General features: G+C 48.3%; 2 protein-coding genes across 2 annotated transcripts; both read left to right on the forward strand.

Moving 5' to 3' along the window:
• The first annotated feature begins 424 nt into the window (after window positions 1-424).
• Window positions 425-9,923, forward strand: PTGDR (prostaglandin D2 receptor). Its single transcript, XM_065404195.1, has 2 exons — window positions 425-1,255; window positions 9,726-9,923. The coding sequence occupies exons 1-2, from the start codon at window positions 425-427 to the stop codon at window positions 9,921-9,923; spliced, it is 1,029 nt and encodes a 342-aa protein (XP_065260267.1).
• A 21,685-nt stretch (window positions 9,924-31,608) lies between these two features.
• PTGER2 (prostaglandin E receptor 2) lies at window positions 31,609-41,351 on the forward strand. Its single transcript, XM_065403884.1, has 2 exons — window positions 31,609-32,421; window positions 40,563-41,351. Exons 1-2 carry the CDS (start codon window positions 31,609-31,611, stop codon window positions 40,806-40,808), a joined length of 1,059 nt encoding a protein of 352 aa, XP_065259956.1. The 3' UTR covers window positions 40,809-41,351.
• Window positions 41,352-71,508: the final 30,157 nt, after the last annotated feature.

Raw genomic sequence — 71,508 nt, forward strand, 5'->3', positions numbered from 1 at the left:
TCCACTGAGCCGAGGAGACAAAGGAACCGGGGCAGAGCGGCGGCCAGAGACGGAGCCCCGTTGTTCGCCCGCAGCCGGGCGCAGCAGCGGGTCTGAGCCCCAGCGCCTGGGACGCCGCTGCTCTGCCGGGGGCCCGCTAAGGCGCCTGGCCGCCGCCCGGGGGCCCCTCCTAGGCTGCACCTGGCCGCCCCATCGCTGCGTTTCCCGGACACCGTCCCGCACCGGCAGCGTGCCTGGCCCCCAGCCGGCGGGAAGGCCCCGCTCCCCAGCCACCCGGCACCTCCGTCCCCCCCCGCGGGGCTGGGCTTTCCCCTCCCTGTCCCGCGCGGGCTGAGCTCCCGGACCCTCCCCCCGGGGGCCAGCGCCCCGGCCGGCTGGGCTCTGCCCCGTCCCGCCGCGGAGCCGGGCTCTTCTCTCGCTCCCGATGGACGCCGACGAGGACTACCGCTGCCGGAACAGCCGCGCCATCGAGGGCGGCGAGTCGGCGCTGCCCAGCTCGCTGCTCTTCGGCGCCGGGCTGCTGGGGAACCTGCTCGCCCTCTTCCTGCTGGGCCAGCAGCGGCTGCGGCGCGGGCGGCCCCCGCGGGTCTCCGCCTTCTACCTGCTGGTGAGCGGGCTGGCGGTGACCGACCTGCTGGGCAAGTGCCTGCTCAGCCCCATGGTGCTGGTGGCCTACGCGCGCAACCGGAGCCTGAGCGAGCTGTGGCCGGGCGGCGGGGAGCCGGGCCGCCTGTGCCAGCTCTTCGCCTTCCTCATGGCCTTCTTCGGGCTGGCGCCCACGCTGCTGCTGCTGGCCATGGCCCTGGAGTGCTGGCTCTCGCTGGGCCACCCCTACTTCTACCAGCGCCACCTGCGGCGCCGCCGCCGGGCCGCCGCCCTGCTGGCCCCGGCCGCCGCCGCCGCCCTGGGCGCCCTCTTCTGCGCCCTGCCGCTGCTGGGCTTCGGCGCCACCGTGCAGTACTGCCCGGGCACCTGGTGCTTCATCCGCATGGCCGGCGGCAGCGCCCCCGCGCGGGGCTACTCCGTGCTCTACGCCAGCCTGCTGGGCGCGCTGGGGCTGGCCATCGGCCTCTGCAACCTGGCCAGCATGCGCAGCCTCTACCGCATGGCCCGCCGGTCCCACCGCCGCAGCGTCCCCACCGCCGGTGTAGCGACCGGCCGGGCCCCCGCCGCCCCGCGCATGGAGGAGCTGGATCATCTCGTCCTGCTGGCCCTCATGACCGTCCTCTTCACCGTCTGCTCCGTGCCCCTCATCGTGAGTACCGGCCCAGGGAGCTGGGGAGAGAGAGCTGGGCGGCATGGGGTGGGGGGCAATTATTGGTTAAGGCCCCGATCCTGTAGGGGGCCCGTGCGCCCCACCGTAACTGTGGCCATCCTGATCCCAAGGGCTGTCTTCCCACGGACTTCAATCAGCGGGCTTTGGGTCCCGGCGGAGTAACATCCCCCTGGCCCCAGTATAGCTTTACACCCTCCTTGCTAGGAGCTGGCTTCTTCCTGGTCCAGCCTCACCCCTGGTCCTAGTCTAGAAGCACTGGGCAGCGAGGCTGGTGCTTCCAGGGGCACCGGGCAAACGGGAGGGCTGGGGCACTGTGTACCATTCAGGGGGTCCAATGCACTCCTGCCTCTCCACCCGCGGGGGTGTATTCTGCACCCAGGGTTTGCCACTGGGGAACACATGGGTTTAAAATCACATCTACCCTGGCAAATCAGTTGTGAAGGGGCCTATTTCGAGGGGGCCTTTGGAGCAGGGGCTTTCAGGTGCAGCCAGGCAAACAGGGTTTTGGGACACACCAATCCTGCCAACACTGGGCTGTGAAGTCAAAGGAACTACGCCAGTGGGTAAGCGGTTGCCCACCACACCCACACAAAGAGGATCAAAGCTAGGGAGTGAAATCCTCTCCCCGCTGATGTTAATGGCTGGGATTTCCCATCCTGATTCCTCTGCCCCCTTTATATTCCTCAGGAGGGCAAAAGGGGGCTGGAAATTTAGCACCACTGCCCGGGTGTTAGCGGTGGTCAGGATGAGTGGGGCGAACCCCCTGTACGTATGCTTGTTGCAGTGAACAAATGCAATGGAGCGAGTGCAGATAAAGGCCCAGTAGCTCTAACTAAAAGGATGCGGGTAACTTGTTGTCACTACCAGCCTTCTGGAACTGATCACTTTTGGGGCATTGTTCTTGGGCGAGGCGGATGCACAGAGGCACATGGGCTGATAAACCAGCGGAAGGCGCTGGGTGCCGTTGAAAGCTGACCAGGGCAGCAGCGACGGAGGAGGGTTAATTGTTTAGCTCCCTGCAACCTGAAATGGGTGGGTGGACCGAGTCTCTGTCCTTTGGCACCCCCGCTGACAGTCTCAGCAGAGATACCAAGGACTGAGTGGACAGGGACATTGACCTACCCGCTCAGCTCTGCAGTCCATGCTGAGTCTTTTCTGGGGGAGCAATCTAGCACCTTTCCACCAGCACTAAAAACTTTTTAAGAGCAGACAAAGAAGGGGGAAAAAGAGTGACATGGGCACCACGAGGTGCCCGGATAGATTCTCCTCTTAAACTGTGGGTATGCTCTCACAGTGACCTTAAAAATGACACCTCCTTGCTCCATTTGCTCTCTAAGCTCCGTGTCTCGCCTGTTTGAATCGACTAAGAAACCCCCCCGGTTACTCATAAAACAAGGGGCAAGTAAGGAGGTGAACCCCTTGCAGATTACACTGTGTCATGGTTATTACGACGCAGACTGTAAGACAGTGGCTTGCTTTCACTACAGAGACAGTTATTAGAAACAACCGCATGTTACAGCAACTCTTGCAAGCTGCACTTTGTCTCAGGCGCTGTCAACAAAGCTGACAGCAAAAGCTTTCATTCCAGAGTCACAGTGTTGCGTTTAGCGTATGAAGTATAAACAAGGCAACCTGACTTATGATTAGGGAGATTTTGTGCTAAGCCCCAGAAAGATCCTATTTTGATGAGTACACTAAGAAGTTTAGTACAAAGTTACTGTCCATCAACCAACAAGGAACACCAATGTTTGTGTATTTCAGAGTCACTTTTCTACCCGTACCCAGAGTTTAAAGGAGACTCGAGTCTGTCTGTTCAGGCACGTGCCCAATGTATTAACATTGTGAAAAATCTGAAACCTTCAATCAAGCATCATTCACCTTCCACAAATCACTCAAATCTTACCACGTTCTCCTCACATGCACCTGATTTCTTACGCGAGGGAGGTTTTCATGTCCTTTTTTCTCTAAAACATTATCCATTTTATTGATCCGTGTCTCCAGCACTGGATAACACTCTGAACTTCATATTAACATGTAGCATTTCACAGAAGAAAGTTGGCTGTGCTAACTTAAGAACTACTCCTGCAAACAGTTATGAAATGGGCCACTATCCTTACCGCTTCAAAAGTTATTTTTCCTCCCTTGGTATCCTGCTGTTAATTGATTTGTCTCATTAGACTGACCTCACACTTGGTAAGGCAACTCACATCTTTTCATGTATTTATACTTGCTCCTGTATTTTCCACTCCATACATCTGATGAAGTGGGTTCTAGCCCACGAAAGCTTATGCCCAAATACACTTGTTAGTCTCTAAGGTGCCACAAGGACTCCTCATTAGTTATGCATTAGGTTACTCGTGTGAGTGCTCCCATATACTGCAATGGGGTTTAGGGTCACTCATGATTTGGCTGTCCCTAAACCTCTGACTGCCAGAAGCTGGGATTAGACGACAGGGGATGGATCACTCGAGAAGTTGCCCTGTTCTGTTCATTCCTTCTGAAGCATCTGGCACAGGCCACTGTTGGAAGACTGGCAGGAGCGGCGCTAGGGTTTTTGGCGCCCTAGACGGGGGTCCTTCCGTGCTCCCAGTCGTCGTCGGCAATTCTGCGGCGGGGGGGTCCTTCTGTGCTCCCGGTCTTCGGGGCACTTCGGCGGCGGGTCCTGGAGCGAGTGAAGGACCCGCCACAGAATTGCCGCCGAAGACCCGGAGCGCGGAAGGACCCCCCGCCGCTGAATTGCCACCAAGGGCGGCAAAATGCTGCCCCCCCAAATCCTGGCGCCCTAGGAAGCGCCGGCCCTGAAGACTGGATACTGTGCTAGATGGACCATTGGTCTGACCCAGTACGGCTTTTCTTCTGGCATTATTCATATGAGTAGGGTTACTACTCAGGACCATATGGATTTAAATGATCAAGCCCTTATTTTCTATCCACAGCTTCACTTGTGTAAATGTGAAAGTACTCTGAAAACTGGTTTAATTCAGTAACCTATCTCATCCAGATCCATCACGTATCTTAACACTGTTGTATATATGAAAGTATGGTTTGGAGGGAAAAAAGCCATTAAATCAAAATGCAATTACTTTAGTGGTGCCCATTAGTGCAGTTAAGGACATCTTAATATTCAAAATTTCTTTGTCAGTGATTTACAGCTACAAAATCAAAACTAATCAAATGTGAGATCTTAACCACAAGAAGAGACTTAGGGGCTGAATTTGGAGGAAAAGATGCCAAAGAAACAAATCACATACACAATTTTAGAAGTTTTTATGTGGGTGGAAATACAATCTGGTAGATTTTATACCTTTAGTGTGCTTCACCCACCTCCCACGCCAGTCACCCCTCTTTAGCTCAGAGAGGTTTCTTTTTTTTTTAAAGCATAATTTTGCAGGTAATCATTAGCCCTTTTGTTTCACGCTACAGGTTTTGAAGGAAACCATTATTTTAAAAACAAAAGGAGCATTGTGCTTGAGAGAATGGGTTGGTACCTATCATGCATAACAATTTTTTTGACCAGCCAAAAAGTTGTTATATTTTTGGGGAGAGGGGATGTGATGCCACTTTGCATGAGCTGTGATCCAGTTTAGTCAGTCAATCAGATTTCGCTACATACGTCAGACTAAAGTTTAGGATGTGCAGAGACGCATCTTTTAGCACCCAAACTACATTCTGGAACCTGGCTATATCACATATGCCATGTACTCCTGTGCAAGTTCAGACAGAGTATCGGAACTGATTTCATCTTATAATCCACAAACAGCTGGGGCAACGTAAATAGGCATCCAAAAACATATACCCCATTGACAAAGCTGTTAATCAGCCAAGGATACCAGCTTTTATATTTCACATTCAGAAGTGAATACGCTGCACCTCCACTACACAGTGGATACAGAAAATAGGACACATATTTCATAGCCTGGGTATCGTATTCCTCAGTTCTCTTTTCAGATTCATTGTATGCCCCAAATGTTTTTACCTATAAAATTGAAATGGACTCAACACAAAACAAAGAATGTTAAAGGTTTGCTAAGACCACAAAAGGGAGAAAACGCCCAGTTGAGGATCTTCCAAAGCCTATGCAGAATGCCCTATCTCCTTATCAACGGGTCTGGGTGTTGTTAGACCCTAATTGTAAACATCATTGCTTTTGTGGTCTTGTGTTAGCCTGTTAATGGGAAACCCTTTCAGTGGGGTTTTTAATAGATACATTTATAGTGGTTCTCCAAGACAATAAACAGTGGTTAAGTGCTGTATTTGTATATGGACTTTCCTATCCTATCCTTTTTTAGAAAAGGAGACAAATATACAATGTGATGTTGCACGGATACCCACTGGTAATGTTCCAGCTGAATAATACAGGTGGGATAAGGATCTTGTAAGAGAGTTCAGGAGTTTTGTTTTTAAAATACCCGTGCATTGCAAAGGGGAAAAAACATTCTTCTCCAAAGTATTGTTATGACCCCAGGATCCAAGTTGTCAGAGAAGTTTTAGCAGTCTCTGGGCAAAGAAGAGAAAGCCCCTGAGCTGCACAAAAGTACCATAACCTCTCCTTCAATATGAACAGTGACTAAAGAAATAGAGCATGAACCTGAATCTAGTGAAAGTAAAAAGTGGGCATTGTCTGTTTCACGTAAATAGTGATTATTAAATTTACAAGGGAAAGTCAACACCGCACACCAAAACTAAGCCAAAGAAGCACTTTGGGGAGCGCAGACGCTCTCATGTGTTTACATGTGTTTTAATTTTTTTCACCCACTTTCCATTATTATTATTTATTTGTTTTGTGGTCGTTCCTAGGAGCTCTAGTCATGGGCCAGGGCCCACAAATGTGCTAGGTGCTGCACAAACACAGAAAAAGATAAATCTCTGCCCAAAGAATTTACAGTCTAAGTACTTAGAATCATAGAACCACAGGGTTAGAAGGGCTTTTTTAGAATCTAATCCCCTTCTGTGTATCCCTTCTACACTACACTTCTGCATCTCAGCAGGAAATCACATGCCTCTGCAAAGTAAAACAAAATGACACCAGACTTTAAAGATATTTAGGCACCCATCTGTACCATTAGGCACCTAATTCTCAGTGAGAGCTAGGCACCTTTGAAAAAAATCTCACTAGGTGCCTCTCTGCATCCAAATGCCTTTAAAAATCTGTCCCTAGATTATGATGCTAGCCTCCAGTCCAGTTCTACCAGATTCTGATCACATTTATGCCACAAAAAACTCTGCGTAATTCCAACAAAGTCAATAGAGTTATCCAGGATTTACTCTGAGGTGCCTGAGGGTTTGTCTACACATGGAGCAATTTAGGAATAGCTGTTCCAGCATAATTCCATGCGTAGACAAGCCCTAAGGCCATAATAGAACTCAAAGGTGATACATTACTGTGTCCACAAGGGGGCACTCTTACTGCACAGTAATTATCGTAATACTAAAACATTGTGCGAAAACTGGTAATTTATGGAGATGATGACTTCATAGTAAAAATGGGGTGTATTTTTTTTAAAGCAACATTTAAGTTTCAAATCATTCAACGTTGCAACTCTTTAGTTACTATAAACACAACAGAGACAAGGTGGGTGAGGTGATATCTTTTGTTGGGCCAACTTCTGTCGGTGAGAGAGACAAACTTTCCAGCTACACAGACCCGAAAAAGAGCTGTGTGTCAGCTCAAAAGTGTTTCTCTCTCACCAGCAGAAGTTGGTCCAGTCAAAGATGTCCCCTCATTCCCCTTGTCTCTCTAATATCCTGGGACCAACATGGCTACAACACCACTGCATATAAAACCCAGCACATTTACGGTTATGGAATAGGTACATTAAAGGAAAGTCTCAAAATAATAGGCTTCATTTTTCTTTCACACCGATTTTCCACCAGTGTTGTTCCATTGATTTCAGTGGAGTTACTCCTGATTTACACCCATGTCAGTGAGAGGAGAATCGGGTCCAATATGTTCATTTATGTAGGAATGAAAAACAGTCATTCCAATCCCTAGATTGGAGGCACTACAATATTTGGACTCTTTGCAGTCTCCATTCTGCCACTGTCTTGCACAGAGGTATTTTGCAATGATCAAAATTCAAAAAGCTATTTTAGCTGCCTGCCCAGAAAGCTGTTGCATGCCACAGAAGCAGACCAAAGATGACATAACATTTTATACATCCGGGAGAAGAAATGAATCCAGCCTTAACTCTGACCCAAGAAGCATCGTTATGAATTCTTTCAACACGTACATCACTGGGTTGTTTTTATAAACACAGTCTACGATAAATGTACCTTAAGGATGGATATGCGGAAAGAGTTCGTTGAACTCTTGCAGAAAGTGTTTCTACGAGCACTCTCACGTAGCCTAGAAAGGATTAATGCTAAGTCGGGCCCACATGCAAAGTTTAAGGCCCCCTTTCCGAGGTTTTGCTCTCTTCCCTCAAAAACGTTCTCAGATGGTTCACCCACAGACCAGTAGTTGTCTGCAGAGACCTGACTAGACACACGCTGCTAGCTCTTCCTCCTCATTTCCATTGCCTAAGTGTTTGCAGGATTGGGACCTCACCTTGCCATTTAATGCAACCAGCGACGGGATTTCCTGATCCATTAGCAATTCCGTTAGTCAGAGGATTCTCCAGATGACCTAATTCCTGAGCTCAGGTTTTGCCGCTGCATAGACTTCTCTTTGTGCTGCATCAGAAAGAAGGCTGTTTCCTTCCCCAGCTGCCATGCGTCCCTATGATCTGCCATGTTTGCTAACACTAAATAGTTCCTTATACGTTCTCTTTCCCAGTGGTTCTGTTTCACAGAGATGGGGCCTGATCCTCCTCGCCCACCAGGGGAAAAATAAATCACAGTTAACTCGATTGACGTTAAGAGAGTTACGTAAGTGTCAAGTGAAAGGAGAATCAGGGCGTATCATGCCTTTCATTCAAGCATTTAAGTCTTCACAAATATGGGTGCTGTTATCCCCTATGTTAGGGACAGATAAAGTCTAGTTCACATCCTCAGCCTCTGTGTCACAGGACCGGGATGTGGCAGTCACACTCAGCTGTTGGCAGCAAGCCCAGAGGGGCTGGGGCTATGATCTGCCAAGACTAGAGGCGCCAGGGCTCAGCCCTCACACGCCCTGGCACAAGTTAAGCACTGGTTGTACCTAGGAGTCAGCGCAGGAGTCCGGCCGAGCCCCAGGGGTGGTCAGTGCCAAAGGCAGGGATCAGAACCAGGTTACCTGGAATGAGCCAAGGCAGGGACAGCCAGGGGCAAATCAAATGCTTTGAGGAGCTGGGGAGTTGCTGCTGGGCATCAGAGCTGGTCAGCTGTCTCTTCCCACCATCATGCTGTAGCCAATCAGCTGCTTTGCACTGCACTGCCGGGGATCCCTGATCCAGGGAAATCCCAGGGTGGTATAAAGCGAGTGTAGCTGACTGCACGTCACCCACTCCCCTCACCCATGTGGGGCACGTGTCAGAGCACACAGCACGATCCTTGGGCAGAGTAGGAGCTCTCCTCAGGGGACTGCTCCAGCGGCTGTTACCTGGAGCTTTCCTTAACGTTGCCTTTAGTTATGCTGGGGACTGCTGTGTTTCCTGGCGGCGCCAGGATCAGAGGAATGCAAAGGTTGCTTAGAGCCACCTTGCCCTCCCCAGCTCACCCCAGCTGCGGATCTAGCCCGGGGAAACTGAGGCACAGATAGTTTGGAGAAACCAGTTTATTTCCATCTTAGGAAGCAGCCTTTACACGTCCTTTAATTTGGCACAAAAGTGCGTTCACGTAGGAAGGGCAAACCCGTCCTCTCAGATCTGTATGTCTGCTGATGACATCCAAGCCCCGTGACACCAGGGCCTGGACTAGAGATTGAATGGGGGCATTGATTAGTAGCCAGCGCACAGCCAGAAATATGGGCCCCCTTCTTATCTCCTGCCAGTGCAACGCCACTGATTTCCGTGGCACCAGTCATGTGCATCGGAGATCAAAATCAGGCCGTTTTCCTCATGAAACATTTAGTTTATCAAAACCCGTCTGTGTTAGCCTTCAAAGCTAGCCCCGTGTATCTTAACTATAATCCGCTGGGCACACTCCTGTGCTCACTTGCACACCAGCTACTGAGTTTGTAAGTTGTTAAACAATTAAAACGTATAAGACCAGATCCCCAATTGGCACCACTGGGCATAGCCCCATCACCAGATGAGGATCTGGCCCATGAAGTGTAATTACGTGCCCAGAAACTATTATTTTGTTGCCTGATCCCAGATTGGTTACTGACTGATTCATCTGCCTGCCCAGTTGGTTTTAGTTAAGCTTGATGTCGATCTAAGCGAAGCGCAATCTCAGAATGAAACGTGTGCCGATTCAGTGCTGGAAAGCAGTCGAGGACGATAATCGAATGTAGGGAGTTTACTCAAGAAGTGCTCTACTTTATTGCCAGCGCTCAGCTTTTATAATTAGATCTTTTTATTTCAAACAGGTCCGTGCTTATGTCGGAGCGTTTGCCGCTGACTTTGACGAAAAGGCAGACCTGACGGCCCTGAGGTTTCTATCTGTGAACTCCATCGTGGACCCCTGGGTGTTCATCATTTTCAGGACATCAGTTTTTCGCATGTTCCTTCATAGGTTTTGCAGAAGACTGAATTCTAAAAAAGCTGTGACGCCTCGGCTGCTATGAACTAGGCACTGAAGCTGCAGCAGTGAAGAGCTTTCTGCTTTCTTTGATCACTCGAATCGAAGGAATATTGTTCCAGGAATTGTTTACATAATCAAACCGATCGCACTAATTATGCCAATGTTGTGCTTGTGACACATGGCTCTTCTAGAAACACTGTAAGAAAATATAAGAATGTATTGCAGGGAAGGTTAAGTGCCTTAGCCGTTCTGCTGCGGACATGCTGCACAGAGAAGAAACATTCCTCCGTTACTGCATTTTTGCCTTTCCTGGCACAGACTGGAACTGAAAGTTTGTGGTCATGTGAGTAACGGTGAATCTTACGAAGTGACAGCACTCGGCTACCCAGAGAACTTTGTAAAAAGAATGTGTTTGTGGTATAAAGTGCTGCTCTCTGATCTTCGGGCCCGCCCGATTCACCACTCCTGTCAGAGTACGGCCCCGATCCTGCAAGGTGGGGCCCGTTGCCTTTGGGGTTTCCCATTGATTTCAACAGGCTGCAGGCAGACAGACGTGTCTACCCACAGGGATCCGCTTGGAGGATCAAGGCCAAAATCAGGAATCACCAAAGTCTGATAGGGAAAAATAAAACTCTTCATTTTAAGAAGAAATAAAAGCAGTGTGCAGTTTCTTGTAGCTGCCTCCCCACCCCCAATAAATTGATCTTGTCATCCAGTAGCCAGATAGTATCCAACGCACAGTACATACAGCGTCAGACCCAGCAGTAATGATTCTATGGGCTTGTCTGCACTGTCGAGTCAGCTCCAGGTATAACTCGAGTGCACACAAAAACCTCTAGCCTGAGTGCTTGAACACAGGCGGGGGGGGGGGGGGGGGTGTGGCTGACCCTCCAGTGCTGCTCCCATTCAAGTTAGTAATGCCGTGGGGATTAAGCTATTAGGGGCTGCTAATACAAAGGCTCTGTGCTGCTGGAGTGTTGTTTTGCAGTGTGACGCTCTCGCTGGGGCTAGTAGATAACACTCTGCAGTGAAGATGAGCCCTTTCCCTTTCTCCTGCCTTAGATTTGCACAGAGAACTCGTTCTGGTGGTAGAGACAAGGGGAGTCCTATGTGCAGAACTCCTGCAGTACCCAGCCCCAAGGGAGCCTGCAAAGATCTACCCCATGAGTGTATCATAGAATATCAGGGTTGGAAGGGACCTCAGGAGGTCATCTAGTCCAACCCCCTGCTCAAAGCAGGACCAATCCCCAGACAGATTTTTGCCCTAGATCCCTAAATGGTCCCCTCAAGGATTGAACTCACAACCCTGGGTTTAGCAGGCCAGTGCTCAAACCACTGAGCTATCCCATCCCAACTTAACTTAACGTAACTTTACTCTTCTGAGTAGTCCGTGAATAAAGTTACGCAGGGGGGTAAATCTTTGCCAGGTTGGGTCTTAAGACAGTAGACAGGCTTGCAGTGGAGTAATGCATTTACATTTATATACTACAACAGTTCAAGTCCTTTAACTATTCATTGGGGACAAAGGCTGAAAAATATATCTTAGAAAGCAACATCATGTTGCATTGTACGGTTTGTTCAATAAATTATTCTTTAGCCAGCATTGAGATTTATACCTAGTTCGTGATTTCCATTGGTAAACAAACATCACTGATCTTTTGCTTTAACGATGGAAGTTTATGTGACCCGGCTGGGAATTATTGTTCTTACCTGATGCATTTTAGAGGGGCCCTCTCCAAGGTATTGTACAACCTTGACAAGTTAGGGTCATGTCAGTCCAATAGCTAGTTGGCTCACTGCAATTATTTTAATACTATCTGTTTGGCAAAATCACTTGATGATTCCCTGCTCTGTTCATTCCCTCTGAAGCACCTGGCATTGGCCGCTGTCAGAAGACAGGATATGGGGCTAGATGGACCTTTGGTCTGACCCAGTATGGCCATTCTTATGTTCTTAAAATAAGCAGCAATTTTATGAGAAAAGGCCCAAATGTTCAAAATGGGAGCAGCTGTGGGAACAAAAAGGTCATTTAAACTGAGGTTTGGTCTCCTCCCATGTCACATGTATAACTGCCATTAATGCTGATGCGAGTTACATACATGTATCAAAGACAGAAACAGCCTTACAGGAATATTTAGAACATGAGACCACGCAGGTATTATTGTGGTACCTGTCTGGTAAAGGGTGTGTTTCAATCTGTGTTTACTCGGCTAATCTATACACAGGTGCAGTCAGGTTTACTGTCGTATCGTGTGATATTTATTCTGCTATATCTGGGCTGGAGTGAGAGTTTTTACAAGGAAGAAACCTGTGCAAATAATATTTATTGTGAAACTTTGTACCTTAAGGGAAGAAACTTGATGTAGCTGTTTCACAACAGGCTGGGGAAGACTTGTCACATTCCCATAGTCTACGAAAGATTGCTCTTGGCATGCATTTCAGTAGGAGACTTCCGGGGCCTCCCCTCCACCCCAGGCTGGAAGAAAGTCTATGTTTGTCTAGGGCCCAGTGATGAGATAATCCAGCCCTGATGGTGACCCATCTAGAACCTACCCACACCCCACTGGCGGGTCAGGAAACACTGTTGTAGACAAGCCCTGTTCAGGTGGTACTTTTCCCTCTGAGTAAACGCTAAACCCGTGCCCCAGAATAGAGACGGTGAGCCCTAGTGGATTTAGAAATGATTAAAGGAAATACATCCACAGTTACATTAGATAAGGGATATAAACCATTTTGCCTCAGGGGATCTGCCAACTACTAAACTGCCTGGGATTAGGAACAAGCTTCTCCAATAGACCAATTATCTGTTAATTGTACACTGCGGGGTTTCTTATTTTCCTCTGATGTGTCTGATAAAAGCCATTGCCAGAATCATGATACTGGAGTAGATGGGTTTCAGAGTAGCAGCCGTGTTAGTCTGTATCCGCAAAAATAACAGGAGTACTTGTGGCACCTGTGCCACAAGTACTCCTGTTATTTTTGTGGAGTAGATGGGTCACTCAGCAATCTGGCATTTTCCTTCCTGTGCTTGCGTGGTGTTAGAAGACACAAACCAGAGGTACTCAAAGACCTATGAGTAGGGCCCTACCAAATTCACTGTCCATTTTGATCAATTTCACGGCCAGAGGGTTTTTAATTGGTCAATTTCACGTTTTCAGATGCTTACACCTGAAATTTCACGGTGTTGTAATGGGGGGTCCCAATCCAAAAGGCACCCGGAGGTGGATCTGATCTCTCCCCAAGAGCAGCCGTGCAGGGGAAGGACAAGTCCTGTCTCTCCCCAGCCCGGCCGGGAATTGCAGCTAAGAGCCCCCAGCAGCACGGGGGACATCAGATTTCACGGGGAAGGGCTTATTTCATGGCCCGTGACACGTTTTTCACGGAAGCGCTCGCCGTCGACTGCGGTACTCCAGCTCGGCGAGAGGAGTACCGTGGAGTCGACGGGGAGCCTGCCTGCCGCGTGTGGACCGCGTCAGAACCGCGGTAAGTTCGAACTAAGGTATGTCGACTTCAGCTACGTTATTCACGTAGCTGAAGTTGCGTACCTTAGTTCGAAGTTGGGGGTTAGTGTAGACCAGGTTCAGACACAAAGGGAATGAGGGCTAGGTCTACAAAGGGATTTAGGCACCTACCTGCTAGTTTAGCTGCCTAAGTCCAAAATTTCGATCATCAGAACCCCCAGCGCAGCTGTCACTTAACCCCCTATGTGCCTATGTTCCTGTTGACAAAGTCCCCTAAAACTCTGCCGGTGGGCACGCACTCAGCTGCCTAAGTTCTGATACCCAAGTCACGGCTAAGCCTGTCGGGATTCACAAACGAGGCATCCCTCAGCTATCTTGCCTGGCAGGGCTGATCCAATTGACGTGCTCTGAGGCAGCTCTTCAGGCCCCCCCCCCCCCCCCGTCTGAGAATTTGGAACAATTTCCAATTTGGGCTTCCTTAAAATGGTTCATTTTCAAGCAGGCCTAAAACCCCTTTTGATTGCTGACTGGCTTTGGAACTACATGCTTAACTTGCTTGTGGTTTTATCCCTATACTGAAACTGTTCCTCATTTGTTCAGATATATGTTTGGGGTTATTCACGATGAGTTTGCTTTATTGTAAAAGCTCCAAGGATACTTAGGTGGGCCAGAAACTGCTGTCCTGCCACAGACAAAACTCCTACTGAAGTCAGTGAGGTTTTTTTTCTGCACTGAAGCTCGAGGGGCATTTTAATTGGACATATGACTCCTCGTCTCTGTTGCGTTGTCTTTCTGAATGTTTCAGAGTAGCAGCCATGTTAGTCTGTATCCACAAAAAGAACAAGGAGTACTTGTGACACCTTAGAGACTAACAAATTTATCTGAGCATAAGCTTTCGTGGGCTACAGCTCACTTCTTCAGATGCATAGAATGGAACATATAATAAGGAGATATATATACATACAGAACAAGATGGCCCATTTCAGACAGTTGACAAGAAGTGTTAAGTATCCTCACACCTCTTGTCAACTGTCTGAAATGGGCCATCTTGATTATCACTACAAAAGTTTTTTTTCTCCTGCTGAAAATAGCTCATCTTAATTAATTAGGCTCTTAGAGTTGATATGTCTACTTCCACCTTTTCATGTTCTGTATGTATATATATCTCCTTCCTGTATGTTCCATTCAATGCATCCGATGAAGTGGGCTGTAGCCCACGAAAGCTTATGCTCAAATACATTTGTTAGTGTCTAAGGTGCCACAAGTACTCCTGTTCTTTTTGCTGAATGTTGTAGCTCATTCCTAAAATCACTCTGGTGTCTCGCATTCCATCCTAGAGGTGGCAGCATTTCACCAATTGGTGAAATAGGAGTGGATCCTGCAAACCCATCAAGTATAGTGTTTCTAGTTTCATTGAAATCTGTGGGCCTCTGTACAGCAATAAACACTGTAATCAGTAGGAAGGGTTTGTAAGGTTGGGCACCACGGGGTGCAGTCCTTCCTGCTACAAGACGCTCTAAAAATGTAACATTAAAGAGGACTCCAAAGAGACAGATTTTTAAGATATTAGTGAATAGTTAATCAACTGACCAGGGAGTTGAACCTTGGACCCTCAGATTAAAAGCCTGATGCTCTGCCAATTGAGCTATTGGTATGAATGAAAGCCTAGCCTACTTAGGTCAGCCCTTTATTTATAAATGCCTACTACCAGAGGTGATCAGTAAGGCTAAGATCTAGTCATGGGTATTTATAGTAAAAGTCATGGAGAGGTCATGAATTTTTGTTTATTGCCCATGACCTTTCCATGACTTTTTCTATAAATACCCATTACTAAATCTCTGCTCCTGGGCCCCGCTGCTCTGGGGGGCCCTTGCTCCAGCGGTGGGGGCTGACTAGCCCTGGTGGCCCGCTGCTCTGAGGCCCCCAGGGACCACTCTCCCAATGGCCTCCAAGGCCGCCCCTGGGCCACTGCTCTGGCCGCACCCGGGACGGCTGCTGCTCGGGTGGTCCCCAGGGCCAGCCGCACCAGCCACTGTTGGGGTGCTCCCCAGGGCCAGCAGTAGCCGGTCCAGCTGGCCCCGGGGCCACTCCAGCAGCGGTTGTGGAAAAGTCATGGAATCCGCGACCTCCGTGACAGAATCGCAGCCTTAGTTATCAGCCATAAAACTCCAGTCTAGCTTGAATCCTGGGGCATAGAGTTTCAGGCCAGAGCAAAAATCAGCGTGGCAATTATTAAATGGCACAGATGGTAAATGATGAACTAGGCGCCCGAGCTTAGGATGAAAACCTGGCAGGTGCTGGCTCGTGGAACAGCCACCAAGACCCCACAGTTCTTGAGGGCAGCAAATCCTTAATCATAGTGTAAGGCCTGCCTGGGTGTTCCACAGGGGTCTATTAAACCCTGCGTGCCTTGGCTGTACTTTAGTATCAGTGCAAGATGATTCAGGGGCCGAACAGAGGCCATCAGTAGATACAGCGTCTGAACTAAAGCTTGCTGAAGTAATTGTGATTTCAGTGGGCTTTGGATCAGGCCCTCTTTGAGAACAGAAATAGTGAGACCCATCAAGAGCAATCACTGCATCTGTTTCTGTACTCCGCATGCAGTTGTGAAGTAACGGATATATAAAATCATGAGTGGTGTGGAGAAAGTGAATAAGGAAACGTTATTTACTTGTTCCCATAATATAAGAACTAGGGGCCACCAAATGAAATTAATGGGCAGCAGGTTTAAAACAAATAAAAGGAAGTTCTTCTTCACACAGCGCACAGTCAACCGGTGGAACTCCTTGCCTGAGGAGGTTGTGAAGGCTAGGCCTATAACAGGGTTTAAAAGAGAACTAGATACATTCATGGAGGTTAAGTCCATTAATGGCTATTAGCCAGGATGGGTAAGGAATGGTGTCCCTAGTCTCTGTTTGTCAGAGGGTGGAGATGGATGGCAGGAGAGAGATCACTTGATCATTACCTGTTAGGTTCAGTCCCTCTGGGGCACCTGGCATTGGCCACTGTCGGCAGACAGGATACTGGGCTGGATGGACCTTTGGTCTGACCCAGTATGGCCGTTTTTATGTTCTTAAAAGTGCCAGTGTGCATCCAGTTGTTTCAGTTGCAGGATTGGAGTGGACATGAGAGAGGAAATATTGACCAATCACACTGGATTGTTCACTTTATAGAAAAGATGAATAGGCCACTGTCAGCCAGGATAAAGATGTTGGAGGTAAGTTCCATGGTAGGTATAACTTAAACACTGTCAGGGTTGGGACGTAGGTGGCCAGGTCTAGTGGTTGGCGACCTGGTTCAGAAGTATCATGTTCAGTCACTGGAAATGAGACAGGAGCCGGTCAAACTAATCCAGAGTGGGTCAGAAAAGAGGCCCACGTCTGTAGGGCTTGATGAGGGGGCCAAGCAGCAGTTAGGTAAAGCCCAGTTATGCGGACAACTTCCTGTGCCTCTCTTTGGTTTAAATAGGAAGTCCTGACCAATCAGAAGTCCTGGTGTTCCTCCAATCAGGGCCCAAGGGAGGCCTCTCTGATATAGCTTGTCTCCGCTCTGTCAGTGGTAGCGAGCCACTGGCTGAGAGCAGGGTGGCGCTAATGGGCTGGGAACCCCGTGGACCCAGATTCAAGATCTGCAGGGTCACGACAAACACAGAGGGCCAGATGTTTGGCCTCACACCATCTCCTGCATTGGGGTGTGCTGGGAGCATTCGGTACCCTAGCCAGAGCGCCTTGCACTCCCATGAGCTAGGGCTGGTGTAACAGGCCCAGTGGGGCTGTAACCAGTCTGTGCGACTTAGAGCATCCATGGACTTTAACTTGTGCTGGGAGATGAATCAGTGCTTAGCTGCCTGAACCTGGCATAATGCCCCCTCTGCCCACCTCTGTTGGGTGCTGCATTGAGCAGTTTGGCTGGACCCATGGAACCTACAATCAGAGGTGCCTCCTTACCAGCCATGCTCCCCCTCTTTCCGCTTGTGCCCCCAGGCATGTACCTATTTGGCATTGAGCAGGCATGCCACTTACATCACTTTACCACTTACACCCATTTTCTAACCAGTCTACACCCAACGTATAACTTCCGTTACCATCAGAGGGTCCTGTGGCACCTTTGAGACTAACAGAAGTATTGGGAGCATAAGCTTTCGTGGGTAAGAACCTCACTTCTTCAGATGCAAGGAAGAAGTGCTTGCACTTGCATCTGAAGAAGTGAGGTTCTTACCCACGAAAGCTTATGCTCCCAATACTTCTGTTAGTCTCAAAGGTGCCACAGGACCCTCTGTTGCTTTTTACAGATTCAGACTAACACGGCTACCCCTCTGATACTTTACGTTACCATGTGTGTCACTGTGGAATTTGGCCTGGACACTAACCTAAGACTTTGCACCACTGAATTTAACCCAGTGTTTCTCCTGATTTTCTTCGCGATGTAAATTTGAGCCTTGTTCACACACAGACTTGAACCAGTTTAGTTAAACCAGTGCAAACCCCTTGTGGGCACTCTTATTTCTGTTTTAAGGCTGGCTTGTTTTGATTTCAAAAGCAAAACCAAAATTAAGCCACTCAGAAATGGAAATAAGGGTCCACAAAAGGGTTTTCCCCAGTGTAACTAAAATGGTTTAAATTCACATCTTAGGTTAAACTGATGCAAGTTTCCTGTGTAGACAACACCTCAGATTATCACTGGAAGTGGCACAATGCTTTGGAATCTTCTCTTCTTTTAAAAGAACATGTGGTATTTGTTAGAGAGACAAGACAGCCGGAGGTAAAGAAGGAACTGGCAGGAGGGAAAGAAATACTAAATAAGAAATGAACAAATCATGCCAGCTGGTATTTTCCTGTCTTCAAGCCCAGGCAGAAACCAACAACTTTCCCATTACTGGAGAAATGGTGACTATCAACTGAAAATTCTGAAGCCTCGCGTGGGTATTTAGAGCTACATTAGCTTCCAGGAAAATAAGCTTCACTACATGCCAAGAAAACAACAAAACCAAACCAAGCAAACAAGAAACCACACAGTCTGCTGTGATCGTGATCAAAGTTATAAATATTGCAGAGCAGTAAGGGCGGGGGGCGCTGAAAATCACAGAATAACCACTCTGCAAAATGCATTTTTAACAGGTCTGCAGAGTGCTGTCTTTATTGAAGACTCTTTATTATTAAGTTGTCCAGACATATTGGGCCAGATTCTGACCTCAGCGCCGCTTTGGCTTGGACACAACTAAGGGAAGAATTTGGTCTCTTGCTAGTAATATACACACCCAGTCCAGCAAAACACATAAACCAATGGAACTTTTCCCATGCTTAAAATTATGCACTTGCTTAAGTGCTTTGCTGGATCGGGACCATAATTATAAGGGTTGCAGTGTTGCTAAAGTGGACAGAGATATTGGTTAAAATAGATCATTATATAATTGGGGTGAGGGGTAAATCAGAATTTCATGGTTGTTGAAGACAAACAAACACCTGTTTGTTTTTATCGATATCATTGATGATTAAAAGCGCTACATACTATGCACAATTAACCCGACCTTCATCTAAAAAGCTCAGTGCTGAAATAAACGAATTCACCCCGTTATATGAAAATAAATCTCTGGCACGTTTACATTACATTCGTCCATCTTGCTCAAGGCAACCTCCTGGGAGCTCACCTGCGGAGAAGCACGTCTCACTATGCGCATGAGCTGTGAGCTATTTGGAACTGAAGTTATTGACTAAGATGACCTCCTTGGTGATGACCAGCGCTCAAGCCCAGTGACGCTAGCTGAGTCAGCGTCAGATCACAAGCCAGTGTTCCAGTCTAGCGTAGTCTCATTTGTGACTTATCTCTGTGTAAGCACACCAGGCAGGAGAGGGGTGTATCCTAGGGTGACCAGACAGCAAGTGTGAAAAATCGGGACGGGGGTGGAGGGTAATAGGCACCTATATAAGACAAAGCCCCAAATATAGGGACTGTCCCTATAAAATCGGGACATCTGGTCACTCTAGTGTATCCCCAGCCCCCTGCGTGGCCTGCCCAGACACGAGTCCGGGCGCAAAGAAAACACCAGGCTCTACAAGCTGCTGGTCTCCCTTGCAAGCACATAAGGCGGGGATCAGAGAGGAGTGGGGATCACACACCACCTTGGCTTCACCACCCCAATGTGCCAGCCAGCAGAGCTGAGCCAGCACGAGGTGGGGGAGCAGGCGGCAACAGTCAGGGGCTGCAGCCAGGGAAGGAACGGTAAACCAGGCTGCTCATGAGGCATCACCCAGAGCTTTGAGCAACAGGGCCATCTAGTCTTAAATCAGTAACATCCACACAAAGGGCCCGATTGTGTTCCTATGCTGGTGTAAAGCGGGAGTGACTGCACTGAGGTCAGTGGATTTACCCCGGGGTAAACCCACAGTAAGTGCCAGCAGGATCAGAGTCAGAATATCAAGCCCCGTCCCATTTTAGTAGCATAACGGTCACAAGCAGTGAGCCCCATATGTGAGAGCAATGGGCGGGGCTGGGGCTTGCCAGCTGCAGCTGGGTCTGGTTTAACAGGGTGATTCGAGCTTGGGGGTAGCTGGGTGTTGTGGCCTGGAGTCTGTGCTAGCCTCCCCCCCACACACACCCGTCTGTCCACTAGCCTTTGCTTGCTGCTACCTCCTCCTCTGGGTGGCTCCTTCTCCCCTGGGGCCCAGCAGGGAGAGCAGCAAGTGCCGGGAAGGCAGAGAGGCCGGCTAGCTGCCGGCAAACCAGGTGCCACAGCAGTACCTGGAGGCCGGAAGGAAATGCCCACTGCCAGTCTGCAGTATGAGAGTCCACCCTGGATGGGGGCAAGTGTGGGAAGGGACAGGTGTCACCCAAGGGGCTGGGCACGTGGCAGTCCTACATAAAGTTATGGGCCGCAGCACCCCTCTCACAGGGAAGCCCGCAGGAGGGAGCCCAGGGGGAGGAAAGCTCCAAGAGGATCCCCCCTCCCCAGCACTGTGGTGTCTCCCCTCAATCATTCCCCCCACAGCAACAGGAGCTGCCCTCAAGCCCTGCAGCTCCCGGGGTGTCAGAGCAGTGCGGTCAATGCAAAGCATCCAGAAATCATGAGTTGGGCCCCAAAAAATCATGAGATTTGTTCAAAAATCATGAGAATTTAAAGTAATCAGTGGTGGGCTCTTGGTTTCTGAACCTGTAGGGTGCACTCAGGTCACGTTTTCAAGCTCTTGTCCACTCCCCTCAGGACTGGATACTTACTTTGGAAAAAAAAAAAAAAAAAAAAAGCTGAGATTCTCACCTAATCCCATGACTGCAGGAGCTGGGGCTTTAAGAAAAAGCACCAAATACCGCGAGACTCATGAAAAAAATCTCGAGCATTGGCAACAGGGCAGTGAGCATCCGCGCCACCCACGCAGAGGCCCCGTCTACTCCTGCCTAAAAATCGCAGTTTGTCCACACTAAGATTTGCATGGGTCCAACGACACGGACAGCTGTGATGGGTGCAAATCCCCACTTGGGAGAAAGCCTGGTTAATTTCATGCTGATTTACATGACTTTATGCAAATCGCACAAAGATGGGCATGAAGCCGAGTCTCCCTCCGGCTCCACCGTCCCCCTCCTTCCCACGTGTGGAAGCCTGGACCAGTGGACAGAGCTCCACCGGGTCTGAATTGGGGGAAGGGTAGAGAATGGGGGTGCAGTTGGCTGGTCCCCCCACTTCAGCACAGGAGTGGGTTAACAGGCACCACGGCGAGGCACGTGAACATTACACTAGGAACACGGGTACCATGCTCTTAAACCTCAACTTGTCCCAGTCCCGGAGTTCGCCCTATATCTTGTTTCCTGTGTAAAGCTCAAGTGATCTCTCTCCTGCCATCCATCTCCATCCTCTGACGAACAGAGGCTAGGGACACCATTCTTACCCATCCTGGCTAATAGTCATTTATGGACTTAGCCACCATGAAGAACAGAAGAACATAAGAAAGGCCGTACTGGGTCAGACCAAAGGTCCATCTAGCCCAGTATCTGTCTACCGACAGTGGCCAATGCCAGGTGCCCCAGAGGGAGTGAACCTAACAGGCAATGATCAAGCTTTTGTAAAAGTGAATGTTTAAGGAAAAGTCAAAGCGCACGACAGCGTTTTAATATTTTGTTGTGATGCATTTGTCCAAGTGCAGGTAGGTGACGTCTCACTTGGACAGTAAATAAAGGTACGTCAACACAAATTGTAGTGTAGACATGGCCTAAGACTGGCCGCGAAAAGGACTTGTGAAGGTATAAGGGTCACTATTCCTCTGGCAGCAGGAAATGGAGGGGGGACAGCAGTACCCTCCAGAAGGCTGAGCGGCCAGTGGCTGTGCACCAGTAGCCTGCTACTAGAGCAACTGTTTTACTAAGGCTCTGAGTTAAAAGCCAGGCCATTTTAGGTTGATGAACTAACTGGTGCAAGGGACAGACCTGGGGAAGGGACTATGCCACCTGCACAGACGTTGAGGGAAGAGTCTGCGAGGTTTTGTTAAGAAGGCTTGAAATAAAAAAAACAACTAACCCTGCTGGGAAACTGCTTCCCTGGATTCTGTGAGAGAGCTCCAGATCGAATTACCCCAGGGAGTCAGCTGGCTCAGCAAGAGCCATACTTGGTCCGGTAGGAGGAGGGCGCTGTAAGATAGGCCTCAGTCCTTTACAGCCGTGGTTTTCCACCTGTGGGCCGCAGACTATGTCTGATTTCGAAAGGGGTCTGCACATCCATTCTACATTTTTTAGGGCTCTGCAAATGAAAAAAGGTGGAAAACCACTGCTTTACAGGACTGTTAAGGCAGGTCAGAACATTGCAAGACAAGTGTCTAGTGAAAGTCCCTCACCCAGTCCAGGAAACGGGGGAACACGAAGCTGAAGGGGATAGCTTGGAGGAACAAGGATCAGCCCTACAGATTTTGTTTTTATCTGGGCAGTTTTAAGTACGTAGAATCATAGAAGATTAGGGTTGGAAGAGACCTCAGGAGGTATCTAGTCCAACCCCCTGCTCAAAGCAGGACCAACCCCAACTAAATCATCCCAGCCAGGGCTTTGTCAAGCCGGGCCTTAAAAACCTCTAAGGATGGAGATTCCACCACCTTCCTAGGTAACCCATTCCAGTGCTTCACCACCCTCCTAGTGAAATAGTGTTTCCTAATATCCAACCTAAACCTCCCCCACTGCAACTTGAGACCATTACTCCTTGTTCTGTCATCTGCCACCATAGGCGCCAACTTCTTCTGGCATCAGTGGGTGCTCGACCCCCCCAGCCCCGCCCTGACTCCACCCCTACCCCACCCCCTTCTGCCCCGCCCCAACTCCAACCCCTTCCCCAAATCCCCACCCCAGCCCCGCCTCCTCCCCTGAGCGTGCCACGGTCCTGCTCCTCCCCCCTCCCTCCTACAGCTTGTTACGCTGCGAAACAGAGGCGGAGGTGACCTGGGGCAGGGGGCGGGGCAGGGAGCTGCTGGTGGATGCAGAGCACCCACCAATTTTTTTCTGTGAGTGCTCCAGCCCCAGAGCACCCACGGATTCAGCACCTATGTCTGCCACCACTGAGAACAGCCGAGCTCCATCCTCTTTGGAACCCCCCTTCAGGTAGTTGAAGGCTGCTATCAAATCCCCCCTCACTCTTCTCTTCTGCAGACTAAATAAGCCCAGTTCCCTCAGCCTCTCCTCGTAAGTCATGTGCCCCAGCCCCCTAATAATTTTCGTTGCCCTCTGCTGGACTCTCTCCAATTTGTCCACATCCTTTCTCTAGTGGGGGGACCAAAACTGGACACAATACTCCAAGTGTGGCCTCACCAGTGCTGAATAGAGGGGAATAATTACTTCCCTCGATCTGCTGGCAATGCTCCTACTAATACAGCCCAATATGCCATTAGGCTTCTTGGCAACAAGGGCACACTGCTGACTCATATCCAGCTTCTTGTCCACTGTAATCCCCAGGTCCTTTTCTGCAGAACTGCCGCTTAGCCAGTCGGTCCCCAGCCTGTAGCAGTGCATGGGATTCTTCCGTCCTAAGTGCAGGACTTTGCAGTTGTCCTTGTTGAACCTCATCAGATTTCTTTTGGCCCAATCCTCCAATTTATCTAGGTCACTCTGGACCCTATCCCTACCCTCCAGCGTATCTACCTCTCCCCCCTGCCAGCTTAGTGTCATCTGCGAACTTGCTAAGGGTGCAATCCATCCCATCATCCAGATCATTAATGAAGATGTTGAACAAAATCAGCCCCAGGACCGACTCCTGTAACACTCTGCTTGATAACGGCTGCCAACTAGACATTGTGCCATTGATGACTACCCGTTGAGCCCGACAATCTAGCCAGATTTCTATCCACCTTATAGTCCATTTATCCAATCCATACTTCTTTAACTTGCTGGCAAGAGTACTGTGGGAGACCATATCAAAAGCTTTGCTAAAGTCAAGATATATCACATCCACTGCTTTCCCCATATCCACAGAGCCAGTTATCTCATCATAGAAGGCAATCAGGTTGGTCAGGCATGACTTGCCCTTGGTGAATCCATGTTGACTGTTCCTGATCACCTTCCTCTCCTCCAAGTGCTTCAAAATGGATTCCTTGAGGATCTGCTCCATGATTTTGCCGGGGACTGAAGTGAGGCTGACTGGTCTGTAGTTCCCCGGGTTCTCTTTCTTCCCTTTTTAAAATATGGGCACTATATTTGCCTTTTTCCAATCGTCCAGGACCTCCCCCGATCGCCATGAATTTTCAAAGCTAATGGCCAATGGCTCTGCAATCACATCAGCCAACTCCCTCAGCACCCTTGGATGCAATAGATCTGGATCCATGGCCTTGTGCATGTCCCGCTTTTCTAAATAGTCCTTAACCTGTTCTTTCACCACTGAGGGCTGCTCACCTCCTACCCGTACTGTGTTGCCCAGTGCAGCAGTCTGGGAGCTGGCCTTGTCTGTGAAGATCGAGTCAAAAAAAGCATTGAGTACTTCAGCTTTTTCCCCATTATCTGTCACTAGGTTGCCTCCCCCATTCAGTAAGGGCCCTGCACTGGTTTTCCATTTCCTGTGCATACTCACAAGTGACTTTAAAAATCCAGAAGACTAAACATTTTTTCCACATCATCTGTCACTATGTTGCCTCCCCCATTCAGTAAGGGGCCCACACTTTCCCTGACCACCTTCTTGTTGCTAACATACCTGTAGAAACCCTTCTTGTTACCCTTCACATCCCTTGCTAGCTGCAATTCCAATTGTGCCTTGGCCTTCCTGATTACACCCCTGCATGCTCTAGCAAAATTTTTATACTCCTCTCTAGTCATCTGTCCAAATTTCCACTTCTTGTAACCTGGAAATCCTGGACGCCCCATCATCTCAGGCATTGGCACCCTAACATCAGGATTGTCTGGCTATGTGGACTCTCTCCTCAGGCCCTACACTCCCAGCACTCCCAGTTATCTTTGAGACACCACTGACTTCCTGAGGAAACTACAATCCATCGGTGATCTTCCAGAAAACACCATCCTGGCCACTATGGATGTAGAAGCCCTCTACACCAATATTCCACACAAAGATGGACTACAAGCTATCAGGAACAGTATCCCTGATAATGTCACAGGTAACCTGGTGACTGAACTTTGTGACTTTGTCCTCACCCACAACTATTTCACGTTTGGGGACAATATATACCTTCAAGTCAGCGGCACTGCTATGGGTACCCGCATGGCCCCACAGTATGCCAACATTTTCATGGCTGACTTAGAACAACGCTTCCTACGCTACATTGATGACATCTTCATCATCTGGACCCATGGAAAAGAAGCCCTTGAGGAATTCCACCATGATTTCAATAATTTCCATCCCACCATCAACCTCAGCCTAGATCAATCCACACAAGCGGTCCATTTCCTGGACACTACTGTGCTAATAAGCGATGGTCACATAAATACCACCCTATACCGGAAACCTACTGACCGCTATACTTACCTACATGCCTCCAGCTTCCATCCAGGACACACCACATGATCCATTGTCTACAGCCAAGCTCTAAGATACAACCGCATTTGCTCCAATCCCTCAGACAGAGACAAGCACCTACAAGATCTCTATCAAGCATTCTTAAAACTACGATACCCACCTGCTGAAGTGAAAAAACAGATTGACAGAGCCAGACGAGTACCCAGAAGTCACCTCCTACAAGACAGGCCCAACAAAGAAAATAACAGAACACCACTAGCTGTCACCTTCAGCCCCCAACTTAAACCTCTCCAGCGCATCATCAAAGATCTACGACCTATCCTGAAAGATGATCCCTCACTCTCACAGATCTTGGGAGACAGGCCTGTCCTCGCTTACAGACAACCCCCCAACCTTTAGCAAATACTCACCAGCAACCACACATCACTGAACAAAAACACTGACTCAGGAACCTATCCTTGCAACAAAGCCTGATGCCAATTCTGCCCACATATCTATTCAAGTGACATCATCATAGGACCTAATCACATCAGCCATGCCATCAGGGGCTCGTTCACCTACACATCTACCAATGTGATATATGCCATCGTGTGCCAGCAATGCCCCTCTGCCATGTACATTGGCCAAACCGACAGTCTCTAAGCAAAAGAATTAATGGACACAAATCTGACATCAGGAATCATAACATTCAAAAACTAGTAGGAGAACACTTCAACCTGTCTGGTCATTCAATGACAGACCTGCGGGTGACAAATTTTGCAACAAAAAAGCTTCAAAAACAGACTCCAACAAGAAACTGCTGAGCTTGAATTGATATGCAAATTAGATACAATCAACTTAGGCTTAAATAGAGACTGGGAATGGCTGAGCCATTACAAACATTGAATCTATCTCCCCATGTAAGTACTCTCACACTTCTTATCAAACTGTCTGTACTGGGCTATCCTGATTATCACTTCAAAAGTTTTTTTTCCTCTTACTTAATTGGCCTCTCAGAGTTGGTAAGACAACTCCCACCAACTCTCTGTATGTGTATATATATCTCCTCAATATATGTTGCATTCTATGCATCCGAAGAAGTGGGCTGTAGCCCACGAAAGCTTATGCTCAAATAAATTTGTTAGTCTCTAAGGTGCCACAAGTACTCCTGTTCTTTTTGCAGATACAGACTAACACGGCTGCTACTCTGAAACCTTCCTTTTTGTGTTTAAGCTCACCGAAGATTTCACTGTTAAGCCAAGGTGGTCGCCTGCCATATTTGCTATTCTTTCCGCACACTGGGATGGTTTGTTCCTGCGCCCTCAATAAGGCTTCTTTAAAATACAGCCAGCTCTCCGGGACTCCTTTTCCCCTCATATTCGCCTCCCAGGAGATCCTGCCCATCAGTTCCCTAAGGGAGTCAAAGTCTGCTTTTCTGAAGTCCAGGGTCCGTATTCTGCTACTCTCCTTTCTTTCTTTTGTCAGGATCCTGAACTCAATCATCTCATGGTCACTGCTGCCTAGGTTGCCACCCACTTCTACTTTCCTTACCAATTCTTCCCTGTTTGTAAGCAGCAGGTCAAGAGGAGAATGGTCCCTAGTCGGTTCCTCCAGCACTCGTACCAGGAAGTTGTCCCCAACACTATCCAAAAACTTCCTGGATTGTCTGTGCGCTGCTGTATTGCTCTCCCAGCAGATGTCAGGGTGAGTGAAGCCCCCCATTAGAACCAGGGCCTGTGATCTGGAAACTTCAGTTAATTGTCCGAAGGAAGCCCCATCTACCTCATCCTCCTGGCCTGGTGGTCTATAGCACACACCCATCATGACATCACCCTTGTTGCTCTCGCCTCTAAACGTAACCCAACATTAAACAACAATAATGGGCATTTAGCTATTGAGTGTATACTAGGATCTGTGAAATGCACAGGAATAGCAGACACTGCCTCGTACATAATTATTAGACCAGACATGCTAACAATGCTAGGGAATAGGGGATCTAAAATTGAACCTCCTAATTGGTCTCCAATGAAGGCAGTTACTGGGGAACATGTGTAACCCATATGCTTACTTTGCAGAAGTTCGTGGTGTAAATAAGTGAAGGAACAGTGGAGAGGACACACAGTTCTTGGTTTTGTTTTGGGGTACTCTGCCCCTGCAGACTTGCCAGGGCTGGGAGGTGATTTCCATTGTGGGCAAGCAGCCTGGCAGGACACGTCCAGGGTCACTTTCTGAGAGTGGAACCAGTGGGAACTGAAGAGAAGGGGGAGGAGTTTATAAAAAGGAGGGGTGGGAGTCAGACAGAAGAGTTTAGCAGTGGAATAGCGCAAGGACCAGAATGGTCTCTGCTGAAAGCATTGGGTTCCAGGGTCTTTGCCAGCTCATTGGATTTAAACTGCAGGCTCCCACACCCCACTGGAGAAGGTGAGGACTAGAACTGCTGTGTACGCTGCACACTGTCATTGCAAAGACTCAAGGGGTGCTTCATAGAATCACAGAACTGGAAGGGACCTTGAGAGATCTAGTCCAGTCCCCTGCACTCAAGGCAGGACTAAGTATTATCCCTGCCAGGTGTTTGTCCAACCTGCTCTGAAAAATCCCCAATGATGGAGATTCCACAACCTCCCTAGGCAATTTATTCCACTGCTTCACCACCCTGACAGTTAGCTGCCCCTCTGTGACCTGGCTTGATTGTTATGTATTTATTTACTTAGGCCAGGTCTGTTACCCCTGACAACTCCACCTAGGGTGACCAGACGTCCCGATTTTATCGGGACTGTCCCGATTTTTGCTTCTTTGTCCCGCGTCCCGACCGATGTTTGGTCGGGACACTGGACAAAAAAGAAATGTTGCGCTGCGCCCCGGCTCCGCCCCCCCGCCCCGGCTCCACCCCCTTTCCCCCATTGGCTCCCTCCCCAAATCCCTGCCCTGGCCCTGCCTCTTCCCCAACCACGTAGCATTCCTCCTCCCTCCCAGGCTTGCAGCATGGCGGCGCAAGCCTGGGAGGCAGGGGGTGGCGGCGGTGCCTGGAGCTTGTGAGTCAGCTCCGGCACCCGGGCCTTCGGAGGGCAAAGGGGGGCTGGCGAGGGAGACGGGGGGCTCAGCTTTGAGCCCCCCGCCGCGACAGAGGGCTCCTGCCCGGGCCGCTGCTGCCAGGGAGCCCCACGCCTCTCCCGCCCGCTCGCGGCTGCGGCTCCTTCCCGGCAGGACGAGCCTCCCGGCCTGCCCCGGCCACATGCGGCGCGCGTCCAGCTGCTCCTTCCCGGCGGGAGGGAGAGTAGGCGCGGGGGACACGCGCCGCATGTGGCCGGGGCGGCGGGAGGCTCGTCCTGCCGGGAAGGAGCCGCAGCCGCGAGCGGGCGGGAGAGGCGCGGGGCTCCCTGGCAGCAGCGGGGATTTGGCCCCTGCCACCCACCCGGCTCCTGCCAGCTCCGTGCTGCCCCCACCCGGATCCACCGCGTGCCGCATATGCCCGTGGCGGGCCGGGGGGCGGGAGGCTCTGCGGGGAGGTCAGCGCGTGGGGCCGGGGCCTGCTAATGCCCCCGGCCCCTTTTAAACGCCTTTTTTTTTTTTTTTTTGCTCCGCCCCCCCTTTTTTTTGCTCTGCCCCCCCTTTTTTTCCCCCTGCCCCCCCTCCCCCCGTCCCGATATTTTGGACTGCTGATCTGGTCACCCTAACTCCACCCCCGCCCCTGACAAACACTTAAAGCACTGGAGCAGTTCCCAGGATCAGGACTGGGGGTATGGCGGAAAGGTGGCATACCATCGCCTTCTTTCCATTGGGTGCACCACGCAGAGCTCTGAGACGCCTAAAGATTGAGCTCCAGTATATTAATCTTTGAATATCTTCACATGCCATGGCATTCTCGGCCCCAGGATAATCATCTGATTTGGGATGATCCCCCAGACGGAAGGCTTTTCACCTTCTTGACCCAGGAGGTGGTTGCTAGGTTGATGGCAGAATTCTTCTCATAGACTCATAGACTTTAAGGTCAGAAAGGACCATTATGATCATCTAGTCTGACCTCCCGCATGATGCAGGGATGAGCTAGTATTGTCTGCACTGGGGTTAGACTCTCAGGGGTGTGAAATCCACACTCCCAAGAGACAAAACTATGCCGATGTAAGTCCCCAGTCTGGGCCAGCCCTTACACAGCGTATCCCTCTCTTCATCTGAGTGATTCTTGATTTACTCCAGTGTCAAGTGAGATCAGCATCGGGCTGTTTCTCCCTTTGAACTGCCCATTGATATGCTGTGCCAAGCAGTAGAAGCACTCAGGTCTAATCTACACTAGGAAATGAGGTCGGTTTAACTACGTCGCAAGGAGTGTGAAAAATCCCCAGGCCTGAGCGCCGCAGTGACACCGACCTAACCCCTGCTGTAGGCAGCGCTAGGAATTCTCCCATTGAGGAGGTGGATTACCTACACCCACGCTACAGATGCACCGCTGCAGGGTTTCAAGTGTAGACAAGCTCCCGGTACTTTTTCTATGCTGTTTGCTGAATGTTTTTTGAAGAGCCATCAGTACAAAGAAGTAACCACATACGTATTTGTCTTCTGAGAGCCCATGTAGAATAGCGTTAAGATTTGTACTTGGGGATATAAATGGCCTGGGGTTTATATGTGGATCTCAGCCAGTAAATCTTTGAGGGACTTTTAAACAAATATCCCTCTGGGACCTGAAGAGTTCCGAAGTGGTCCGTTTTTTTAACAAGTCCTAATGGGAGTTGCCATATGAGTTGATAATGTTTTAAGTAAGCACGGAGACATGCTTCCAGCTGCTTGAGGAAAGTGGTGTCGATGACCTGTATGTACCAAACATTCACTTAGGGAAACTTCAGCACGCGAGGGCCCCTTGAAATTCAAAGGCTGCCCATTCGTTAGTCAGCATTCCAGAGCTTAGGCTGAAAAACACACCCATGACAGGTCCTACTTCCCCTCCCCCCCCCCCCCCCCACACACAAGAGGGCAACAGTGTGAATAGTCTCACAATCACATGACCTGATACAGCTATCTCTTCCTCCACTGTAAATCAGAAACCACTCCATGGAAGTCAAAGGAATGACTGGGGTCAGGGAGATCAAACCCATGCTGCAAGGATGCTTAGATGTGTGAAACAGCACATGTACAGATCAATGAAACTGTCAATCACCAATGAAAACCAGGGCTCCAATTCTGATGTACTTATACTGGTGTAACTGCACTGACCTCGATGAAGTGACCCCTGAAAGCAGGTGAGCTATAGCTGGGATGACTGTGGCCTGTAGCCCTGTACTCGCTGGGAAGGGAACCCAGGTAGCTTCTGGTGATCAGCCACCGGGAGAGCTGGACTGGTATTGAATGGTTCATGTGTGGGTGTAGATGGGAGCAGACCCCTTTCAGGGAATGTGAATGGGGCTTGGAAAGAAAAGCGTGTCTCAATCAGAAGCTGTGGCAGACACCAAGACAAGTCTGTTCTCAGTGCAACTCCCCATGAGTCCTGCGAGTCAGCCTGGTGTCTGCTGCATGTGCATTTGTGTGTCAGTGCTTCTGTCCGCCTGTCAGTCCACAGTCTGTTGCCCTGGGGGGCGGATTGGGGGCGGATTGCCCTGGGGGTTTGCTCCCTCTCTCATTCTCTCCCTCTGCCCTTTCCAGGCCACTTAGAGAAGCGCCCCGAAGAAACCCCGGTGCATTCCCAGGGCTCGGACGTGAGGGTCACAACTGGCCTGTGGGGACTCCCCGTCCCGAGTGTGGCTGGCTACCGGCGGGGGATGCAGCGCGGTGGTGAGCCTCCCCTCGGGCTGGGGCTCCACGTGGAGCCAGGCTGCTGGGCACGATGACGGTGCCAGTCGGGCGAGCCAGAGGCTGCGGGTGGGAGGTTGGGGATCCCTTCCCGGCGCGCAGCTCAGTGACCCAGCTAGCTAGGGAGGGAGCCGCGGCCGCACTCCAGTGCTGTCGGGGAAGGGGCAGGGAGCTCTGGCTGTTTGGGAGGAAGGACGCAGCCTCTCCCCGTGCGCAGGAGGACCCCGCGGGCAGTGACTGATCTCCACCCGCTGCCCAGAGGTGCTGGGAAGGGAGGAGCGCGCAGGGGGCGGTGGCGGGGCTCCCCGGCTGGGGCAGGAAGGTGCGCAGGGGGGACGGGGCTCCAGCTGTTGGGAGGGAGGACGGAGCCTCTCCCCGCGCTGCCCCGGCTGGAGGGGGAGGGACCCTGAGCGGCGGGCAGCTGCGCCAGGGGAGGCGGGTCCGAGCTCCAGCTGTTGGCGAGGGAGGAGCTGCGAGCGCCTCTGGCTGCGCGCCGGGAGAGCCCGGCGAGGGGCCGGCTCGGCTCGGCTCGCCTCTGCCTGGCGCTGCCCTCACGTCCCAGCGCCTGACAGCGGGCGGGCGCCACCATGAGCGGGTCCGGCTCTGCCTCGCACTGCGAGAACCAAGAGCCGCTGTCGGCCGAGGAGAGCCCGGCCATCAGCGCCGTCATGTTCTCGGCCGGGCTGCTGGGCAACCTGACGGCGCTGGCGCTGCTGGCCCGGCGCCGGCTGGGGCGGCGCGGCCGCCCGCTCTCCCTCTTCCACGTGCTGGTGACCGTCCTGGTGCTCACCGACCTGCTGGGCACCTGCCTGGTCAGCCCCGTGGTGCTGGCCTCCTACGGCCGCAACCGCACGCTGGTGGCGCTGGCCGAGGACAGGCGGCTGTGCCTCTACTTCGGCTTCGCCATGAGCTTCTTCGGCCTGGCCACCATGCTGGTGCTGTTCGCCATGGCGCTGGAGCGCTGCCTGGCCCTGGGCCAGCCCTACCTCTACGAGCGCTTCGTCCGCCGCCGCTCGGCGCTGCTGCTGGCCCTCTACGCCTTCGCCGCCGCCTTCTGCGCCCTGCCGCTGCTGGGCTTCGACAGCTACGTGCAGTACTGCCCGGGCACCTGGTGCTTCATCCAGATGCGCGCCGCCCAGGGCGCCGGCGGCTGGGACGCCACCTACTCGCTGCTCTACGCCACGCTGCTGCTGCTGCTCATCCTGGCCGTGCTGCTCTGCAACCTGAGCGTCACCCGCAACCTGGTGGGCATGCACCGCCGCGGGCAGACCTCGCGCCGCCTGGCCTCGCTGGAGCAGCCCGCCGGGCGCCGGAGGCTCTCCATGTCCGAGGAGGTGGATCACCTCATCCTCCTGGCCATCATGACCATCACCTTCATCGTCTGCTCCCTGCCTTTCACGGTGAGTGCAGGGGCCGGGAGCCCCTGGCTAACCCCTGCCCTGGGGGGACTCCTGCCCCTGGGGCCTTCTCCCCCGGCCCCCTTCTTAATCCCTGTCCTTGGGGGCCTTCTCCCCCGGGCCCCTTCTTAATCCCTGTCCTTGGGGGCCTCCTGCACCTGGGGCCTTCTCCCCCGGCCCCCTTGCTAATCCCTGCCCTTGGGGGCCTCCAGCACCTGGGGCCTTCTCCCCCGGCCCCCTTGCTAATCCCTGTCCTTGGGGGCCTCCTGCACCCATCCCTCCCGTTCTCTGCCTGTGGCACATACTAACCTGGTCTCCTGTGGGCTGTTTGGGTTGTTGGGTTTAGTGTGCCAGTGTTAGGGGTCTGTGAGACACAGGAGGTCAGGCTACATCAGTGTTTCTTAGTGACCGGCCCATGGACCAGCCCCGGTCCCTGAGATCAAAAAGGTTGAGAAAAACTGGATTAGATGATCTGGGGCTGGGGGGTTGTCCTTTCTGGGCTTAAATTCTGACTCTACAACAAAATTATTTTTAGTCCCTAAATTAAAAAGAAACCCCTACAGATGAGGATGCCAGACAGCCCCACTGAGTTCTGGGATTAAGGCACTAGACTAGACTGAAGCACAAAGATTGCTCTGTTCCTGACTCCGCCACAGCTTCCCTGACCAAATCTCTTAGACTACGTCTACACTGCTGTAAAAGACCCATGGTTGGCCTGGCTCAGGGCTCCGGGACTATACAATTGTTCTGTAGTCATTTGGGCTCACGCTGGAGCCCACACTCTGAAACCCCACGAGGGGAAAGGGTCTCAGAGCCTGAGCTCCAGCTCCGCTAGCCCAAGTCAGCTGATCCGGGCTCTGAGACGGTGCCATGGGCTTTTTATCGTAGTATTGGCTCTGTGCTCCCATTTCCTCATCTGTTAAATGGAGATAGCACTTTTCTAGTTTTCCGGGGACTCGTGAGGATAAATCCACTTTCTGGGAGCTGAGAGACGATGGTGACAGGGCTCAAGATGCTTTCACAGGGCACTAGAGTGGCAGATGCTTGACCGAGATTGCATGGATCAAGTATAGGCCTGCGTCGCTGAGGTTACATGCCTGTGCCACTGGCACTGAGCTGTGCCGTTTCGAGGGCGGTAGCAAGGTTGAAGGGTTGGTGCAGTTGCAGGGAAGGAGTTGAGGTGACGTAGATCAGTTCATTTGCATGTGTCATAGTGAGGGGCACAAATCAATAGGGCTCCATGGCTGTAATTGACGTAACACAGGTCAGTTAAATTGCCAATGTGGAACCGAGGTTGCGTAGATAAATGCAGTTAGGTGAGTGTAGGGATGCCCCAAATCACTGGGGTTGGTTGGACATGCGTTGCTGTGGTGTCAGTGAGCACGCATGCATCCATGCGGTTGTACAAGGATATAGTTTTGCCCACTGAACCAAGTTTTCAACTGTGAGGGGAAAGGATGCCTCAGCAAATACAGACAGACAACAGCCACTGCGCATGCACACACCCTCACCTGTACACAAATGTTAATTTCGATGTGAAAAAGCTGGCTTGCATGGTGTCCCTGGAGCTGAAGATTGTGTCCATAAACAAAGATATGAGGTAGGAGAATATGCTCATCACACTTACAATTCATAAGAACTTTGAGCATATACATTACTTTTGACCGGAAGGCATGAAAATGCTTGATAAAGGTATGTATTTTCCATATTCGACGGGTACGGAAACCGAGGCACACTGAGATTAAGTGTTTTGGACAACGGCAGGTTTGGAACTATAACGCAAGTCTTCTGACTCCCAAGTTCTAACTGCTAGAGTGCTGCCTCTCAAAAATAGAACCCACGTGACACAAGTAAAGAACTCTAACCATTAGTCTGACTTTCTCTTGTCGTTCCAATTAAATAGGACCCCTTAGCAGCTGCCATGTCACTCAACCCTTTACCAGTCAATAGTTTGATTCTTCCCACTTTTGAGGGAGCAGATGGTTTGGGTGATTTTTTTTCCTTCTGTTTCTCAGTTCTTTTTTCCCTATGAAAAGCAAAACCTGCCCAGACTGGGAATACGGCCAAAGCTAATTTTACATTCCTACCGTTAGATTGACATTATCTTTCATTAGCAGCTGGAGAGCTGAAAGGCCCAATGGACAAATTAACCACTGGACATGCTGCACCATTATTTTTGGATTTCAAGAGCTTGATCAAGGAAATGTAATAACATCTAGCAGCCTGTTGTGTTTCCTGTGGTCTTGGACTTGCAATCATCAGAGCTGCTCCACCACCAATTGATGGGCCTTAAATTTGTTTAGGGGTCTTTAGCTCCGCTCCTAATGGTACTTTCCCCCATCTGGCTGAGTCATGTACAGACATGAGATGTAACTGCTGGTGTGCTTGTGACAGGAATTATTGGAAGTACGTATACATTTGCAATGGGTCTGTTTTGGAGAGGAAGGTTTTTGCAGTCTGGTGAGCAGCATAAAGTGATCAGCTAGTTAAAAGTCCTTGATGGTAGAAGTGTATTTTCTACCAGCCTAGCATTTGTACATAGGATCATTTCATTCGATCAAATATCTAGAAATCCCACTGTGTGCCACAAAGGAGAAATTAAAAATTGTTATATTATCAGGTGAACAAGCATCATGAGTATGGAGAAAGGGGACACTGGAACTTTCACTTCAGGACACCATGTCTAGGTGCAAGTACCTAGTTCCTACGGCTTTGAGAACTGATTCACAATCAGTTACTTTCCTTTTAGCTTTAGGAGATTCTCTTTCTGGTCTACTCTTTCCATAGAAGAACATAGATATTGCCATAGAACAACAGACCAACTAGCTGTAGTCACAGGTAGCAGAACAGGTCGGTGGCTAGTGGTGAATCCTTCAGAGGAAAGCATATAAACCCTTATAAATGCACCCAGTTGTACAGTAGCATACCACGTGGGCGTTTCTTCCTGACCCTACCTCTTTCTGCCCTGAAGCATGAGGACTGAAAGTCCTAAATTTATCTAGGTAATATAATTGTAGATACAACTCATATTCCTTGCCATGCCTAATCTTTTTTTATTTAGACACACATGGATGATGGTTGAATTTAGTGCCCATGAAGGTGATATACCAATAGCACCAACTATAATGCCTACCCTGCATAAGCAGTTGTAGGGCAAACTTTCCCAAAAACTAACTAAGTCCTGTGTCATGACATGAGTTGTCAGAACATCTGGTGCTTTTAGTGACTAGAATGAGATGATTCAACTCACTTTCAGCTGCAGCATGTACAGGATTTGAACCCAGGTCGTTAGAAGTAAATAGCTAAGGCATTAATTGTCTGTCTCAAACTCTTCATCTCCCTTTTTAATACACAGCTTTAGAAGTTAGATACATCCGGTCTTGCTAAACAGCTCTGGGTTCATGGGGACCAGGACCTGAGACAGAGCAACTGGTGTCACATGAGTAAAATTTGCTGCATCATCTTCCCAGGAGGGATTGTCAGTTCTTCCATAAAGTAGCAAACAAGCATATTTAAGGAAGTAACTGATTTTGGCTGTCAGACATAAATTCATACAGTAGGTCAGAAACATGGCTAGAGCTGTTTTTCTTCCATGCTCATTGATTGCACCTACACACTCTGGTGAAGGGCACTATAGGCAACCTGCCAATAGACTGGATACGGTAATTAATGATCCCTTAAGCATCTATTGACTTCATTGCATTTTTGGATAAATGAAGTATCTCTTCATATGCTCAGCTCAGGGCTCGCTACGAAGCCCAGTGATGGATTCATTTTTGTGGTTTCACATGCCCACATCGGGCGGGGGGGAGGGGGAGTGGAAGGGATGTTTTGGACGGGACTAGTCATACTTGTCACAGCTTCTTTAAATACCAAAGCCCGCTGATTGGTTCCTTAGGTGTGTGCGGAGGAAAATAGGCTCCCTGAGGAATCTTAAATTGCAGTTGTCTAAAGCTGGTATTGAAAAATCTTCTGGGACTTTGAGGGCAAGCCGAGCCTCTTCCTCGGGCCTTACTTTGGCATCCTCTGCTCATTTTTCTTTTAGCAACTTGACATTTTTGCGGGGAGTAAAATGTGGGAATGTCCCGTTTTGGCCTAAACTCTCGCTACTGGGTTGTCATGATAAGTAGCCCGCTGGCAAATTTAGCACCGCTGTGAGGGATTAGACCAGGGGTGGGCAAACTTTTTGGCCTGAGGGCCACATCGAGGTTCCAAGACTGTATGGAGGGCCGGGTAGGGAAGGTTGTTCCTCCCCAAACAGCCTGGCCCCTGCCCCCTATCTGCCCTATCCCACTTCCTGCCCCCTGACTGGCCCCCTCAGAACCCTTGACCCATCCAACCCCCCCTGCTCCTTGTCCCCAGACCGCCCCAACCCCTATCCACACTCCCGCCCCCTGACAGGCCCCATGGGACTCCCACGCCTATCTAATCCCCCCTGTTCCCTGTCCCCTGACCGCCCCCCCACAGAACCTCCGCCCCATCCAACCGCCCCCTGTCCCCTGACTGCCCCCCAGGACCCTCTGCCCCTTATCCATCCTCCACTCCCCGCCCCCTTACCATGCCGCTCAAAGCAGCATGTCTAGCAGCTGCGCTGCCCGGCCAGAGCCTGCCGCGCTGCCTGGCAGGAGCTCGCAGCCCCGCTGCCCAGAGCGCTGGTGGTATGGCGAGCTGAGGCTCCGGGGGAGGGGGGACAGCACGGGAGGGGCCGGGGGTGAGCCTCCCCGGCCGGGAGCTCAAGGGCCGGGCAGGACGGTCCTGCGGGCCGTAGTTTGCCCACCTCTGGATTAGATGTTGCTGTCGTGAAACAGACGGGCGGCCTCTCCTAAAGCGCGTAATCCCACATTTAACATCACATTGTTCATGTTGTCGTTTGTAACCCTGCACCTAGTGTAACCTGTTGCCCAAGCAATATGCATTTAAAACCCCTAAATTGAAACATGATTGAACTGTCCGAACTTCCCTTAACCCGAGCTGAACTCTCCTGCTGATGGACCTAAAGCCAAAAGACATTAAGCCCAACAAAATGGAGACACGCAAAGATGAAGGTCTGAAGTTATGTCTTTAAATAACTTTTTTATGCCATATGTATCAGAGATCTACAGAAAAAGAAGCCGCGGGTTCTCGAGCATAGGCCTGTGTGTCGGGACAGCTGGACTTCTGTGGCCAGCTGTGTTGCTGAGTCACTCTGTGACCCAGAGCAAATTTTGTCCTCTCTTTGTACAGCTGGGGAGGCAAGGCACAATCAGGAGAACAGCTACCTAGCTTTGAAACCTTGGGGTGAAAGCGATACCTAGGTGCAAAGTTTCATTACTAAAACAAGGACTTTTGCAGAAGGGACTCTGCATGTGCAATGTTAATGGTCTCTAAAAACAGGGCGAGGTGTTCATGCCCTCTTAATTGAATTTCCTGTTTGGCGGAGTTCGTCTGAAGAGGGATTCATTGAAGTGTATGTGAGTCCTTTTCATGTAAATACATAGTAATGGGGAAACAGGCTTCTCTTTAGAGTTTTTTCTCCATACGGAAGTTGTGCAATTAGAGCAGGCTGCAGCTGATCGGGCCACCCTGCCATTTGGATCTCTGCAGCTACCACACATGTGCAAAGTGTCTGCGGGCTCAAGCATTTTCCAAATAAAGGCTCGGGCTCGGCCCTAGGTCCGGTTCTGTTCAATATCTTCATCAGTGATTTAGATCATGGCATAGAGAGTACACTTATCAAGTCTGTAAAAAGCAACAGAGGGTCCTGTGGCACCTTTAAGACTAACAGAAGTATTGGGAGCATAAGCTTTCGTGGGTAAGAACCTCACTTCTTCAGATGCCACAGGACCCGCTGTTGCTTTTTACAGATTCAGACTAACACGGCTACCCCTCTGATACTTATCAAGTCTGCGGATGATACCAAGCTGGAGGGGTTGCAAGTGCTTTGGAGGACAGGTTTAAAATTCAAAATGATCTGGACAAACTGGGGAAATGGTCTGAAGTAAAAAGGATGAAATTCAATAAGGACAAATGCAAAGTACTCCATTTAGGAAGAACAATCAGTTGCACACATACAAAATGGGAAATGGCTTCCTAGGAAGGAGTACTGCGGAAAGGGATCTGGGGGTCATAGTGGATTACAAGTTAAATATGAGTCAGCTGTGTTACGCTGCTTTTCTTTTTAACAAATATCATTCTGGGAAGTATTAGCAGGAGTGTTGTAAGCAAGACATGATAAGTCATTCTTCTGCTCTACTCCACACTGATAAGGCTTCAGGTGGACTATTTTGTGCAGTTCTGGGCACCACATTTCAGGAAAGATGTGGACAAACTGGAGAAAGTCCAGAGAAGAGCAACAAAAATGATGAAAGGTCTAGAAAACATGACCTCTGAGGGAAGATTGAAAAAATTGGGTTTGTTTAGTCTGGAGAAGAGAAGACTAAGGAGGAACGTGATAACCGTTTTCAAATACATAAAAGGTTTGTTACAAGGAGGTAAAAGAATTGCCTCATTAACCTCTGAGGATAGGACAAGAAGCAATGGGCTTAAATTGCAGCAAGGGCGGTTTAGGTTGGACATTAGGAAAAACTTCCTGTCAGGGTGGTTAAGCACTGGAACAAATTGCCTAGGGAGGTTGTGGAATCTCATCATTGGAGGTTTTTAAGAGCGGATAGACAAACTCCTGTCAGGGATGGTCTAGATCAGTGGTCTCCAAACTTTTCTGAGCACGCACCCCCGCCACGCCGGCGCTACCATTTTTGCCAAAGAAAAAAAAAAAAGCCGCTCGGACTCCTGCCTGACAAAGCAAAAAATAATAATAAAAAAGCACTCCTCCTACTGCGCACCCCCAAGGATCCTCTTGCGCACCCCCTGGGGTGCGCCCACTCCACTTTGGAGACCACTGGTCTAGATAATACTTAGTCCTGCCTTGAGTGCAGGGGACTGGACTAAATGACCTCTTACGGTCACTTCCAGTCCTCCAATTCTATGATTCTATGCTTCTCTCACTGCCTGGGGGATAGAAAATGTGTAGGACTATAAAAAAAACCCTAAATCCAATGGTTCTTGTATAACAGGAACATTGCTAGAGCTGGGCAAGAACAGAATTTTCCATTTCCCAGGAAATTCTTTGAGTTCTCTTCCCCCCCACCCCCCCACCATTCCAGAACAAAACTAAAAAAGTTAATTTCCCACAAAATGAAATTCTGAAAAAAATTACTTTCTGATGGAAACATTTTGTTCTGATTTTGATATTTAAAAAAAGAAGAAATTTTGAAATGAAAAGGAGTTTTAAAACAAAATCCAAACATTCTGTTCTGCAAACGTTGAAGTGGAATGCTTCATCACTGTCAAAAAGCTTCCCCACCCTCCGCCCCAATGAAATAGATGTGTTTCTGTGAAGTGTTTCACTCAACGAATCTGCATTTTGCAATGGAAAAATGTGTCGGAGAGTTCCTGATCAGCTCTATATATTGGTTAGGCAGCATGGAGAGAAGCGTGCATTGTGTGAGCCTGCTCATACTCTGCCTGTCCTGTGGATAAAAGAAGAATGTTAGTCTTTAGAGCTAGTCAAGAATTTATTTATTTATTTTTTAAATGAAAAAAATCAATTTGTTGAAACCTAAACTGCTAATGAAACAGCGTGGAGTTCGACAAATTTCCTGACTTGAAAAAAGTGTTGAGGGAAAAAAAAAGGTTTTGAAATTGTCAGTGTCGTTTTGACATATTCTACACGAAAAATTCTAGTTTTCCAGTTCAAAAGGACTTTTCTTTTCCTTTTGAAATTTAAACTAATTAGACTGAAAAAGGGTAAAAAAATTGAAATGGCAAATTTTTGAACTCAACGTTTTGATTTGCCTGAAATGAAAAAAAAAAATGGTTTCTCAGTTCACAAATATTTTCAAGGTTTTGACTTTTCATCCCAAATCAAGACATGGAAAAAATTTTGAATTCTTGAAAATATTCACGGGACACAAAAACAGTCTCCCACCCAGCGCTAGTCTTTACGTCCACCAGCTTGGCATCTCATTAGAACGAAATTCACTTAAAACACTGAAAACAAAACATCTGCTGTGAATATAGACGTTCCTTTGAAGTGGTGTTTTATATTTGTGCATTAAAATATTCCTATGATCAGTCTTGCATTTTATTTTTCCTTTGTTTTACAGATTCGTGCCTATATGAACAAGTTTATGAATAACCAAGACGATAAGATGGACCTTCTAGCACTGAGGTTCTTAGCAATTAATCCAATTATTGACCCTTGGGTCTTTGTCATCCTTAGACCTTCAGTTCTGAGGGTAATCCGTTCTGTACTGTGCTGTCAGATGTCCCTAAAGAGCCAAGACAACATGCAGACGACTCCTGCTGCAGAGTCAAAATCCAATAAGCAGATTGACCTTTGCGGGCAGTAATCCCAGCAGCTTTCAGTGGAGACATCTGGAAGATCATGCTGAAATGGCTCCTCAGGGTAATGAACAAACTTAGAAGTATAAACACGATGGGAAGCTGTGCTTTTTAGGTTAATAAACAAATACATTTACTGCACAATGGATTGAGCTGCAGTCTGGCTGACAAGACACTGCAGGATTTGTCAAAAAGCATAAGGGAAGTCCATCTAAAGTGAGTATTTTCTACTTATGGGACAGCATCCTAGAGGCTAATCAATAACTGGATTTCCGTTGCCACTAGACAGGAACTTTCATGTTGAACTAAAGACATGTGCTGCACTCTAGTGCGTTTGAAACACTAAGAAGCTAGTGGCTATTTACTGTAAGTCTCGGAGATAAATGTTTTCTCGAACACTATGCCTTGTGATACGGTTTGGTGGGGAGACACAGAAGAGCTAATAATATAGCTTTGGCTTATTGGTTTGTTGCGAAACCCACCAAGTCCTTATTAGCTTCATGGAGGCTTAACTAACCATTTATCTAACTACTGAAATGGAAGTCTTTAGACCCCCGTGTATTTCTGTCTCAGAGATATCTGCATTGCCATGTGCCTTCGTATAACTACAGTCTTGCCCTGGGGTGGGAGGGGAGGGCAGGAAGGCTAAAGCTAGTTCCGCTTCTTGTCGCTCTATTTTCCAAGTGCCGTACAGCTAGGGGAAGAAAAGCCAGCTGGGTTCCTCGTTTGGGGCCAAAGCTGTTAGGAGGGGCAGAAGCAGGGTTACATCGCTCTGCTCCAGAATCCTGATTTTTCGAGCAGCTCTCCATGGGTAGGGTCATGCTTAATGGTGGGCAAATGTCACCTGAGCTCCCCGGTGTTGGAGCACGCAGCCCCTCCCCCCACCTCCTCAACAACCTAACATAATAAGAACATAAGAACATAAGAAAGGCCGTACTGGGTCAGACCAAAGGTCCATCTAGCCCAGTATCTGTCTACCGACAGTGGCCAATGCCAGGTGCCCCAGAGGGAGTGAACCTAACAGGCAATGATCAAGTGATCTCTCTCCTGCCATCCATCTCCATCCTCTGACGAACAGAGGCTAGGGACACCATTCTTACCCATCCTGGCTAATAGCCATTTATGGACTTAGCCACCATGAATTTATCCAGTCCCCTTTTAAACATTGTTATAGTCCTAGCCTTCACAACCTCCTCAGGTAAGGAGTTCCACAAGTTGACTGTGCGCTGCGTGAAGAAGAACTTCCTTTTATTTGTTTTAAACCTGCTGCCTATTAATTTCTTTTGGTGACCCCTAGTTCTTGTATTATGGGAATAAGTAAATAACTTTTCCTTATCCACTTTCTCAACATCACTCATGATTTTATACACCTCTATCATGTCCCCCCTTAGTCTTCTCTTTTCCAAACTGAAGAGTCCTAGCCTCTTTAATCTTTCCTCATATGGGACCCTCTCTAAACCCTTAATCATTTTAGTTGCTCTTTTCTGAACCTTTTCTAGTGCTAGAATATCTTTTTTGAGGTGAGGAGACCACATCTGTACACAGTATTCGAGATGTGGGCGAACCATGGATTTATATAAGGGCAATAATATATTCTCAGTCTTATTCTCTATCCCCTTTTTAATGATTCCTAACATCCTGTTTGCTTTTTTGACTGCCTCTGCACACTGCGTGGACATCTTTAGAGAACTATCCACGATGACGCCAAGATCTTTTTCCTGACTCGTTGTAGCTAAATTAGCCCCCATCATGTTGTATGTATAGTTGGGGTTATTTTTTCCAATGTGCATTACTTTACATTTATCCACATTAAATTTCATTTGCCATTTTGTTGCCCAATCACTTAGTTTTGTGAGATCTTTTTGAAGTTCTTCGCAATCTGCTTTGGTCTTAACTATCTTGAGTAGTTTAGTATCATCTGCAAACTTTGCCACCTCACTGTTTACCCCTTTCTCCAGATCATTTATGAATAAATTGAATAGGATAGGTCCTAGGACTGACCCTTGGGGAACACCACTAGTTACCCCTCTCCATTCTGAGAATTTACCATTAATTCCTACCCTTTGTTCCCTGTCCTTTAACCAGTTCTCAATCCATGAAAGGACCTTCCCTTTTATCCCATGACAGCTTAATTTACGTAAGAGCCTTTGGTGAGGGACCTTGTCAAAGGCTTTCTGGAAATCTAAGTACACTATGTCCACCGGATCCCCCTTGTCCACATGTTTGTTGACCCCTTCAAAGAACTCTAATAGATTAGTAAGACACGATTTCCCTTTACAGAAACCATGTTGACTATTGCTCAAGAGTTTATGTTTTTCTATGTGTCTGACAATTTTGTTCTTTACTATTGTTTCAACTAATTTGCCCGGTACCGACGTTAGACTTACCGGTCTGTAATTGCCGGGATCACCCCTAGAGCCCTTTTTAAATATTGGCGTTACATTAGCTAACTTCCAGTCATTGGGTACCGAAGCCGATTTAAAGGACAGGTTACAAACCTTAGTTAATAGTTCCGCAACTTCACATTTGAGTTCTTTCAGAACTCTTGGGTGAATGCCATCTGGTCCCGGTGACTTGTTAATGTTGAGTTTATCAATTAATTCCAAAACCTCCTCTAGTGGTACTTCAATCTGTGACAGTTCCTCAGATTTGTCACCTACAAAAGCCAGCTCAGGTTTGGGAATCTCCCTAACATCCTCAGCCGTGAAGACTGAAGCAAAGAATCCATTTAGTTTCTCCGCAATGACTTTATCATCTTTAAGCGCTCCTTTTGTATTTTCATCGTCAAGGGGCCCCACTGGTTGTTTAGCAGGCTTCCTGCTTCTGATGTACTTAAAAAACATTTTGTTATTACCTTTGGAGTTTTTGGCTAGCCGTTCTTCAAACTCCTCTTTGGCTTTTCTTATTACACTCTTGCACTTAAGTTGGCAGTGTTTGTGCTCCTTTCTATTTGCCTCACTAGGATTTGACTTCCACTTTTTAAAGGAAGTCTTTTTATCTCTCACTGCTTCTTTTACATGGTTGTTAAGCCACGGTGGCTCTTTTTTAGTTCTTTTACTGTTTTTCTTAATTTGGGGTATACATTGAAGTTGAGCCTCTATTATGGTGTCTTTAAAAAGGGCCCACGCAACTTGCAGGGATTTCACTTTAGTCACTGAACCTTTTAACTTTTGTCTAACTAACCCCCTCATTTTTGTATAGTTCCCCCTTTTGAAATTAAAGGCCACAGTGTTGGGCAGTTGAGGTGTTCTTCCCACCACAGGCATGTTGAATGTTATTGTATTATGGTCACTATTTCCAAGCGGTCCCGCTATAGTTACCTCTTGGACCAGCTCCTGCGCTCCACTCAGGATTAAATCTAGAGTCACCTCTCCCCTTGTGGGTTCCTGTACCAGCTGCTCCATGAAGCAGTCATTTAAAGTATCGAGAAATTTTATCTCTGCATTTCGTCCTGAAGTGAAATGTTCCCAGTCAATATGGGGATAATTGAAATCCCCCACTATTATTGGGTTCTTAATTTTGATAGCCTCTCTAATTTCCCTTAGCATTTCATCATCACTATTACTGTCCTGGTCAGGTGGTCGATAATAGATCCCTAATGTTATATTTTTACTAGAGCATGAAATTTCTATCCATAGAGACTCTATGGAACCTGTGGATTCGCTTAAGATTTTTACTTCATTTGAATCTACACTTTCTTTAACATATAGTGCCACTCCTCCCCCTGCACGGCCTGTTCTGTCCTTCCGATATATTTTGTACCCCGGAATGATTGTGTCCCATTGATTGCTCTCAGTCCACCAGGTTTCTGTGATGCCTATTATATCTATATCCTCCTTTATCACAAGGCACTCTAGTTCACCCATCTTATTATTTAGACTTCTGGCATTTGTGTACAAGCACTTTAAAAACTTGTCCCTGTTTATTAGCCTGTCTTTTTCTGATGTGCCAGATTCTTTTTTATGTGGCTGTTTATCATCTGATCCGGCCCTTACATTATACTTTTCAGTCCTCTGCTCCTGACTATAACCTGGAGATTCTCTATCATCAGACTCTCCCCTAAGGGAAGTCTGTGTCCGATCCACACGCTCCTCTGCAGCAGTCGGCTTTCCCCCATCTCCTAGTTTAAAAACTGCTCTACAACCTTTTTAATGTTTAGTGCCAGCAGTCTGGTTCCACTTTGGTTTAGGTGGAGCCCATCTCTCCTGTATAGGCTCCTCCCATCCCAGAAGTTTCCCCAGTTCCTAATGAACGTGAACCCCTCCTCTCTACACCATCGTCTCATCCACGCATTGAGACTCTGAAGCTCTGCCTGCCTACCTGGCCCTGCGCGTGGAACTGGGAGCATTTCTGAAAATGCCACCATAGAGGTCCTGGATTTCAGTCTCTTCCCTAGCAGCCTAAATTTGGCTTCCAGGACATCTCTCCTACCCTTCCCTATGTCATTGGTACCTACATGTACCACGACCACCGGCTCCTCCCCAGCACTACCCATAAGTCTATCTAGATGCCTCGAGAGATCCGCAACCTTCGCACCAGGCAGGCAAGTCACCATACGGTTCTCCCGGTCATCACAGACCCAGCTATCTACATTTCTAATAATCGAATCTCCCATTACTAACACCTGCCTTTTCCTAGAAACTGGAGTTCCCTCCCCCGGAGAGGCAACCTCAGTGCGAGAGGCAACCCCAGAACCATCTGGAAGGAGGGTCCCAACTATGGGAAAGTTTCCCTCTGCTTCCATTGACTGCTCTACTTCCCTGGGCCCTTCTTCCTCCTTAACAGCACAGGTGCTGTCTAAGCGGAGGTGGGACAATTCTACAGTGTCCCGGAAAGCCTCATCAACATACCTCTCTGCCTCTCTCAGCTCCTCCAGTTCCGCCACCCTGGCCTCCAAAGTCCGTACATGGTCTCTGAGGGCCAGGAGCTCCTTGCACCGACTGCACACATACGCCACCCGCCCACAGGGCAGGTAATCATACATGCAACAGTCGGTGCAATAAACTGGATAGCCCCCACTCTGCTGCTGGGCTTCTGCCTGCATTTTATCCTAGTTAGTGAAAGGGTGGTTTACAGAAGGAAGTTTTGGAATGTGGTTTGGTTTATAGGTTTTAGGGGGGGGCCACGGGGATGGGGTTACGGCTGGCGAGGGACTCCCACTCCCTTCCCACTCCCCTTCTAAACTCCCTTGCGAAACTCCCTGTTAGCAGCCCCTGGTCGCAAAGCTCCCTGGTCGCTTGTGCGCGGCTTTATAAAGCCCTGGCCTGAGTGAATGCCCCGCCCACTGAGTAAGGCTCAGCCAATTACCAGAGGCTTCGAGCTTTCAAACCTGCCTCCAACTGCCAGCCAGAGCACACGGTCCCTCAAACAACCAACCAAACAAACACAAGCTCAGCACACAGCAAGTAACCCCCAAACTCAAACAAACACACACTACAGACAGTCACTTACCCCACAGATGCTGTATTAGCTCCTCCTTCACCTGGAGAACTCCCTTGCGAAACTCCCTGTTAGCAGCCCCTGTTCGCAAAGCTCCCTGGTCGCTTGTGCGCGGCTTTATAAAGCCCTGGCCTGAGTGAATGCCCCGCCCACTGAGTAAGGCTCAGCCAATTACCAGAGGCTTCGAGCTTTCAAACCTGCCTCCAACTGCCAGCCAGAGCACACGGTCCCTCAAACAACCAACCAAACAAACACAAGCTCAGCACACAGCAAGTAACCCCCAAACTCAAACAAACACACACTACAGACAGTCACTTACCCCACAGATGCTGTATTAGCTCCTCCTTCACCTGGAGAACTCCCTTGCGAAACTCCCTGTTAGCAGCCCCTGGTCGCTTGTGCGCGGCTTTATAAAGCCCTGGCCTGAGTGAATGCCCCGCCCACTGAGTAAGGCTCAGCCAATTACCAGAGGCTTCGAGCTTTCAAACCTGCCTCCAACTGCCAGCCAGAGCACACGGTCCCTCAAACAACCAACCAAACAAACACAAGCTCAGCACACAGCAAGTAACCCCCAAACTCAAACAAACACACACTACAGACAGTCACTTACCCCACAGATGCTGTATTAGCTCCTCCTTCACCTGGAGAACTCCCTTGCGAAACTCCCTGTTAGCAGCCCCTGTTCGCAAAGCCCCAACCTCTGGGATGGAAGAGCTTTGCTTTGGACTGCAACCAGATGCCCATCCCCCACCTATTTGTGCTGGTAGGATAAGGAGCCGAACATGCTTCTAAGCATGCGGCCTGTGCATCTCCGAGGCTGGGGTGTGTCCACTGGGGCCCGGCCTGCTGCCCTTCAGTGCTGGGAGAGATGGTTGCTTGTGCAGAAGGAAGGAGGCTTCCCAGGCCTCCTCACTAGGGGTTTTCTAGAGGCCCCAACACTTTTGTGTTAAGTGCCTCTTCCCATGCAAGCCTGATACAGCCCTGTGCCCGACAAGTCTTTGCAGCCCCTGCTCATAGGCATTTTCCATAGAAGAAATACCATGCGAGACACTTATGTAATCATCACATCTCATCCTAGGTAAAGCTGTGGGAATGACGACGGGAAGGCTTAAATATCAGGGGGAAATATTTCACAAGATAGAGAGACCTTCTAGCAGGCTGGCTGCTCCTCACTGTTTCAGAGTGGTAGCCGTGTTAGTCTGTATCAGCAAAAAGACGGAGGAGTACTTATGGCACCTTAGATCGTAAGATCACCAATGGATTGTAGTTTCCTCAGGAAGTCAGTGGTGTCTCGAAGATAGCTGGGAGTGCTGGTAGCATAGGGCCTGAGGAGAGAATCTACATAGCCAGACAATCCTGCTGTCAGGGTGCCAATGCCTGAGATGATGGGGTGTCCAGGATTTCCAGGTTTATGGATCTTGGGTAGCAGATAGAATACCCCTGGTCAGGTTCTAGGGGTGTGTCTGTGCAGATTTGTTCCTGTGCTTTTTCAGGGACTTTCTTGAGCAAATGGTGTAGTTTGTTACTCACGCCTTCTTGTCAACTGTTTGAAATGGGCCATCCTGATTATCACTACAAACATTTTTTCTCTCCTGCTGATAATAGCTCATCTTAATTGATTACTCTCGTTAGAGTTGGTATGGCAACGCCCATTTTTTCATGTCCTCTGTGTGTATATATATCTTCCTACTATATTTTCCACTGCATGCATCCGATGAAGTGGGTTTTAGCCCACGAAAGTTTATGCCCAAATAAATTTGTTAGTCTCTAAGGTGCCGCAAGTACTCCTCGTTCTTTGTCCTCACTGTGATTCTAACCAGGAAGCTGCCTTCATTTTACATTATGGGCCTGCTCCCACAGAACTCATGGGGAGCTTTGCCATTGAGTTCGATGGAGGCAGGGTAGCTGTCTCCTGTCCAAGCCCGCCGTGTGCTGGAAAGACCTTTTTCCTAGAGTGACTGGCCCCGAGTCCGTAGAGCACTTCCGTTCTCGATGCTTTGCTTAATCAGGGCCCTAAGTTATGTCTTAAAGTCCCTCCTCTGAAAAAGATACAGTTTCCCTTCAGTGTCACATGTAAAGCAGGTTTTCAGACAGACTGTGGTATATTGTACGTGACGCTGATATAAGGATGTTAGTGTAGATCGGCAGCTGTCCTTTTGTCTGCTATGCCAAGGAGGACCCAGAGGTTCAGAGAGGGGTGGAGAGAAAATTGCCCCAAAAGAATTCCACTGGGTAGACATGAGGGCACATTTTGGAGGGTGGAGCTAAACTGACCCCATAATACAGAGGATAATGTTAGTTACCTAAGTCCGTAGTTCTCAACCTCTGCCCTAAGCAGATCCCCTCCCATTTAATGAGATGGGAGTCTCAGGATGACCATGATCCACTGACAACCTAATAATACCCAATTCTCATTCTAGTGCCTTTCCTCAGTAGATTTCAAAGCACTTTACAAAGAAGGTCAGTAACATTTAGCTCACTGGGAAACCGAGGCACTTTTTTTGTTCGTTAAAGTAAGAGGTTATTTTTATATGATAGCGTTATGTCCAGGGGTCCAATGGTGTTGCTTTCTATTGAGATTTTTATTTAAATAAAAATGAATTCAGTTTGTCAGGTACACACTCTCTGCTACGTATATTCTTGTCAATGGTATGTTCTCAGGATTGGCTCATCTGTTAGTGGTTTCAGACCAAATTCTGCATTGATTTCACATCCTGTGCAATCCGCACTGAAGTCCGTGCAAGAGGATCCAAACCCATTAAACTTCGGCTGAGAGTGGCCTTATTTTATGTAACCTTTTCCCCTTCCCTTCCATGGAACCCTCATTGAAGTCAATGGACTTGCTTACACTAGAGATGAATTTGCCCAAATGGTATGATAACCCATGATAACTGGCACATGTGTTGCTCCACTTTCTTAAAAAAACCCAAAACGTACATGGTATTTTATTGCAAATGGATCTTGTATATTTAAGAGTTTTATTCCTGTCTAAAAATACCCAAAATGAAAAGATTTGAAGCTTTTTGTATTTCTGCATTTGACGTAACGTAAAATTACTATAATAAAAATCATCTTTCCAAAGTAGCTGTCTGAATCATATGTGGTTTATGCAGAAGTCACAAGTCAGAAAATAGTCGGTCATATGGATGAAACATGTAGCCTATAGGCTAGGTTACAACATAATGGGGGAATAAATAGAAGGAAAAGAAGGTCCAGTATAACATCAGAACATTCTTGGGAAGGGTGACTAGGTGTGTTGATTCTAGAACTGGGTGGGAAATGGTTTTCCAATCCCTTAAATATTTGAAAGTCTGAAGTCCCCCACTCCCACCCCCACACACAATCTCTGATGGAGACAAAGTCAAAATCTCAAAGATATCAGTGAACCAAAAAAACCAATGTTCAGTTGAGATCAACTGAAATGTTTCATTTCAATAATTTCAGAATGTTTTGTTTAGCTTTTGACCATTTTTCTTTTAACCTTCCTTCACCTGTAATTAGCTTATATTTAAAAAAACAAAGCTCTTTCCAATTGGCAAACCAGAAACTTTCATTTTGAAACGTTTTTCCAATTTTTTTTAGTTGGGAGATTCATTGAATCCAAACCTCTTTTGGAGACGTTTCAGATCTGATGAATTGGCATTTTTAAACAAACATTTTTATGAAAAATTCCCCACAAGTTCTTGTTTATTCAGGGTTGAAAGACAGAACTTCTGACCAGAACAAAAAATACTAAAACGAAGCAAGCAAGCATGACCGCCCACTTCCCCAGCGGTGTGATTAAATATCTATTTTTCCACAAATGATGTGTCTCCCAAGTTACACAAATAGATTCGATGTTGAGCTGTTTGCTGGACAAGCATTGGAAACGTTGCTTTTCAGGATGGAAATGAAGGAAATGCTGTTTTGACTCCTCTAATTCCAAGACACACACTTTCTCCCCAAATGACTTATTACAATCTAGAACTTTGCATGCTATTCGTAAGATTACAAGTAATACTAGAGGGGTTGTGAATTTGGCCTCATCAAAAGAATTATTGAAGGTCAGGCATTCGATGCTGTTGATTTTTATACAGTCTGAATGGGTGTGAAGAAGGAGAGCCGCTAACAACGGAGATTGAAATAAAAGTCAGCAGTTGTGTAATTTGTCAGTTAGCCACTATCTACAGGAAGTTCTCTAGCCTCTGAAATGTGGATGGGCAGATGACAGACACAGAATAATATTGCACAAGGGAGATGAAAATCTCTTCCTGGTTTAAGAATAAAAGCCTGCACTTAGCTGCTATGGGGGGAATTATTGCTACCATATTCTTAGCTGATGTGGAGGTTTCAGTGATAAAGCTATGGTATAGATTCAGTGCATAACCTTCATTTTGTGGAGCAGATTTTTAGAAGAGGCTGGAACGTCACACTTCCACTGGCTGTGATTGGAGCTGGGCTGCTCTGCTCTTCTGGAAATTCAGGCCTCAATAATGACTTGCTCAGGCAAATTCCTAATTTGTGCCTGCAACTGCAGGAAACGCAAACCTGTATTTCAGCACAGGGCCTTCAGGCCTTTGTTTAAAAACATGGCTGTGGGGGGAGAGGGAATGCAAAAATCTTAGAGGTGTCCCACCCCCTTCCCCCAATATGATGAAAAGCAACATACAGAATTACATTAAGTTCTTGTGTTTTATTAAACTTGCATGGCAGTTATACGGTATCTTTGTACTTTTCATACTGGCATTTCTGGTCTGGTTGCATAATACAGAAGGGTGGGATGGGATTTCTTTCATAAAAGACTGCATCTGAAATGCAGAGTGTTTGGACTCCAGAGTAAACTGGTCGGACCAGGTATGTGATAATAAGACAAATGGGGATATAGTGGATAACAACTTGAATATGAGCCAACATAATGCAATTGGAAAACAAAAAAGCTAGTAGCAATCTGGGGTTTAGTAACAGGAGTGTCATATATAAGACATCAGAGGTAATTGTCCCCGCTTCTTCAGCACTGGTGTGCCCTCACCTGGATGGGTACCACACTTTAGGAAAGATATGAACAAACTGGAGAGACTCCAGAAGAAAGCTACAAAACTAATAGAAAACCTGACCTATGAGGAAAAGTTAAAAAAAAACTGGGCATGTTTAGGCTTGAGAAAAGAAGACTGGGTGGGGGGGGAGACCTGATAACAGTCTGCAGCTACATGAAGGGGTGTTATAAAGAGGACAGTGATCCAGTGTTCTCCATGTCCACTGAAGGTAGGACAAGAAGTCATGGGCTTAATCTGCAGCAAGGGAGATTTAGCTTAAATATTAGGGAAATCTTTCTAACTGTCAGGGTCGTTAAGCTCTGGAGCAGGCTGCCAAGGAAGTTGTGGAACCCCCGTCGCTGAAGGTTTTTAAGGAGCAGGTGGACAAACCCCTATCAGGGATGGTCTCGGTATATTTGGTCCTGCCTCAGCACAGGAGGCTGGGCTAGATGCGCTCTCGAGGTCCCTTCCAACCCTACGTTGCTATGAAATCTGTTCAGCCGTACAGGTCTTCATCTGCAATGGGGGGTCCCTGGGAGCACCTGAGATAAGGGGTTGGGCCAATATCTTTAGTAAGACAAAAGCTTGCTGTAAGTTTTATGTTTGTAAGAAGGATCCAGTCCTGCAAACCACAGACTCAGCTCCTAAAATGGTACTTTCTAACTCCTTGCTATCTGCACCCGTACATGAAATTCAGGAGTATGTTACAGTTACCCGATGTCCATCTAGCCGTAATCTGGTCAGTTTCCCAGCATGGGAGCACCACACTAGTTCAGGGGCAGAGGAGGGAAACAGGGTGGTGGTAGTAGGAAAAGCTGCAGGACCCCAGATCCACCTCAACACTTCCTGCAAACTTGTATTTGTCTCTCTAGTGGTAGGTAGTTCCTTGAAAACCAAGGACCTTCCCTTCTTTGCTACCATTGTAGCAGCTCATTGAGCTGGTTGAAGGGAGCAGCTCCCAGCAATAAATAGATTTTACGACTGGAACGGACCATTGGACCATGGATGGGGCAAAAAGTGGCAACTTGGCCTCTCCTGTGGCATTTGGGTCAGCTGTGGATGCTCCTGGGTCCCCAGCATCCTGTAGACTTCTGGCGAGTGGAGGATCAGAGTTCCCAGAGGGGGAGAAGAGTCAGCAAAATGCGTGTGCATGACCCAAGCAAAAATATAAAAAGAAAAAGATGGGGGAGAGGAAGAGCTGGGAGCAGCTCTCAGGATGTGGTGAGAGGGTGGAGTCCAAGTACAAATCCATCCCAAGGAGGGAACTGCAAACAGAGGAAGGGTGAGAGCCAGTGGGTAAAGTTATTGGGGTTCCTAAGAGCTATTCCAATACAAAGAATAATCCCACCTCTAAGCAGGAAGACGAGCAGGTGGAGAGACCATGAAGCTCAACAGTCAAGGTGCAACTCGACCCTGGCAGAGATCATTTTAAGAGTTTACGGGTATATCTACACAGCAAAGAAAAACCCGTGGCTGGCCTGTGCCAGCCAACTCGGGCTGCAAGGTTGTTTCATTGCTGTGTAGACATCCAGACTTGGGCTGGCACCTGGGCTCTAGGACCCTGTGGGGTGGGAGGGTCCCAGAGCCTGGGCTCTGGCCGGGGGGGGAGCCTACACCACAATGAAACAGCCCCGCAGCCCAAACCCTGCGATCTTGAGTCAGTTGGCATGGGCCAGACATGGGTTTTTCTTTGCAGTGTAGACATAGCCTAAGGTTCTGGTGCAAACGATTCTGGGATGGGGGCGGGAGGGGGTGGTCATGTGATCAGGAGAAAAAAAATCCTGGTGATTGGTCACAGGAAGTAAAAATGTGAGATTTATTTCTGCAGCCATTACCTCCAACATGTCAATCTTCTGACAATCGCGGGCATATTCCAGGACAGCCACTAACTTGCCTGTTACAGGAAGAATATAGTTATTACAAGAATTCCAGCATGATGTCCCTTGCCTGAATTTATACTAATACTGAGCCAATTTTGTCTACAAGCATGCACGTCCCGCTCCCATTGGCTCCCAGGGCTTTCACATGTGTATCTGGGGCCAGACTTTGGCTCTCCATCCCTCGCTCTATGTTCTGCCATGAAACCCCACAAGATACTGGCGTTCCCAAAGGTTTCCATCGCAACTCTATTTAAACCCACTGGTCTACGGCTTCCTTGTTTGTCTTTTGACTCATTAATAAGATACTAACAAAGCAATGTTTCAAATTTCCAAATACCAGGCACTGCGCCTGGAGCCTGGTAAACTTTTAAAGACTGCAATTTCACCCATGTCCTTACTCATTTGTTAGGAATTAATTTGTGACTGATGTTCCCTGGGCCAGGGATTCTGCTTACTTTAAATGTAGCTAATTGTTTAGAAAGTTATTTCATTGCTAGCTTTGCTCTACCTTGCTCCTTCTTTCTTGGAGAAAGGAGCCTTTACTTTGGCAGCTTTCTAATGTCTTTGTCTACAGAGGGTATATCAAACTAACTCCCTCGTTTGACAATTCTGCCATCCGCTTACTGTATATATAGTTGAAATTGCCCTTCCTTGGTAGAAGTTCCCTGCCATGCTTTTCCTTTTGTGCTGGTTTGCTAACTTTCCCAATCATCCTCCCATGCCAGTGTTCTGTATTTATTAAAATACTTTGTGGCTATAACTCCTGCGAGACCCTTTATCCCAGGGAAATTAAAATAGCTAAGAGGGTAGTAGAAGCAGCTGGGTAAGTAGGTAAATGTGGATTGTAGTTTCCAGCTCAGAATTTGTAAGGATTGTAACTGCTTAGTTTACCAACTGAGGATTTCATTTTGAACTGAATTTCAGCCAGTTTCCTCAAACTCATTTTGCATTCTTGGCATGCTTGCTTTTTCTTTCTTTCTCTCCTTTTCTTATTAAACACAAATATGTGGGTTAGCTTTGGGGTCTCTGCCCAGTTAGTTTCCAATGTAGAGTTGAGCAGATTAGAAAAATCAAAGGGTATTTTTTCCAGTTTCAAGCAGGGTAGGGATCATTTCACACGTTCCTTAAAATCATGTTACTACCCTTTATACAGGCAAAACTTCAACCATATTAAGCATACCTAGCGGGCCTCCTGTTGTTAGACTAACTTCTGTTCTTGTTGGCAGTTGACTGTACTGTGTAAGAGGGCAAGCCCCACCTAACCTACATCAGTGTCTTTCCTTCCTTGGTTTTTTTTTTTAACATTTTATTTCCCCATCAGCATGGTAATAGCCTTTTTACAGGCTTCTATTATCCCCATTTCCTGATCCAACTTCCATCCGGCTCAGCCGGTCTAAAACGGATACCATTTACCACCTGCCGTTGTTAGGTTTAATAAGATTTCCTATTTGAAGATCAGAGACGACTGTAAATACAAGGGCAAAAAGAAATAGACTGGGGGTGATCTTCCTATTTTTAGAGGAATTCTTAGTATAGTAGCATGTCAGGATCACCCTCTTTAAACAAAGAATTAAAAAAAAAAAAGGGGTGAAATTCTGCCATCACTGAAGCCAGTTCACCCTCTCTCTTTACAAGACAATGCAAACAGGGGGTTGGACTAGATGACCTCCTGAGGTCCCTTCCAACCCTGATATTCTATGATTCTAAGGTGCAGGTAAATGGTGACCAATAGTTAGACCGCTAAAGAGGACTTTCTTGACCAAGTCTGTTTTGAATCTGCCTGCTACTTCTTTCCCTCCAGGATTTCTTACCCAGGAAGGAGGACTTAGTACAGTTGGAGAAATGCCTCCCCCCCCCCGCCCCCCATTCTGCTCTCATTGTGCATCAGGAGTAACTCCACTCAGATCCACAATCATCAAGCTGTAAAACTGGAGGAAGCATGATCAGAATCAGGCCCTTCAAGTCCAACCTTCCCCGGACATTTTCAGTCACAGCTTTATTCAGCCAAGACACCAATAGAAATGATGTTTGTGCTCACAGTATTCGCTCACCCAGATGGTCCCGCTGCCTCCTCTCTTGTTTCGCTCATCCCTCCTGCAAATGCTCGGACACGAGCGTTTGAGTCTCCTACTGGATGGGCCAAGGTCTGTACTGAGTGGCCCTCCATCAGACCTCACTGGTGGATGGTACGTGTGGCGAGATGGTGGAAAATTTCACAGGGTCTTGGATTCACCAGGTCTCTCTCAGGCCAAGATGACCCTTCACTCTGAACTCATCTGCTTTTAAGCCATCGCTCTTGTCACATACGCTCCTAGGAACTATAGAAATCTCCTTTAGCCCCCATTGCCCCTCCATTTTCCCATATTGCTGGTAGAAGGGTGGCCTTCGTATTCCTCCCCTCCTCTAACTATGTTATTGGCAACTTGTCTGTCCATAGCTGGATAGTTTCTCTGTATCCTTCATTGTGGTGGTACCTCCCCGTCCATGTAAAAAAACTCACCCCTTCCTGAAATCCCTCAGCTCCTAACCTTGGCCAGCTCACTTAGCCCAAATGCACAAAGGTATTTAGGCTCCTAACGTCCATTGATTTCAATACCTTGAAGGAACCGGCCCTTAAGACTCTATGCCTCAGTTTCCCCCTCTGTACTATGGGAATAATAGCACAGCCCTACCTCACAAGGGTGTTGTGGGGATAGATACATTAAAGACTGTGAGGTGCTCAGAGACTATGGTAATGGAGGCTGTATAAATATGATAGACGCTAATCACATTGCTTAATGGACTGGAAGGTGCTCTGAGACAGGGGGATGAGGGTAGCCTAAGAACCTACAGGGAATAGAATAATTCCACCAGTTTCAGTGGATCAGTGCAGATAGAAGTGGATTAGATCCTCATCTGTATGTGACCAGGGCAGAGGTCTGATCTTAGGCTATGCCCCCCGATTGGTGGGAAGAGTCGGCAGACCAGCTTTTAAGCCCAGCAGCAGCAGTCGTTCAGTGGCTGCTCAAAGCATTCGCCCACAGCTGTGGTAGCTCCTGTGTTTGTGTGTTCCCAGCCTCGTTCCTGCCTTGAATCCAGTGTTGCCCCCCCGCCTTGTCTCACTGCAGCTAACCCGGCTCTGACCCTCAGCTCCAATTCCTGACTTCGCCTCTGACCTGGGCTCCCATTCCTGGCTATTGACTCCAACCACTAGGCATGACCACCCACATCCCAGTCAATGACAGTCATCAGTGGAGACCCCAGAGATGGAGCCCAGCTGGTACAAGAGAGATGGGGCAGCTGGCAGGGCATTCGCCAGGAATTGACTCACCCCCCAATAGTCTTAAAAACATAGTAAGAGGGCCAGAAACATGCCACCAGGGCTAAACAAGGGAGTAAAAGAAACGATTAGAGGCAAAAAGGCATCCTTTAAAAATTGGAAGTTAAATCCTATGAGGACAATAGAAAGGAGCATGAACTCTGGCAAGTCAAGTGTAAAAGTAGAAGTAGGCAGGCCAGAAAAGAATTTGAAGAGCAATTAGCCACAGACTTAAAAACTAACAGCAAAAATTTGTAAGTACATCGGAAGCAGGACACCTGCCAAACAATCAGTGGGGCCACTGAATGATCGAGATGCTAAAGGAGCACTCAAGGAAGATAGGCCATTGCGGAGAAGCTAAATTAATTATTTGCGTCAGTCTTCATTGCAGAGGATGTGAGGGAGAATTCCCACTGAGCCATTCCTTTTAGGTGACAAATATGAGGGACTGTCCCAGACTGAGGTGTCAGCAGAGGAGATTTTGGAACACATTGATAAACAGTAATAAGTCACCAGGACCAGGTGGTATTCACCCAAGAGTTCTGAAGGAACTTAAATATGAAATTGCATAAATACTAACTGTGGTCTGTAACCTATCTTCTAACTTCTGTATCATATGACTGGAGGATAGCTAACGTGACGCCAATTTTTTAAAAAGGCTCCAGAGGCAATCCTGGCAATTACAGGACGGTAAACCTAACTTCAGTACCAGGCAAATTGGTTGAAACTATAGTAAAGAACAGAATTATCAGACACACACGATTTGTTGGGGAGGAGTCAACATGGCATTTGTAAAGGGAAATCATGCCTCACCAATCTATTAGAATTCTTTGAGCAGATCAACAAATGTGTGGACCAGGGTGATCCAGTGGATATAGTGTACTTGGACTTTCAGAAAGCTTTTGACAAGGTCATTCAAAGGCTCTTAAGCAAAGTAAGCAGTTATGGGATAAGAGGGAAGGTCCTCTCATGGACTAGAAACCAGGTAAAGGATAGGAAACAAAGGGTAGGAATAAATGGTCAGTTCTCAGAGTGGAGAGAGGTAAATAGTGGTGTCCCCCAGGGGTCTGTACTGGGACCAGTCCTATTCAACATATTCATAAATGATCTGGAAAAAGGGGTAAACAGTAAGGTGGCAAAATTTGCAGATGATACAAAACTACTCAAGATAGTTAAGTCCAAAGCAGACTGTGAAGAGTTACAAAGGGATCTCACCAAACTGGGTGACTGGGCAACAAAATGGCAGATGAAATTCAATGTTGATAAATGCAAAGTGATGCACATTGGAAAACATAATCCTAACTATACATACAAAAAGATTGGAGTCTAAATTAGCTGTTACCACTCAAGAAAGAGATTTTGGAGTCATTGTGGATAGTTCTCTGAACACATCTGCTCAATGTGCAGCAGCAATCAAGAAAACTAACAGAATATTAGGAACCATTAGGAAAATTTCATAATGCCACTATATAAATCCATGGTGAGCCCACAGCTTGAATACTGCGTGCAGTTTTGGTCACCCCATCTCAAAAAAGATATATTAGAATTCAAAAAGATACAGAGAAGGGCAACAAAAATGATTAGGGTATGGAATAGGGTATGGAATATCGCATAATGACCAGGGAGGAGTATAAAAATATTGCTCAGGCATGCAGGAGTGAAATCAGGAAGGCCAAATCACACTTGGAGTTGCAGCTAGCAAGAGATGTTAAGAGTAACAAGAAGGGTTTCTTCAGGTATGTTAGCAACAAGAAGAAAGTCAAGGAAAGTGTGGGCCCCTTACTGAATGAGGGAGGCAACCTAGTAACAGAAAATGTGGAAAAAGCTAATGTACTCAATGCTTTTTTTGCCTCTGTCTTCACGAACAAGGTCAGCTCCAAGACTGCTGCACTGGGCAGCACAGTATGGGGAGAAGGTGACCAGCCCTCTGTGGAGAAAGAAGTGGTTCGGGACTATTTAGAAAAACTGGACGAGCACAAGTCCATGGGGCCGGATGCGCTGCATCCGAGGGTGCTAAAGGAGTTGGCGGATGTGATTGCAGAGCCATTGGCCATCATCTTTGAAAACTCATGGCGATCGGTCCTGGATGACTGGAAAAAGGCTAATGTAGTGCCCATCTTTAAAAAAAGGGAAGAAGGAAGATCCGGGGAACTACAGGCCAGTCAGCCTCACCTCAGTCCCTGGAAAAATCATGGAGCAGGTCCTCAAGGAATCAATTCTGAAGCACTTAGAGGAGAGGAAAGTGATCAGGAACAGTCAGCATGGATTCACCAAGGGCAAGTCATGCCTGACTAACCTAATTGCCTTCTATGAGGAGATAACTGGCTCTGTGGATGAGGGGAAAGCAATGGATGTGTTATTCCTTGACTTTAGCAAAGCTTTTGATACAGTCTCCCACAGTATTCTTGCAAGCAAGTTAAAGAAGTATGGGCTGGATGAATGGACTATAAGGTGGATAGAAAGCTTGCTAGATCGTCAGGCTCAACGGGTAGTGATCAACGGCTCCATGTCTAGTTGGCAGCTGGTTTCAAGTGGAGTGCCCCAGGGGTCGGTCCTGGGGTCGGTTTTGTTCAATATCTTCATTAATGATCTGGAGGATGGCGTGGACTGCACTCTCAGCAAGTTTGCAGCTGACACTAAATTGGGAGGAGTGGTAGATACACTGGAGGGTAGGGATAGGATTCAGAGGGACCTAGACAAATTAGAGGATTGGGCCAAAAGAAACCTGATGAGGTTCAACAAGGACAAGTGCAGAGTCCTGCACTTAGGACGGAAGAATCCCATGCACTGTTACAGACTAGGGACCAAATGGCTAGGAAGCAGTTCTGCAGAAAAGGACCTAGGGGTTACAGTGGAGGAGAAGCTGGATATGAGTCAACAGTGTGCCCTTGTTGCCAAGAAGGCTAATGGCATTTTGGGCTGTATAAGTAGGGGCATTGCCAGCAGATCGAGGGACGTGATCGTTCCCCTCTATTCGACATTGGTGAGGCCTCATCTGGAGTACTGTGTCCAGTTTTGGGCCCCACACTACAAGAAGGATGTGGAAAAATTGGAAAGAGTCCAGCAGAGGGCAACAAAAATGATTAGGGGTCTGGAGCACATGACTTATGAGGAGAGGCTGAGGGAACTGGGATTGTTTAGTCTGCAGAAGAGAAGAATGAGGGGGGATTTGATAGCTGCTTTCAACTACCTGAAAGGGGGTTCCAAAGAGGATGGATCTAGACTGTTCTCAGTGGTACTTGATGACAGAACAAGGAGTAATGGTCTCAAGTTGCAGTTGGGGAGGTTTAGGCTGGATATTAGGAAAATCTTTTTCACTAGGAGGGTGGTGAAGCACTGGAATGGGTTACCTAGGGAGGTGGTGGAATCTCCTTCCTTAGAGGTTTTTAAGGTCAGGCTTGACAAAGCCCTGGCTGGGATGATTTAGTTGGGAATTGGTCCTGCTTTGAGCAGGGGGTTGGACTAGATGACCTCCTGAGGTCCCTTCCAACTCTGATATTCTATTCTATGATTCTATGATATTCTTATCGATAAACTAGGCAAATACAACTTAGATGGGGCTACTATAAGGTGGGTGCATAACTGGCTGGATAACCGTACTCAGAGAGTTGTTTCCCAATCCTGCTGGAAAGGCATAACAAGTGGGGTTCCGCAGGGGTCTGTTTTGGGACCGGCTCTGTTCAATATCTTCATCAACGACTTAGATGTTGGCATAGAAAGTACGCTTATTAAGTTTGCAGATGATACCAAACTGGGAGGGATTGCAACTGCTTTGGAGGATAGGGTCATAATTCAAAATGATCTGGACAAATTGGAGAAATGGTCTGAGGTAAACAGGATGAAGTTTAACAAAGACAAATGCAAAGTGCTCAACTTAGGAAGGAACAATCAGTTTCACACATATAGAATGGGAAGAGACTGTCTAGGAAGGAGTACAGCAGAAAGGGATCTAGGGGTTATAGTGGACCACAAGCTAAATATGAGTCAACAGTGTGATGCTGTTGCAAAAAAAGCAAACATGATTCTGGGATGCATTAACAGGTGTGTTGTGAGCAAGACACAAGAAGTCATTCTTCCGCTATACTCTGCACTGGTTAGGCCTCAACGGGAGTATTGTGTCCAGTTCTGGGCACCGCATTTCAAGAAAGATGTGGAGAAATTGGAGAGGGTCCAGAGAAGAGCAACAAGAATGATTAAAGGTCTTGAGAACATGACCTATGAAGGAAGGCTGAAAGAATTGGGTTTGTTTAGTTTGGAAAAGAGAAGACTGAGAGGGGACATGATAGCAGTTTTCAGGTATCTAAAAGGGTGTCATAAGGAGGAGGGAGAAAACTTGTTCACCTTAGCCTCTAAGGATAGAACAAGAAGCAATGGGCTTAAACTGGAGCAAGGGAGGTTTAGGTTGGACATTAGGAAAAAGTTCCTAACTGTCAGGGTGGCTAAACACTGGAATAAATTGCCTAGAGAGGTTGTAGAATCTCCATCTCTGGAGATATTTAAGAGTAGGTTAGATAAATGTCTGTCAGGGATGCTCTAGACAGTATTTGGTCCTGCCATGAGGGCAGGGGACTGGACTCGATGACCTCTCAAGGTCCCTTTCAGTCCTAGAATCTATGAATCTATGAATAAACAGCTTCCATATGACGAGAGATTAAAAAGACTGACTTTTCAGCTTGGCAGAGAGATGACTAAGGGGCTAAAGGTCTATAAAATAGTGACTGGTGTGGAGGAAAAGGTGTTATTTACTCCTTCACATAACACAAGAATTAGTGGTCACCCGGTGAAATTAATAGGGAGCAGGTTTAAAACAAACAAAAGGAAATGCTTCTTCACACAACGCACAGTCAATTTGTGGAACTCATTGCTAGGGGATGTTGTGAAGGCCAAAACTATAACAGGGTTCACAAAAGAATTGGATAAGTTCATGGAGGATCGGTCCATCAATGGCTATTAGCCAAGATGGTCAGGGATGCAACCCCAGGCTCTGAGTCTCCCTAGCCTCTGATTGTCAGAAGCTGGGAGTGGATGAAGGGGATGGATCACTCAAGATTAATGTGTTCTGTTCATCCCCTCTGAAGCACCTGGCATTGGCCACTGTCAGAAGACAGGATACTGGGCTAGATGGACCATTGGTCTGACCCAGTATGGCCATTCTTATGAAATACTCCTACTTTGCCAGCTTTCAGCCCCCCTGCAAGGCCCATTCACTTTCCCTAGATGCAAGGCTGCTATTTGGAGATCACCCCAGTTATGGTTTTAGTGCCTGGCTTCAACTTTGTGTTAATTATTGTGCAAAGGTGGGCTCCTGGTGGGCCCCTCCCTTTTACTTTGGAAGTTTAAGTTTTTTAGAAAACATTTAAAAGCCTGTGACCGTTTGAAAGAGAGGCGGTTTGCCTGATTTCTCTGGGTCGCTCCTCTGCAGTGGTGCTGGAAGTTGTCTATCTGTTTGTGTAAGATATTTATATTGATCCAGTCACCCTAGTATTTAGGAATTATAAGAAGGGCAGTATTAGGGCATTATACCAGTAATATGCCCTAGCATATCGGCCCAGCTTCTCAGAGGTATTTAAGTGCCTAACTGACATGGTGTTTGACGCCCAAGAACCATATTGGGCCATATTGCTTTGGGATCCTCCAGGATGAGAAATGCATGTATGTGAAGTAGTGCCCTTATTTAAACTCCAGTAGTGCCTATTGAGTTAAACCCTAGTATGCTCCATTTAAAGGCTAATCATTAAAACCCTGCTCAGCAGAAAAGCATGTTAAAACCAGTAAATTCCTCCTGCTCACTATTCTGGGCTCCTGGGCCTTTTGACGTCGACTGGTCAGTTGTGGAGCTGGACTGGTCCACAGACGCACAGAGGGGACTAACTGCAGGAAGTAAGTTTCGCCGCTGCTTCTCCTAGCACCATGCTGTGTGGGCACGCATCCCAGAATGCAATGAGTCCTGTAACTCTATGGCTGCGGTAACCAAGACCAGCTACTAGTTGGCACTTGAAATCAATCACACTTCAATTCAGAAGTCACCGCAAGAAAGAGATTCACTGTTAAAGGCAGGAGCCAATTTAACCTTCTCAATCGTCTTCAGTAGACAAATGGATCCTTATCCTTTGCCATTGTCAAGCTGGCCACTTGGTGGTCCCAATCATCTCCTGTTGATGTCAAAGTGAGTTTTGACAGCAGGTTCAAACAGGAATAGGACCAGGACAGTGATGACACATGCTTTGCATCCACTCTTTGCTTTAATAGCACCCTCCCAGTGGGTCACCGACCTGGGAAATACCATTTCTAAGAAGTGAGCTGGGTCACTAATGGCTGCATTGTTTTCAGTATCACCTGGAGTATGGGGGGCCCTTCTGATTGGCTGCTTTCCCCACTTCCCTGCCTCCTGGGGTAGAGCAGCCAATCAGGGCTGCCACAGGAAGCAGGCAGCGTTCTCTCCCCCTACAACCCAACGCCATTCTCGGGGGGATGAGGGGGAGCAGAAAGAACTCAGCAATGCAGGTGACTCACCTCCCTCCTCTCCTATCCCCTCCTGTGAGCAAAGGCAACAGCTCCTCTCCCTCCCACCTGACCTGGGAAGGGGCAGAAGGTTTCCTGCTGCAGCCTCTCCCACCCAAGGCCTGGGAGAACCCAGGTAAAGAACCCCACTAACTGCAAGAGGTCAGACAGGAAGGGGGCAGAAGAGATGGGAGGCTGGGGAGCAGGAACAGAATTGATTTGGGGGCAGAATTAATTGCTGGGCAGGAGACAGGCAGATGTGGGGGTGTTGACAGACCCCCCACTCCCTCCCCCACCCCCCCCGAGGCTTTTCAGACCACTGTGCATTGGATGCAAATGCAAAAACACTCTGATAAAACAGACTGAAGTCCCTGCCCCGTCTCCAATTTGCATAAGAAAAATTCTTTCCTGGAAGTGAGTTCCAGGCCTGGGAATAATCAGCCGTGCACACTACCCAGACCAATAGGCATGTGATTTCCGTGGCTGAGTGTAAGCCTTAAGCAAGGAAAAATATCAACTCCTCTTTTTTTTAAGATGTGAAGATATATCATCGAGGAAGATAAAAATACTTAACAGCCTGGTACTCCGCACCACACGCCTGCAAAAGTACTATCTTTCACTAGCTTCATTCAGGCTTGATTAATAAAGACAATGTTCCTCTCTACGGTTTTGCGGCAGTCCAGTTTGTTTAATACCATGTGCCAAGAAATTGCTTTGCTTCTTGGCTTCTTTTCATTTCCATACCATGAAATTGAGCCGGACTCATTAATGAAACCACCACCAATTTCCCTGCTTTTGAAAATAAAAGACCCAAGATAAGGGATGGAGAAGATGAATTATGAAGCAAAGTCCTTAGCCCAAATCAGCGAATGCTTGTTCCGAATCCGGGGAAACAAAGCTTTGGTGTGTGGGCTAAAAAAAATACTATAAGAACAAGAAAAGGTTTATTTTAGTTTTTCCATTTCCGCCCCCATATCTTCATTTTCTCTGCTGTTGAGTATTCAGACAGCCACTCGCCTCTATCAACACCAATAGGTGCTACTGCCAGGGATTTAAGTACTCCTGAGGGAATTCTGTGCCAAAATATTAAAAATTCTGCATCAAAAAATTATGTGCCCAATATTTTAAAATTCCAAAAATGTCATTTGTCAATAAATAAATGCAGAGGCTCCAGCATGGCAGAGGGAGCATGGGTCACTGGCTGCATGGAGGTGGGAGATCACCCTGCAGCCCCAACTCCCCCGGTACAGGGACTCGGCAGTGAGGCTGCATCTGACCCTGACACAGTGCAAGGGCTGGGCCTGCCCCAGAAACACCCTGGGGCCTTGCCCCTCTGCACCAGGTGTGGGTGAGCAGACTCAGCCCAGCAGGATCCAAGTGTGGAGGGGCTTAGTGGGGGGGGATCCAGGTGTGGGGTGAGAGGTTTCTGTGTGGGGCTATCTGGGTGTGGGCGGCCCAGTGGGAGATCTGGGTGCACAGAGGCTCAGGGGCAATGGGACTCTGCAGGGGATTCAGGTGAAGCTGGTTGGGGCTCAGGAGGGAGGGGCTGGGTGTGGGGAGATGGGGCTCGGCGGGGGGGTCTGGGTACTGGGGGAGTGGGGCTTGGTGGGGTGGGGGTCCAGGTACAGCTGGCTCAGGATCAGTGGGGTGGGGGTCTGGGTGCGGGGGGCTCAGATGGGTCCAAGTATAGGGGGGCAGGGCTTGTCAGGGTGACGGTTCTATGGGCTGCTTAATGGGGGAGACCCAGCTACTGTTAAGGGGATGCCGCATGCTGGGCTCCTGCTTCCCCCCCATCCCCTTTTCTTCCCCATGTCCCTCCATTCACTCCCACATTCCCCTCCCCCTGCCCTATTCCACCCTCCCGCCCTATTCCACCCCCCATTTCCTTTCCCACTTCCCTCATTTCCCCCACCCCCCTTTCCCAGCCCCACCGTGGGTACTCACTGTTGCACAGAAAACAGGAAGGCTCCCAGCACGCAGAAGGGGAGCATGACTGGCACTAGGACCCAGGAGACGGCATTCAGCCGTAGAGTCAGCTGAGCCTAGACACCGCCTCCTTCAGTTGGGCAGCTCTGCGCTTGCTGAAATGAGGGGGGGGCTTGTAAGCCCATGTGCCCCCCCCCACGCCTCACCTCTTTTTGGAGAGTGGCAATACCCCCAAAAAACGATGCCCGTGGTCACCCCACCCAGTCTTCCCTATGCCCAGCCCACAGGCACCGCCCCCGCAGCTCCCATTGGCCGCACTTCCTGGCTGCAGAGCCCCCTGGCTGCCCCTACGCGTAGGAGCCGGAGGGGGGACATGCCGGCTGCTTCCCGGGAGCCACGCGGAGGTTAGCAGGGAGCCTGCCAGCCCCGCTGCGTGGCACTGCCAACTGGACAGTCAATGGCCCGGTCAGCAGAGCCACCAGGATCCCTTTTCGACCAGGTGTTAATAATAATAATATATGGAGATATCCCATCTCCTAGAGCTGGAAAGGACCCCAAAAGGTCATCAGGTCCAGCCCCCTGTCTTCACTAGCAGGACCAAGTAGGGATTTTGCCCTAGACCCCTAAGTGGCCCTCTTAAGGATTGAACTCAGGCCAATGCTCAAACCACTGAGCTATCCCTCCCATCGAAAAACCAGCTACCTGGTCACCCTAGTGCAGGAACTGAAATTACTTTTTTGTAATTGATGAGACTTTAGGTTGAAAGCGGCCCTTTAAGTGAGAGAACAAAATTAGTAGATTCCCTAATCCCTCGTCCTACCCCACTTTCAGCATACACCTCCCGGGGACACAGGGCTCATTTCAGGCAAAGGGGGAATATTTTTGTGGAAGGCCCTTGATAAAGTTACTAGCTGCACAATATTGGCCGGCTCCACCCCAAATACACTGTTATCCCAATGTACCAGAGGGCCAAGGAGGTCTTCAGTAGGGACCCATATTGTTCTTGAAAAGAGGGACAGCCAATAAGATCACCTAGGTGTAAAACCAACATAGTGCCATTGAAGTTAAAAGAGCTATGCGGCTTCACTCCAGCTGAGGCTGCGGCCTAGCAATCTTTGATGAATGCTCAGACTGCAGCGTATTTCCGAGCTGCCCAGAGCACTCTGTTAATGCATTTCACCGTGCATGCAAACGTGTAGCGCACGGAGAACCATTCCTGGGCAACTTGTTCCGCAGCATGCGACTGAATAGTCAGCAATACCAGATGGATTGCGTGGAGAGAGACCCTGGGGCCTCCAATTGCTCCTGACTCCGCACCAACAGCAGCCCTCCAGTTTCCTGGGTGTTTTGCAGCAAAGAGTCCTGTGGCACCTTATAGACTAACAGACGTATTGGAGCATGAGCTTTCGTGGGTGAATACCCACTTCGTCAGAGGCATGGGTGTTTTGATTTCTGCCAACAAGCAGCCCAAGGGTTCGGCGAACTGACCCCAACACAGGCAAGTGCATACTAGGTACAATCGGGCTCAGAACAAGGAGTGAGATAACAACAAGCAAGGGGATCCAGTCCTGACCCACTCCTAACTGGTGTCGCCTTCACTAGACGGTCGCTGTGTTGGTTTCGTCTTCCGGAAGTGGGTTCAGCTTGCAGTGGTTTTTGAAACCCTGTTCTAAGTTACGGGTTGATCCCTGGGTTTTAACAACCAGGGACCTGCAGATGCTCTTTGACTAGCGATTTTAAGTTACCACTTGGCCCATGTTCACAGTCATCCCCTCTTGTTCTGGCTTATTTTTGAGACTTGCGTTCAGAAGGGAATGTGTGGCTCTCCTGATGAGCAGGGCTGTTTATCTCACCAGTTGTGTGGCTTCCCATTAATCGAGAACTGATGGATTTAGCCTCACACCTCCTCATGAGGTAGGGCAATACTATTATCCCCATGGCACATATTGTCTCCACGTGCCTCAGTTTCCCTCAGTGACTTGCCCAAGGTCACACAGGAAGTCTGTGACAGAGCTGGGGATTTGAACCTAGATCTCCGGAGTTGCAGTCCAGTACCTTAAGGCCGTCCTTCCTCCCTCGATGTAGCAGGTCTGACCCCCCCTACTGGTTTTGCTTTCCACCTGAGGTTTCTCTGGTGAGTACAGGTAGAGTGAATGCTGATCAGAGCAGAGATTTGGGCCTCTCCATTACCTCAGGCAGCCTCTTAACTGAATCATGACCCACAATAAATGTTCAATCCAGAACCAAAAACCCATAAGGTTCCCCTAGTTTGATCTCCTCCTCTCATGTTTAGGCCTCAAATGCAAGTCAGATAGGCACAGGATCATCTCGGAAGGCAAGGGGAAAAAAGGTGAACTGGCCAGTGTGTTCAGGACTTTATTTCGAATAACGAATGCTCTGGAAATTGCCTCTTTAAAACCATTCCGTTCCCCTCTCCCCCACATTGATCATCATGTCTAGTTCATCAGCCAGGCTTCAATTTTTGTCCAATTATCTTTTTTTTTTTTAATCACTGGAACTAAATGAGAACCAGAGACATGAATTAATCAGGATGTTCAATAACTTCAGGAAAACCTACAATAAACCTTTGTTGCATTAGAAAGCTTCTAGACAAACAGTGCAGCGGCAGTCAGGAGACATCATGTAATCAGGGTCACCAGCCCGCGATGGCTGAAAGCCCGCTGTGGGGGGGACTTCGCTTGCCAAGGAAGCTCTTATAATTGTGAGCTAGTAAAGCAGAGCAGAGAGGAGCTGGTCGAAATGAACACACAGCTGTGTTTGGAATTAGGAGCTTTTATATAAGCAAAGCAATACAATTCCGGATCTGCGGCCAGTAGCTGGAACACGGGTGGCTCAAGGCATAGCGGAGAGCTCAGAGTGAGTGAAGGGCTGGGGTTTAGTGTCTGAATTCCTCTGGATTCTCAGGAGAAGGTGACCCCATTCCCTTCTCCAGCAGACTATTGAGGGTAAAGAGGGGAGAAACTTACTGCTGCTAGAAGAGATGACGGGGCTTGATTCTCACTCCCCTCGTTAAGTCAAATAAATTTAAATAAAATTTAAAAATAAATTTAAATTAATGGAGATATCCTAGCTCCTAGAACTGGAAGGGACCTTGAAAGGTCATTGAGTCCTGCCCCCTGCCTTCACTAGCAGGACCAAGGACTGATTTTGCCCCAGATCCCTAGGTGGCCCCCCTCAAGGATTGAGCTTACAACCCTTGGTTTAGCAGGCCAATGCTCAAACCACTGAGCTATCCCTCCCCCCAATGTAAATCCACGGTGGTGTGCTGATGTCACCAGAGATCAGATCTGGCCCAGATGGTAGCCATGGTTTCTCTGAGCCAGACCTTGAACTCCTTACTTAGTTCTGGCTTGAGCAAAACTTCCTCTAACTCCAAATGAGGGTTTTGCCCAAGCCAAGGCTGCAGGATTTGGGTTCTTTGAGGGTGCAGAAGGAGATTGGCTCAAACAAGGCACTCAAGTGGAGAACAAGGCTAGATCCTAGGAGTGGCTGAACTTCACAGACAGCACGTCAGCCCATGCGAGTATATGAAGGGCTTAAAGTTCCCCTCCACACTCCCTTACCTGCTGATGCTCCATGGAGGGCTGATTCCCAGCCAGCCGTGTTGGAGCAGCCTGAGGACTGCTCTAACATGCGTCAGGTTGCAATAGCCACAAAGGGGGACAAAAGCATACGAGAACTGGTGTAGTGCAGGGGTCTTCCAGCCGTGCTCCTTTTCTTCCCATTAGGCCGCCCACTGTGCGGGGAGGGGAGGGCCTGAGAGGCAGCTCGATACTACCAGAGGATCAGCCATACACTGGGGTGATCCTCTCCAGGCTGAATAAACCAGCTTTCGGACCAGCCTACGTGCAAAGCGGCCACACCAAACCGTAAGGGCCAGTCCCTGAGTTTACACTGCACACCCATCCCCCAAGCCTCCCCAGAGCAGAACGGAGAATTGGGATCCACACTTTAACTAAAGGGGAGGAATAATTGCCATGGAGGGTGTGACAGAATATACCTGGGTCCATACCATGGCAATCATTTTTGTACAAGGCATGTCTTGTAAGGGATCATTTGAAAACTCCGTTTGCTGGTCAGTATCGTCCTGATAAAAATATGTGTAGCAACATTGTATATGAAGTGATAAGATTCCCCTGTATGATGTAGTAAACACACGTTCCAAACCCCGCAGCCCCGCCCAAACTGAGGCTGGCAAACAGGTCTGTCCTAAACAAAGCAACATGCATTTAAATGCATTTGCATTTAAGCAGTAAACAGAGTCATCAAGCAGGGAGGGAAACAAAGAAAACCCAAACAGGTGAGGAAAAGCCAGCAGGGAACATCCTTCCACATAGACTCTCTGTCTCCTATTGCCCAGCTGGAAATATTTTTTTAGAGTGGGACTGAAACTATAAAAAGGCGGGACAAACACCCCAAGGCACCCCCTCTCTTCTGCCTGGCCATTGCATTCACTGCACCTGAAGTGACAAAGGAAGCAAGCGTTGGACTGTGGGGGTGGGGCCCTGCTCTACAGATTTGGTCAGTAAGACTGCTGAAAGCATGTGGTGAGAAGCTTTGCTTGACTCTGATCTGGTTGGTTAGGTAAGTATTAATGAATGTCTTATCTTTTTTTCTTGTAACCATTTCTGACTTTTATGCCTCATGACTTGTACTCACTTCAAATCTCTTTCTCTGTACTTAATACATTTGTTTTACTGTTTTATCTAATCCAGTGTACTTAATTTGAAATGCCTGAATAACTGTTTCAGATAATAAACTGGCATATTATTCCCTTAAAGGAATAACAGACTTAAAATATTTGTACTCTCCAGCGGGAGGCTGGGCAGTACAGGATAGACATTTCGGGAGGGGATGGGGAGAAATCCAGGACTGGGGGTGTGCTGGGGTCACCCTGCAGTATAACCCAGGCTGGTGAGAGCCAGAGAGTGTAACCCAGGCATGGCTGGAAAGCTGCAGTTCCACACAATCACTCAGGCTGTGGTTTGTATGCTCACAATCACTCTGGGTGTGGCTTGTATGCTGGAAGGCTGTTTGTAAACACCCCAGGTGGGAGCTACCACAGCAAGGCATTGTAAGACGCCCATGGTTGCAGGGCAGGGGTGACCCAGCTACTCATTAGTCTGGATTGTACCCTTGTATGTCACTGAGGGACCCCAGATAAAAGAACTACTATTCTAAGGAGCTGCAGTACAGCTCCATACAGTAGCTAGGATTGTAAACACCCATTCATTGGGCGCTTGACGATGATCTACTTCAGCTTCCTCCAAAACAAAACAGAAAAACAACCAAACAAGATGCCAAAGTCCCTTCGCTCCTCATTCCCTCCTCTCTGTTTGAAAGGTCTTCTGTGATCTCCTGCCAGGGAGTTGTTTTGGGGAAAGTTTGACGTTAATCAGACATGGCATTTTGGAAATAGGAGAGATTTCCCAAGAGTTAAAAAAAAAACCCTATCCTTTTGCAGAGTTTTCAAACTGTTGTTATTTTGGAAGGTTGTGGCTCGGAAGAGGGAGGCTCTCTTAGACCCACGCTGTTTGGTTTATTCATGTGTCTTCAGTAGTGAGTGTTTCATTACTGTTTTGGAAGGCTGAATGACTGGCTTTCAAACTGAGTACTACATTAGCTCCCCGAGGGAAGAAGGTTTGGCAGAATTCAGCCGCTGTGCTGGCACACGGCGGCATCTTCAGCTCCGCAAGCCTGGCTAGTGGCTCTGATTTATTGCGCTTGTCAGTTTCATGAGTCAACCACTCCAGCTCAAGAAAATTGCGAAACACAACTGGCGCAGCCTGCCTGTGTTTGTAAAGCACAACCACCCAACTGCTTCAGTTCGAGGAAGTCGCACGGTTTGTGGAGATTGCAAGTCAGTTGGCACAGCCTGCATCGTTTGGAAGCCCTGTACTGTAAGCTAAGCAACTCTAGGTCAAGGAGGTTGCCAATCACACTGGTAAGCCCATTCAATTGGAATACAAGGTTTTATATTTCAGGGAGCAACATCTATTTTCCTCGTGGCACATCAATTATTACAGCAAATTGCAGCCTCTCTCTAGCAGAATATACGTCAACAAGCTGCAGCATGTGTTCACGTACATATTTAGGCATCAAAGTCTAGGACTGCAGCTTGTGAGGCGTTGTTCTGAACTTGGGAGCTATTAGAGATGTTCTTCTATTAGAAGTACACCTGAAGAGAACACAGACAAAAGGTTTTGTCTACACTTGAGCCTGGTTTTACTTGTTTAAAAAGACCAGATGGCAGCGGTAATATCTTTTATTGGCCCAACCTCTGTGGGTGAGAGGGAAAAGCTTTGGTGCTTCCACAGAGCTCTTCTTCAGGTCAGAGCAGGCCCATTATGCTTGGCGCTGTACAAACACAGAATAAAAGAAGCAGTCAGTTCCTTGGGGGCAGGGGCTATTTAAGAATAAGACAAGAGACAACAGACAGATATGGACAGATGGGGAGCGCAAGGAAACAGGGAGACAAGATTGAGCCCCCTCCCACACCCCAAACCCCTCATCCCCAGCCCCACCCCGGAGCTCGCACCCCGAGACGGAGCTCTCACCCCTTCCCACATCCCAACCCCCTACCCCAGCCCGGAGCCCCCTCCCACACGCTGAACCCCTTGGCCCCATCCCC

The sequence above is a fragment of the Emys orbicularis genome, chromosome 4 (assembly GCF_028017835.1).
Source record: "Emys orbicularis isolate rEmyOrb1 chromosome 4, rEmyOrb1.hap1, whole genome shotgun sequence".
NCBI classification, from domain to species: Eukaryota; Metazoa; Chordata; order Testudines; family Emydidae; genus Emys; species Emys orbicularis.

Coding starts and splice junctions, on each gene's coding strand:
- PTGDR (XM_065404195.1), top strand. CDS start 425: ATGGACGCCGACGAGGACTACCGCTGCCGGAACAGCCGCGCCATCGAG. Junction 1,256..9,725: donor TCTGCTCCGTGCCCCTCATC/GTGAGTACCGGC, acceptor TATTTCAAACAG/GTCCGTGCTTATGTCGGAGC.
- PTGER2 (XM_065403884.1), top strand. CDS start 31,609: ATGAGCGGGTCCGGCTCTGCCTCGCACTGCGAGAACCAAGAGCCGCTG. Junction 32,422..40,562: donor TCTGCTCCCTGCCTTTCACG/GTGAGTGCAGGG, acceptor TTTGTTTTACAG/ATTCGTGCCTATATGAACAA.